This window comes from Vigna radiata, chromosome 1 (assembly GCF_000741045.1).
Source record: "Vigna radiata var. radiata cultivar VC1973A chromosome 1, Vradiata_ver6, whole genome shotgun sequence".
Taxonomy (NCBI): domain Eukaryota; kingdom Viridiplantae; phylum Streptophyta; class Magnoliopsida; order Fabales; family Fabaceae; genus Vigna; species Vigna radiata.
This window is the reverse complement of record NC_028351.1, coordinates 10,544,431-10,615,691: the sequence shown is the minus strand read 5'-3', so window position 1 is coordinate 10,615,691 and position 71,261 is coordinate 10,544,431. Positions and strand designations below refer to the sequence as shown.

Here is a 71,261-nt window from a genome sequence, read left to right as displayed (position 1 = left end):
TCGAACCCGGGTCTGTACCGTGGCAGGGTACTATTCTACCACTAGACCACTGGTGCTTCTTATTCTACTGATTGCATACATCTTATTTGATTCTTAGTGTTCTTTTTTGAATACTTGTTTTTGTTTTCTTGATTTTGAAACAGATTAAGATAAGTGACTCTAGTTATATTAAAGTATATTCAATTTCCTTTTGTCATCTTATTTGAGTTTAGTAGTTATAATTATGATTTATATTTATACTACTGTTGATACAATGTAAATTTTTATTAGAATTAAAAAAATGCCATTATGATTTAATTTAAATATTTCATTACGAGTTAATTTTTCACATATTAACTTCTAAAAATTAGAAATTTCACGAATCTATTTTATTTGAAAACTTTGTTTGGGTAATTATTTTATCATTATAAAACATTCATCACAATCTATTTTATAAAAAAAAAAAAAACAAAAGTGGAACTTTTATCAATGTTTTTAGGGTTAAATATGTTTTTAGTCCCTATACTTTGAGACAATTTTGGTTTTAGTCCATTTTCAAACTATAGTACAATTTAGTCATTCAACCTTAGAAAACTCTGGTTTTAGTCCTTTTTACCAAATTTTTTTAACTTTATTTGTTGTTTCAAGCACGTTTTATTATAGCATTTGGATTGTTTACACTGTTTGACACATTTTTACTTCAATGTTAACTGAGAAACGAGCTTGAAACAATAAATAAAGTTTAAAAAATTTGGTAAAAATGACTAAAACCAAAGTTTTCTAAAGTTGAAGGACTAAATTGTACCATAGTTTGAAAATAGACCAAAACCAAAATCACCTCAAAATTATAGGGACTAAAAACATAATTAACCCATTTTTTTATTCTATTCATCATGTTCTGTCTATACAACATGAGAAAATAAGTTACGAAAAATACATTTGATTAAATACATCATGTTCTGTCTACATTGCACGGTCAACGTGACCCATGAAGCTGTCTAACCTCTTACATTTACTTTTTGAGGTAATTATTTGGTACTGCTCTTGGATTTTCATCAATGTACAAATGTGTTTGTCATCTTTTATTTTATTGTGTTGTTGAGTAACACCATTCTAATATATGTTTGCCCTTTTCTTTCTCTTATGTTGGGTGACAAACTCAATATTTCAACCTTCGTACGATTTATTTTATATTTAAAATAACATTATCAATAATTAAAAGTTTTAATTATTTATTGGCAGATAAAATTATTATTACTTATCTTAATCAAATAATATGATTTTTTTAATTATTATTTAGGTGATTAATGTGGGATATTCAACATTACAAGCATATCAATATTTTGTATTGTGTATTGATAAACATATTTGTATTGGGAGGACAAGATACTTCGACTATTGATGTTAGGCGACATGTCATCTTGTGTCCATTATTGCAATGTTACCTTAAAAGATATAACCTTCGTTAGATAAAAGAAGATTAAGAATAATTAATCATGTATAAATCTAAAAAATTTATATATTCTAGACTCATAATACATGTATTACAAATAGTCATAAGGTATGAATAGATTCATTTATTATAACATTTATTACTCACTACTTATTTGAGTGTCAAAATGTTTTTATAAATTTTCCTATTAAAAATTTACATCTATTGATTAAAGAAACGTATACAAACAAAAAATACAAAAGACATATCAGCTTAAGATGTAAAAGAGTATGAATAAACACATAATTTTAAAGATAAAAATTATGATTAGAAAGTCTTATAGCAAGAACATTTGGAATTTTTTTTTTCTTACATTAGAAATATTCAATTTTGTTATTAAGAGACTGAGAAAAAGAAAAAGGAAAAGCTAAAAGAAATAAATTATTCCTAAAAATATAATTTATTCTCATAGTGTCAAAAATGCTATTATATTTTTATTAACTAATCTTAATCTATATTTTAATAATTGAGGTTAATAAGAAGACAAAAAAATATTTATTAATATTAGAAGAAAAGAAAATACCATATTTAACATTAGTGAAAAAATATATCAATATTAATAAAAGAATTAACTATGTCAGTATAAAAATAATAGTGACCGCTCTAGTCAGAAAATGACCAACAGATAAATTATTTTAAGTAATAATAGTTATTAATGGACAATTGATTGACAATTAACACGAATAATAGTCATGGTGATTAATGAGTTAGACCTAGTGTAAACTCATTATAATATTTATAAATATATGTTTTACGAAAAAGGCAGGTAATGAACTCTAATTAATAATCTTTATTACAAGATTATTACACGAAGTGACTGACTTGGGAGTGTTTTCTGCAGGCACCCTCCCCTGCAGTAGAACAAGGAGAAGAGAGAGAATTGCTCAATTGGATGATGGAGAGGACAACTTTGAATACTTTAGGTTAAAGATCTCAATCCTACCGAAACAGTATTATTTTAGATTGAATAAAAATAGTGATTATAATAGAAATTATGGATTTTAATTTGAAAGAGATTCATGGTCATGTGAGTAAAAAAAAGGATGTGGAACGTATAGTAATATAAGTAGAGGAGATGATATTTCAATAAAATTGAACTAAGAAAATATTAAAAAAAAGAGAAAAATAAAGAAAATATAAAAAAATTTAAAATATACATTACAAGTTTTTTATAAAAATAATTGGACTTAATTACTCGTATGTTTCTATTTTGGCAGTAATATATAGACTGAATTGGACTTAATTACTCAGTAACATACGAGTAATTGGACTTAATTACTCGTATGTTACTGAGCTTTCTATTTTAAAAAACTTTTAATTTTGTTTTCAAAATTGTGTATTAATCAAGTTTTTGTCGTTAGTTTTTCATAAAGAACGTCAAGAGTATAATGACATGACAAACAACATGTCAAAATTTATAATTGTTCCTTAAAAAGGTGGAGAGATCCACAAGATATCTAGAGAGCTCGACTAAGACCATGGAGAACTCGTACAGCTCAACAAGACACTCTCATAACTCAACTAAGTGTATGGAGAAGTCACATAATTTGACGATACATCAGGAGAGCTTGGTAAAATGCATGCAGAAGTCACATAACTCGGCAAAACATTCAGAGAACTCAGTAAAATGCATGGAGAAGTCAGCTAGCTTGACTAGAAATTGGGAGAGCTCGACAAGTTAGAATGAACTATTTGGACCTACCGAGCTATCTCAGTTCTCCATGCACCTTACCGAGTTGGTGAACTTTCCACTGAGTTATCTAACTTCTGGATGCACCTTACCAAGCTACAGGGATGTCTTGTTGAGCTATTTGACTTCTCCATGCATTTTATCGAGTCTTCTAGATGTCTTGTCAAGCAATATGACTCCTCCATGCACTTTACCAAGTTATCTGGATGTCTTGTTGAGCTCTGTCACTTCTCCATGCATTTTACCAAACTTTTTGGATGTATTATTCGTGCTATATGACTTTTCCATGTATTTTACCGAGTTTTTCTAATATTATGTCGAACTATATGATTTTTCCATATATTTTACTAAACTCTCCTAATCTCTTGTCGAGTTATGTGACTTTTCCATACATTTTACCGATATCTCTTAGTGTCTTTGTCAAATTATGACTTCTTAATATATGTTATTAAACTCTAAGGATGTTTTGTGTTAAAGCCGTCTTTACTAATCCAAATTTTCACATCACAAAAATTCTTATGTATGACGTCTTCATGTCACATAAACATATCTAATAAATCAACATTGACTATTTAAACTATGCTAAAAAAAACTTGATGCACGTTAATAAATTAAAAACGAAATTATAACTTTTAAAGAAATGAGAACCTAGCTGATACACCACCCTCAATTGCACTAGCCGAATAATTAAGCCAAATGATTACAATCTAAAATTTCTTCTCGTGACACCAAAAAACCCTTTGTGATTTTGAACTGCTCAATAATTTCGCTATTGTTAGGGAATTAGTTAGCTTACGAGGTGATTTAACACAGCTCCTATCGAGGTGCTTGACTCAAAATACTAAAATATTAAAAAATTAATTACAACTGTTTACATTTTAATATTTTCATGATAAAAAATTATATAATAATACATTGTAGTGAAGTAATTAATAATATGTATGAAAATCTCTCAATATGAAGAAAACAACAAAATCCCAATATGAAGGGATTAGGCGTGAATCCTCGTTTTCTCCTCCTTAAATAAAAATAAATAAATAATAAAGAAGATAAAATAAAAGAAAATCCAGAAGTGGTGTCGTTTAGAACAAGGAGGAAAAGGAATAGGATCCGAAGGGTAAAATGGGAAAGGAAGAAGGAAACAAAAGAAAGGAGAGAATCACAGAGACAGAGGTTCTTCCCTCTTCATTCTTTCATTTTGCTTCTCCTAACACCACACAAACCAAACCCCTCTCCACACTCCACCCTCACTCCCTCTCCGGGTCAATGACCCACGCCCGAAAGCCCACCAAGCCCAACCCCCACCCCCGCCAGGCCCATAACCCTTCATTCTCCACCACCGGCATGAAACTCATCGTCCCTCTCCAGGGCGTCGTCCAGGGCCGCGGAGGGCTTCTCCTCGGAACCCTCGTCCCCTGCGCTCTCTTCTACTTCCTCCAGCTCTACCTCAAACGACGCCGTTCCAACTTCTCCCCTCCCTCCCCCTCCTCCGAGCCCACCCTCCCCCGAACCTCCTCCCGCTCCAATTTGTCCACACGTGGCTCCATTTCCCGGGTTCGCCTCTCCAAGCTCGCCACGCAGATTTCCAGGCCCGACGACTCCCTCTACTACGTCGGCTTGGAGAGGGCTTCACGAGATCCCTACCACGCCGTTAACAATCCACATGGGATTATTCAGCTGGGCTTGTCGGACAACAAGGTTGGTTCTTGACAGATTAACGCACTTTCCATACACTCTTTCAGATGTGTTTTCTCTTGTTGATTTGAATTTAAAGCATTATGGTTGTTACATCTTATTTAATGACTCTCTCTCTCTCTCTCTCTCTCTCTCTCTCTCTCAACACAATTGTGTTATTGATTAATTTTAACTGATTGAATATAGTGTCTGTTGCTAATCTGGTTGCTGTTAATTGTTGAGGTGGGTGTAGCTGTGCTTCGATTTGATAGGGGAATGGGTGGCGCGGAACTTGGAGGGGACGATGAGTGGCGGTGTTGATTTGGGTATTAACGGGATTGCGCCGTATCAGACGTTTGATGGGGTGATGGAATTGAAAATGGTAAGAAGTTTTGTGCTTCCTAGTGTCAGTGGTAATTCTACTAGTGCCACTTTTTTTGTTTGTTTAGTTTTTGTGCGTACCATGGTCCGGGCTAATCTCCATGTGACATGTTACAGACTTTATTAGCTGTTTTTTGTAAATTTAAAAACTTGGTTATGTGTCGAGTGGTGATTGGCTGGGACCATAGACACATGGTAGTCCTGGAGCATGCAATGATTTCTCATCAGTGGGGGATGGAGTAGAGTGTTTGAATTCACAGGGGAACTTGCATGTGTACATTATCATTTTGTGTTGTCGTTTAAGGTTTTGGGGGTTGTCATTTAATAGTTTTGTTGGTCTTTGTTGTGACTTGCATGTGGGGTAGACTTGGAAAATCTTTCATCGCGTCATTCCTGAAAGTGAAAATGTGTATCAATTTTGTTTCATTAGGGGAGTAAATTGACAGTAGAAGACTAATGTGACTTATCCTAAACCTTTCAAGGTTCAAATTGGTGTTTTCACATTTTGTTGTTATTTTAACACTAAGGTAGGACTAATATTCAAAAAGTTAAAACTGTTAAGAACTGATATATTGGCGGGTTTTATAGCATTTCTAACACACTCCCTTGCCACGAGCTTTTTACCATGGAAAGTGAATGACGCGGGCCTACTTATGCTTGATTTCGATTTGAATTTTTTATTTAAGAAGTACGGGAGTAGTAAGGATCCAACCCTCGACCAGACCACATGTTTAGAGTGGTTGTCATGACCAACCATTCCAAAAGTTTAATTTGTTAGGCGAAGGAATACAAATGACCTTAAAGCATTTCTAACATACTGGAGGATGGGAAATGTTGTAATGAAAATCGTTGTCATTACAGCCCTGGCTTAAAGCTGGTGCTAGCTAAGCTACAAGTTCCTAAGCTGATAAGTTTTGATTTAAGTATTATTAGTCGTGGCTTCTCTTGCTACTCAATAATTTTAAATGAAGAACTTGAGCTTTTAGAATCCATTAAACTCAAGTTTGAACACACAAACTGGAAGATCAGTGCATGCTTGGGAAAAAGTTACCATCAACGTTAAAGGACACTTAAAATATGGTAGACCTGTGTTAACCCCCCACTTTTACCTAATGGGAAAGTGTTATTGTCACCTCGAAGCACCTCAAATGGCAATCCAAACACACCCATAAGTGATAGAATTCTGGAATTGTTCCAGAATTTGTAGTACAAATTCAGAACACTAACACAGGTGTAAAATCTAACAACGAGTCTCCTTCAAACAAACTTTAGTAGTTTAACTCGATGAATCAGAAATCTGTCACACATCCTATTTAATAAGTACACACCTCTAACTGCAGTATACCACATCTTATGGCTGTCCTACAGCTACTAAACACTCAAATGCCGCAAAAAGATCACATAACTGTCCTACGTAAATCATTACATTTCAAAATTCTCTTTTTAAGATACGTTATTGTAATACTGTTCCCCTACAACCTATGGTATTTTAAATTTGGTTTGTTGACGGTCATGCTGTTCTTTTGTTTATCCACTAAACTTTTGTTTCGCTTTGGTTTTTCAGGCCTTGTCAGATTTTATGCATCAGGTGATGGGGGAATCAGTGAAATTTGACCCATATAATATGGTTCTAACAGCTGGGGCAACTCCTGCAATTGAGATATTATCCTACTGTTTGGCAGACCATGGGAATGCATTCCTTGTCCCTACACCATATTATCCGGGGTAATTTCTTACACTTTCTTGAACTCCTCTTTCTAATTTCTCGTTCTAAATTTAAAAGGAACTGTGCAGATTTGACAGGGATGTAAGATGGCGTCCAGGGGTAGACCTGATACCTGTTCACTGTCGCAGTACTGACAATTTCAATCTAAATATCACTGCTCTTGATCAAGCATTTAGTCAAGCAAGAAAACGAGGAGTCAAAATTCGTGGAATTCTAATTTCCAACCCTTCAAATCCCGTTGGCAATATTTTGACACAAGACATGCTCTACAGTCTTCTGGACTTTGCTGAAGACAAAAACATTCATATCATTGTTGATGAAGTATATGCAGGCTCCACATACGGAAGTGAGAAGTTTGTGAGTCTAGCTGAAGTTCTTGATTCAGATATAGACAAAAGTCGGTTTCACATCGTATATTCCCTGTCAAAAGACCTATCTCTTGCCGGATTTAGAGTTGGGGTTATATGTTCATTCAACGACAGTGTTTTGGCTGCTGCCAAGAAGTTGACTAGATTTTCCTCTATATCTGCTCCGACCCAGAGGTTAGTTACTTCAATGCTTTCAGATAAAAGATTTATTCGGGAGTATTTAGAAACCAACCGGAAAAGAATACGACAAGTGCGTGATGAATTTGTGGATTGTTTAAGTAAACTAGGAATCAATTGTGCCAAGAGCAGTGCTGGTATGTTCTGTTGGGCTGATATGAGTGGATTGATACGACCATATAGTGAAAAAGGGGAAATTGAGTTGTGGGAGAAGTTTTTAAGTATTGCTAAGATCAGTATAACTCCTGGATCAGCCTGCCATTGCATAGAACCAGGATGGTTTCGAATTTGTTTTACTACCATAACATTAGAGGAGGTCCCTCTGGTTATTGAACGAATTAGGAGAGTTGTTGAAAGTTGTAATTCTTCTAGTTGAAGTTTCATTATTTTCATTGCCGTATACGGTTAGTGCTGATGTTGCAGTTTAAATTTTTTGGAAAGGAATATACATCTCTAGTTATCAAGTTCAGCTTATAATGCCAAGTCTCAACAGAGTAAAATCAAAGTTTGCAACTAGAGTCTGGTTTAGAATAAATTTTAGTGTAAGATTGGTTTTGGCCTGGGAAACTACTCTTTAGGGTTTCTTTCAATAAACATACCCAGGGCAGTTTCAGTCTTGGAAAGAACTAATTCTTGAGTAGTCCTTCATTATATTACTGGTTTTTGAGGTACATACAACCTCCAAGAGGTAGTTTTCTCATGATTTTTTGTGCGCATTTCTTGGATGGCATATCCATGTGGCAGTGTGCCTTTGAAAGGGGATTCATTTTTTATATAAATTTTCAGAAATTTGTGGATGTTGAAAAGAATGTAAATCTCAACTTCCCTATCAGGAGAGGTTAGAAAGGAGTATACTTTGCATTTTGGGGTGGTACTACAAGAATGAAACTTTTGCTTAAACTAGAAAAGTGATGGGAAATTATCCATTGGGGACCTGTTTTCTCAGTTTAACTATGCAGGTAACCTAGTGCACAGTGGATACAACATAAAGATGCATCATGGGAAAGAGGAAAAAAAGGCAGAAAATATTTTAAGTCATTTTATTAAAGGAAAGGATGACTCAATCACTAAGGGTGTTTGACCGGTTTAATTTTTAAACAAAATTATATGAATTTTGTGATAGATAAGTGATACAATATACTTAGAGGGTAAAGGAAAAAAACTAATTGGAAAAGACAATCTTCTATGCCTTTTTGTTATAAAAGTTGGCCCTTAAACACCATATTACAATGGTTAAACATTGGCTATTAATTAATTCCCAAAAAACTTATCAGCCATTATTCACAAACATAACCCGTTCTATTCAATCATCTAACACATTAAACATAGAGTCTCTCTTATAGTTTAATATAGAATATACGAAGATAATAATGCAGAAAAAAAAAATTAAGATTATACATTTTTATCTAATACATGGATTTTATACTAAATTATTTATTAATATTTTCCTCTATCTTCTATGATTTTGATCTTTTAGGAGACATTTTTTTTAAACAAATTCATACTTTATTATGGTTTTAATTGAAAGATCACCTATAACTTTTACCACCTTTAGGTTATAAATACCCTTTATGCATCTGATCTTGTTTATTTTTTCTCAATTAAATGCAAAGCCATATCAAGATATTATTAACCCTTATGCAAACCAAGCAAAACATCCCTGCAGTTAAAAAAGAACACAATGAAATATCTTCCACACTCTGTGTGCCAGTGGTTTTGACTTATATGGTTATGCTACAAACAAGAAACGTTTAGTTAAATAAAAAAAATGATATTTTGACACAAACTTTTTACATTCATTTGATACTATTTTTCTTTATTTTAAAAAAAAAATATACAAATTTATTTTTTTATAATCATTTATTCTTGTAACATGTTTCAAATATGAATGTAAATGTATCTCACTTTACTTTTAGTTAAATTGTAATGAAATTCAAAATTTAATGTTAGTTTTTGGTAGATGTGAGTTGAGATGAAGTTTTAGGTTAAAGATAGTGAGGTTGTGGGTTGATTGAATCGAGATGAAAAAGGCCTTCCAACTTGGATTGTAGAATTTGATATGCATGTAAACCCAATCATGTTTTGGCCCACTTGAATGGAAATGTCACCACCATATGGGGGCAACAATGGTCAAATTTCTTGAGAAGCTCTTCACATAGATCTCAAGACACCTAATTGCCCTTCAAAAAAAAAAAATAGAAACTTTAAATAGGGTTATGTGCCTTTCTTTATTTTGATTAAGCACTCAAGAGAAAAAGCATGGTTTAGTTGAAATGATGATATAGAAGAGACAGGGTTCAATCTTTCTTGCTATTCCTTGGTAAGTTTTACAATAAACAAATACAAATAGTTGTTTGGTTAATGATGTTTAGTAGGGTCTAAGAGTTATAAATATTGAAAAAGGGGTTAACATTTATTGGAAACTTGAACTAATTGGACCACTTGTTATTTGCAAACCTGTGAGCTGTGTCTGCTAGTGAAAGGAAGATCCACAAAAGGAAGAAAAAGATCAAGAAAAGTTAGCAAAGGAAAATAAAATAATAACAATGGTTTGAGGGCAAAAAAAAAAAAAAAATTTTGTTCTGTTTAGATGTTTTTGTATAATTAATCAAATAATTTACTAGACCCCAGATGCGTTGAGAATTTGTATATTGAATTATTACCCCATTTGCTCCTTTATAAATATGTAATAAATTTCTAAAATTTAAAATAAATAATATTATTTTATATTATTTGAGTTATTAACACCTTAATTTTATGCTCAATTGTGATGTTCTAAATTGTCTATCAGTGATGGAGTGCTGAACAAAATTTATTTCCTAGCCAATAAATTTATGTTCTGATCTTAGGTTTAATTTCCTAAGATATCCGAATGTCCACTTCTAGAGTGTTATAAGGAGGTATGAAAACTATCCTCAATCTTATTCTTAGATTTATTTGGCTACAGCACAGCATGGGAAATAAGAACATTTGAAAAAAAAATCATATAAATTTTTTTAGATCTAAATAGTAGATTTAGCCATTTAACTAATTTGACTATTTCTTGTAAAGAAAAAATAAAAAAAACAAATTTGACTCTTGCAAGTTTTGGCAATTGACTTCAAGCTCAATTATCAATGTCTTTGGATCTCAAATTTGAAAAAGTGAAGAAAAAAAAGAAGCTTTTGAATTGTGCATGCATTATAAGACCATACCAAATGAAAATAACTACTTTAGTTAAATTTCACATTTATATAAGATTTTAACAAAATTCGATTAATATTAGAATTATTTTTACATTGCCATTCAATTATAAATTTTAAGGTGATAAAATTGTCATTTTTGTAATAATTATGTTAAATATTGTACATAGATTAATTATTCCTAACTATAGCTATTGTAAAACTATTAAACATATTTATTAATTACATGACTCCATGCATACTAGATTTCAATAATTAAACATTTTGATATTTTCTGGTAGAGAATTTTAGAAATTGATAATGTCCCCTTTTTAAAAAATCTATACTTAGCAACTTTAAAGAGATAAGTGAAGACTTTAAATTATAATTCTATGCTACAAATTGTTTAAGATTTAATATATTCAATATACTTATTTTCACAGATCAAATTAATTTATAACACAACATGAATAACTGGTATGATGCAGAAAAAAAAGTGCAGTATTGAACTGTACTCTGATTAATGTTCAATGAAATTAGCTCCATCAAAGATGAACAAGGATTGACTGTAATATATAATCAATAATTTATTGGTCATCACATGAACCCCATTGAGCTGAGTGTGTTGCTACTGAAACAGCCACAAAATTCAACATTAATAAATCTGATTAAACCCCACTAAGTAGCAGTTGATGATAAAATTAATTATGCAGAAAAACAATACACAGGAATATTTCCACATGATTATGAGAGTATGTATGAATCATGAAAGGCCTTGCATTTCTTGGAGATTTCACTCAAAATTAATATATCATTTACATACATATACAGATCCGGGTTAGAAAGAAATTACCAAACCTCAAGGATCTGAACTTACCACAATTAACTACCTAAAATCAACCATTCATAGAGGCAAAATTAGAACCCTCATGAGAAAGTTCATGATCAAGGTTTTAAATTATAGTTTCATCATGACCTTTTGATGCTGTGAGAAATCTTTTAAAACCTTGATCATGAAAAGGAAGAGAGAAAGAAAAGAAGAAAGAAGAAACTGATGATATGTCTCCTTAGCTGGGCTTGTGCAAGCTTAAGAAGCCATTATTAAATTTGGTACATTCAAACAATGCCTTAGCTGTCATTTCCCTCTCAAACCTCCAAACATAGTTCAACCCCACAAGCAGCTCAGTGATGGCAGCTTCTGTCTTCTCTTTGTTTGCAAAGAACAAAGTCTGCAACAACAACACATTGGTTTTTGGTACTAAGTTCTGCTGCTCATAGCTTCTTTCGCTGTGCCACTTTATCATGTTATGTGCCAATGGTGCCAGCCACCCCAGAATCCTCCCCAATGCATCCCTCCATTCTCCGGCGAGCACGTGATCATCACATGCAGAAAACCCCACCCCTCTCAATCTTGCCCTTAAAGATGACCTTATGCTACTTGGTAACATCCCATACAAATCATCTCTGGCATCCACCCCAACCAACTGGGGTGACTTTATCATCTTCTCCAACACCATTACCAAGTTTGCATAGTGCAAGGCCAAAGCTGAAGCACCCAAAGTATCACTGTCACCGTCACCCTTCAACTTCAACACCTTGCAATTAGACTCGAAAAACCCATTTCCCAAATTTTCATTTTCGTCGTCAAGTTTTGAGCTTTTCAACGGCCCAGATACAAAGGAGCAAGAAGAAATAGGGTTTTGGTGATCGGAGGGATAAACGGAAGACAAACTACGTGACAAAAAGGGAACACTACTACTATGGCCGATTCCGAAGACAACTTTAATCCGCGCTAACACGGTGAAAACAAACCTTGCTAACAACAAAACAACCCCATCGAAGTTTTTGTTCCATAACGACCGTTCCTTCAAGTTCTTCACCTCTTGCTTCTGCCAGAAAATCTTCTGCTGAAGATCGCTTAGTTTTTTGTGAGAGGAGTGTTCGGTGGCGGCGTTGTCAGCGTTGAGAAGCGCTTTTTTAAACGCGCTTTCGAGGAGCGTGAGAGCGTCGATTTCTTTGTGGAGTGTTGCCGTGAGAGTCACGTAATGTTGCAATTTTCTGTGTTTGGTTTCGATGTCTTTCGGGGTGGTGAGGGTCCACGCGCGCGGGTCGAGGCCTGAGTTCGCGAACTCGGTGAAGATTCGGTGGAAGGATCGGAGAGAAGGTTCGTGGCAGTAGTTGCTGAGTCGGGAGACCGAGTTGGCAACGAGTCTGAGCGAGTCGGCGAACTCGGCCACGGCGAGGCTTAGAAGAAAAGACTCGTCGTTTGAGATGAGCTTGCGCACGCCTTCGAGCGCGATGGCGTCGTTGCGGAGGCGAATGACGTTGGCGTCGGAGAGGGACTGCCAGAGGTGGAGGAGCTTCGACATCACGTTCGCGATCTCGAAGGACAAAACGGCGACGTGCTTTGGCTTCGACGAGGAAAACGACGGTTTCTTCGTGAGGCTGTGCGACAGCGCCGTTTTGACCTTGATGAGCCAGGTTTCGAGGGCCATGGAAAATTTAGATTTTGGGTTGACGGGGTTGGAGGAGATTGAGTTTGGTGAAATGGGTCGCGGTTTTTTCTTGGTGAGTAAGTGGGTTTGAGGTTGAACTAGGTGGTGAGCGCCATGTGTTTGTGAATATGCACGAAAGAGAAAGAGAGAAATATTTGATAGATTGATGGTGTGGTATTGTTGTTCTACAGAGAGAAATAAGGATGAAGGAGATTGTGACGGTAGAATGTGTGAGGTGAAGACGTAATTAGAAAGAGAGGGGGTGAGAGTTAAGTGTGGTTAAAGTATTTAAAGTATAGACCCACATGCAGTTTGTAGTGGCTGAGTGTGGTAGATTGTGGCGTCAGAGGGTTGGTTTATTGTCAATTCTTGTTAGGATTCAGTCGCTCCAAAAGCGCGTAGAAGCTTCACTCATGATGAAGCTGTTTGCTTTGTGAAGGTGTTTAAGGTGTGGGGAATGGGGGTTTATGCACTTTGGTTTGAATATTTATTTAGCTTTTTTGGGTTTGTAAAAGGCTTCTGGCTGCTGTATTATTGATTTCTTAGTTGGTAAAAGAGACCTTTTCTGTTGTGTTTGGATGCACAGAAACGCTTTTTCTTAGATGCTGCTATAATTTATCAGGAGAGAGGGCCATATAATTATTGGCTCTTTCTTTTTTGTAATTTTAAATTCTCTGTTCATATTCATTTGTTTCTATCGTTCCTATGATTAATTAACTATTTCTTCTCTCATCTCACATGCACCATTTTCTACCTCCATAAAAGAGAAAGTAAAAGAAAACTTGACAGTTCAGTAATCTGCTAAGACCATATCAGTGATGATTAGCAAAAGAATGTGACTAAATAGTTCCAGTCTTTCTTGGTCCAAAGATCTCTCATTAATTCAGTTGACTGATACTTTGTATCTTAAAATACACTCAAGTACTCTAAGTTCATTCCTATTACAGTGAATATTATGCAACCATGATGGAAAATAATTACATATGCACTTTAAATTCCACTACAACTTCACTATTCCTTGTTTTGGCGTACAAAGTATGACATCCAAAAAAGTTTTATGTTAGAATGTTTTGCGTTTGAAACAGTGTTTGTATAGATGAAATTATTATATGGCAAACAAGTAATGTCAACTGTCAGAAAGCAATGCTTAGTGTGCATAATTGATGAAGTTTGACTTGGAATAGTTAATGAGGGTCAGGAAGCAATAAAAACACATAGATAGTGGCGTACGCCTAAAAGAATGATACATTCAGAATAGCATACACATAGTGCAGATATTTGGTGGTGGAAATATAAAGAAAACTCATCCACTACCTCACTCATTCACATCACATGGCTAGTGGTTGGCCAGGTTCATACAAATATTTCGAACTCATCAAATGCTCCCAACATCTTTCTATCTATAATCTATTTTTTAATATAGTATGCAGATCTTGGTGATCAAACTGTAACAGTGCATGTACATTAGAGTGAAAATGAGACTATTATTCACTTGCTATCAGAATAAATTATCTGCAGAGTTAGTTTTTATTTCTTCTTTTTTACCTATGCCTTGTCTTTAGCCAACCAATGGAAAGACAGTGAAGGGTTTCCAAGCTGAGTTGTTGGAAAATGAAGAGACATTATGAGCCCATTTTCCATTGATATTGATGCCTCTATTGAGAAGCATGATCATGCATTATCTTCATCTTTTTGTTTTAACATATGCTGAATAAATTTTCTCTTCTGCTTCAAGAAAGACAGCCTGGTATGCTACTTATTATTTTATCCATTCACTCACCCTTCTGCACATGGGACAAAGAATATATATGGTAAAAATAAAAGAACCTCAACATTATTGGGATAGCTTGACACAACTATTTCCTCATTTTGGTGCATTTAAACTTGTATTAAAGGAAGGTTCTTTTTCGTGAAAGGTTAGTTTAAAAACAATCACAGAAAAGTTTATAAGCAACAAAAAAAATCAAACTTTAGTACTGATTTTGTATAAAAATCTAACCAAGTGAGACACTGACTCATCTTCACTCAATGTGTAAACTCTTAACTTTGAATTTACAGAGAAAAAATCAGTGTCTAACTTAATAGTTTTATTCAATGATCCATTAGTCACTATACAAGAATTCTACATCTTTTGACTATCACACCGACTAAAAATAAGATTAAATTATAATATATAACTGAATGCAAACTTCATCGAAACTTCATCGATTTTACAACGTTGAGTTAGAGTTAAAGTTTACTTCTCAACATCAACTTCAATCTAAAATATTGAAGTTTATTGATTTTTCTCTATATTTTTCTTGGTTGTGAAACTTCTGACATCTTATATTCAGACATTAATCACTTAATTTATCTTTATTAGATTTGAGACTTTTAATTTTCTACTTAAATTTTAGACACAATGATATAAAATATGCAGGAGTTTATCTTTCTATTTCATTATTGATTCTCCTAAGGAGGCAGTGGCCTGAAGCACAGGGATATGCAATGAAAGAACAAAAAAACTAATTTGCTAAATCCCAGATAAAATATATGTTTGTTATTTTGGAAAAAGAAGCCTCCAAATCAATCTTTGGCATTCTCATGATACATTTGACTGCAAGCTGGAAAAAAAATATAGTTTTACAATCACCATGCCACCTTGGTAACTCAGTCAATGAGTATTGAATGAGCAGGAAGAAGTGCAAGATGAGTGTTTCAGAAGACAAAGAAGATGAATATGAAATTGTCTTTTTGTGTTTATGCAATGAACCAGCACTCCATTTTTGAAAATCAAAGAAGATTAGATTCTTGAGGTAGTGAGAAAAATGAAAGTACCCAAGTACATGTTGATGAAATGCATTAAGCAATGACATAAACATGCAATATAATCATATAAAATTAATTGCAGAGTAAGAATGAGCAGACCATATCAGACAATCCCCGCAAAAAGTGTAAGCCAATCAGAGATCACACTCTTCACTCATTTTACATTTTCTTTTTCCTATGTTTAATGCATATACAATAAAATAAAATAAAATCACTGGTTAAGATCTTAACAGGCAAAATAAATACATAACTTTTTTTTTATATATTTTGGTAGAAAGTCTGTATCAAACTAAAAATAAATAAGACAAACTTACAATAGATACAAATATTTGTTTACACATTAATTTTATAAATAATATTTAATTATATTAAAAGTTTGAGTAAGATATACTATACACAGACATTATGGTGATGATATTTTGATGTTGAAATGAAACGAGCTTATCTATGTTGGAGGTTTCTGTGTATAATAAGTGAATAACACTATACATCTTTTGCTTTTAGATTTTGCATAACACCTTTTTTTTACACCATTTTGATACTGTACACGTGTCAAAATGTGGTTGGATGATTTCAAATTAAAAAAATAAACTTTAGTTTTTCTTTTCCAAATATATCCCTGCCTCAATTTTTTTAATTTGAAATCGTCCAATCACATTTTGACACGTATGCAGTGTCAAAATGGTGTCAAAAAATCATTTTCTGCAACCATACACGTAACAGTGACACAAACCACCTTTCTTAAATTTTAATAACATATAAAACGTTGAAAATCTCAAATCGAATAGAAATAAAACCAAATTATAATATATAAATGGAATATAAACCTCATTTTAGAAACCACTTTCTAATACTACAAGATACATATGTATCTCTTAAGTATTTTTAAAAATATTAGGCTATGAGAACCATGCATATGCCCTGCCACAAACACCACAAATTAATTACTTGATTAAGAAATTAATGATGAGACACCAAAGTGGCTTTTTGTACATTTTAGGTAAAACTACCTTATTATATAGCCTCATTAAATCTCTAACATTTATGCCATGCAAAGCTTTTCAGATGGAATTTATAGAGTAAGTCACTTTTAGTATTGTTATATAATGGAAGACTTGTTTTATTTATTTTTGTCTCCTTTATTATTTCTCTTGTTTTATTACAACCATTATATTAAAAGAAAATGTCAATAAGCGTTAAAAATCCCATAAAATAAAAATATAGTAAATAAGATAAAAAAAAAATCTTACTTATATTTTCTTAAAATCTCTATCATTTTATAAACTAATTTTTGTAAGATTAAATTAAATTTAAAATTTACTTTTTAATTATTTCGAAATCTTAAAAAAAAAAAACTAAAAATTATTAAGATGATGTGAGTGAGATGGTGACAGCAGTGTTTGGAAATAATATTGATAGAAAATTGTTAGCAGAAAGGTTTTAAGCATTTGAAGCACACTTTCGGCTCAATGAATTTTCATTGATTGGTGTCTCTTCATTTTGGTTTATTATTTAATTAAGCATTATCATTATAGACTTAGTTGGGAATTAACTGTACATTATTAATTTACTAATCAACTACTTTTCTGCATGTTCTTCAATAATTGTTCAATCCCCACTGCTACTAAATTACATTTCTTAACCTATTTTCAGTTCATATATATCTTCAAGTTGACCTATGTAAACTCTTTTTCTAGCCCTAATAATAAGATATCCTCAGTCAACTATCATCAATAATAAGATAAATGGTTTCAATATCAAGAAATTATCATTAATAATAATTAATTTAATACAAAAGATGATTATTAATGATTCAACTAGAATTAGATCGTTGTTAAATCAAAATTTATTCCAAAAATTATAAATTAAGAAAAAAATATGAATAATTACATTTAATACATATTAATTACTTGAATGATTACATTTTTATTAACTTGAAATTAAGTACTTTCTGCAACTTCATTTAAAACAAACAATGACTAATACAAAACACACATGATAGTAAATAATCGAAATCGATTCCATTAAATATTAATATTCATTAACATAGTTAATATTATTATACTTAAAAGTATTATATGTTTAATGATTGGTAATTTTTCTCAATGAAATGATGATTAGAGAAAAGAGTATTTACAAACAATTATTTGAACATGTGAGATTCTTTATCGTATCGCAATATTAATATTATATTACGATGAAATATTGATCCACGATATACAATATATAGTTTTATTTTTAAAATATTTAGTTGTGAGCTACATATTTTGAAGTATATGACACGTACTATTGTGGATAAAGAGGAATTAATAGTATAGAAAAAGTTGGATAAATTAGGCAATTTGGGTATATACTAAAAGAATATGAGAAAAAGGGATAATTGGTTTTCATCTTGGATTTGTACTCTTGTCCTTGTATATATAAAATTATAAAGAAAAAAAAAGTAAAAGAAAGCATGATGATATATAGTTGGAAGTTTGATTTTGTGAGTGAATTTGAAAATTGAAAGGTAGGATTGAAGAGAAGTAAAATTGGAATCCAGTGGCCGCAATTACTTTTAGAAAAAGCATTTCAAAGGTGTTTGAAGAAATGAAAGGTTTTCTTTTCATGTCAAACCAAACACTCATTTTGCTCTCTCTCTCTTCTTCTCTTCATATAAATGTCTCTGATGGTGACCTAAGTGTGCCTTCTTCATATTCCACTATCAAACATTAATATGCTTTCAAGTTTAGGTTAAAAAAACACCATAACATTATGGTATGTCGACAAAAATAAATTATTATTATTATTATTTTAATTTCAAGTGTGACACTTGGCATTAAGGAGGATAAGAGTGATCGTCAGTCCAAGAGGCACGAAGTGTGAGAGGCAAAAACAAAGAGTGATTCCTGACAGGTTTACAGTGGAAGGGACACATGGAAAAATTGAACATACACAGGTTTACCAGAATGAGAGAGATCTAGAGACTGTATAGGTATGAAACTATACGGTGTTAGGATGACTCAAAAGAATTGATTTGGCTACTCATATCAACAAAATGCATTTGTTTTTTGGTAACTTAACTCATAAGAACTTCATGTAATATAAGAGTTTAGTTTCTCGCAGTACGATGTGATTCGAGGACCTACAACATAAGATATAATTGTTATTTCAATTTCAAATTCATCAAATCATATTCTTAGAATTTATCATCATATATAAAAAAAAATATATTGTCTAGTACGTGACTATTTTATTTTTTTAAAAAAATCTCATAAATAAAAAATAAATATTTAAATTGCGTTCGACTTTCATTAAATAATATAAAATTATGATAGTAACAATAATAAAAGTATATTTTGGTATGTGTAATAATTTTATATTATTTAAAAATGAATTTAATAGCAGTTTACAGATAAAATTATAATAGAAGATTCAAATTTGAAAACAAATGATACTTTAAATATGATAATTAAAACTAATAATATTGACTATCGAAATATGCATATGAATGAGTGAAAATATGTACATAAATGCATGGCAAGAAGATTTGAGAAAGCTATTATGAATTAGGGTCTCACATTTGATCAGAATTGAAGGAGTTATGTTCCACTTTGGGTAGACATTGTTTGGAGAAAATGGTCCACAAATTAGAATAAAAATGAATATAAGGAAGAAAATGAAATTATATAAACATGGAAAATGAGATGCATAATTCATTGATTCTTTCTTATCCCATTTTGTTTCTCTTTGTCCCCACTGAGAAACTGCATTTCGCACGTGTGTCATCATCATTGGATACACGTGCTAGACCAAATTATGCAATCAGTCCCACGTGCACGAACCCTACACACGCGGGACAATGCTAATTCCATAGTTCAACTATTAACTCCTTTGAAGATATTTTAAAAATTCGATTTTTAATTAGGGTTATGATGTCCTTTTATCGTTTTGCTAAAGGGTCTTTGTTGCTGTATATAGGTTTGGATAACAGCAATCTATACTGTGTGATGGTAATACATAGGTTTTGAGTGACAGTGATAAATATTCGATAAAAAAAACATTTTTCTCGATTATTATTAAAAATGTATTTATTTATTCTTTATCAAGATTTGGTTTTTGAGAAAATGGGTGTATGTGTGATTCAATTGGTAGCTAAAAAAAAAGTATATCCATTGAAATAGTTGACATCTAAGAAAATAAGTAAATAAATTTAGAGAGAAAAAAAGGAATTTATTGAATTAAAATAACCCTTGAGACATTCTCATGATTGTGGTGTCAAATCTTGAAAGTGGGGTTACTATGAAGAAATATTAATAATTATTATTGGGGTAGTTAAAGCTATTAAATTCTTTTGAGAGGGAGAATTTGATTGGTACTTCCACGCTCGTACTAATCTCTTTCAAGATTAATTACATCTTTATAGAAAAAATATAATAAAATATAATTAAATGCAATGTTTTAACACATCTACCAAATATTTGAAGTAATAAAATTGAGTTATCTTATTGAAATGTCAACATGAATATTTGATATGTGGAAGAGGAGGAATGAGTGTGACAATAAGTGCTACATATATATATATATACACACACCTCACCATCATTAAGAGAAGATTAAATTTGATTATGAATGTTATCCAAAACAGTTATCTCCCAATTTCAAGACATTAACAATGATAATGATATCATGCTGAAATAATCAAATGAAAAAATGGATAAAAAAATATAATACAACAAAACAACTCGCAATGTGTACAACATAAATAATATAAGAAGGAGAAATAATGGGATATACTATATATTGCCAACAATAATACAGTAACTTCTTGAATCGGATAAAAAAAATTAATTGTTAAAAGTAGAATTTAAATTTTTAAATAAATATAATACATTCCGAGAGAGAGTTTGTATCTTAACTCTTGAATAATTTTGTGATCAAAACAAGAGCTAGGTGAAGTGGAAGAACAATTAAAAGTTGCATATTCTTAAATGAAGTTAACGTAATTTAAAAAAGAAAAGAAAAAGTATGTATGTAATCAAATGATTGTTGCCTACAAATAACCTAATTGTTTTTTGTTTTTTTTTTTCCTTTTCTCTTCACCAAATTAAAATGGTTACGTTTCCCAGAAGAGTCCACACACATTAGGACAAAGCGTCTCGCTCTTAGTGGAAGTGATAGACTAGTTAACCTTAATCCTCACTAATGCTAGCATAGATATAATGTGATATATCATGTCTTAAGCTATGGTACATTAGAGAGTAATATATTAACTAATTTCTTATATAAATGAGTAGTTACATGATGACTAAGATAAATATATATGTTACGAAAGAAATGTATATTATTTATGTAAATTTTAAATTAACTCAATTTTACAAAATCAATTTATAATATAAGATTTATATTTATTTACATACTAAAAATTGTTTTATCTTTAATTTATATAAAACATGATAAATTCAATAAATAACAACTTTCGTTAAAATAACTATCAAATGATTTTGATATTATTTTAAGAAATGAACTTTTTAATTCAATCATTTAAAACCAGTTTGTAATTGAGATTTGTACTACTTATATACAATACATTCATCTTATTTTTAGACGGTATAAGATATCTAATAATTGTTGTATCTTGTTAGCATAAACCTACATCATTATTTTATACTAAAACATCATTTTATAAGAAAAGTTAGTATAAGTATTGAATAATTAAGTGGAGAAAAAAGGAGAAGAATATGTGTGATGTGAAGGTGTAGAATGAGTAGGAATTTGTCATAGGGTTTACGCAATTGCAATTCAAAACTGCCTAACTCACTATCACTTGCGTGGCGAAGGAATGGTATGTGAAAATAGCAGCAATACTAAAGAAAAGTTGATAGACAAATCGATAATGCCGACAAAGAATTTACCAACAAATGGGAAGAGTTGTCAACTTGAGTTGAACTGTATCATCATCATGCTGATTTGATTAATACTAGATATGTGGAGTTAACTCCTTCCCACTTTCACTTTCAACTTTAATTAGGTTAACGGCTTCAACACATCTAAACAGAGCATTGGTAAAGCAGGTTTACATGGTTTGCATTTATGTTTCGTGTTTACACGCGCAATCATACTTGGATTACTTGTTATTCTTGCAATAGAACCAGATCATAAGTATTACTTATCTTTTAACTCATTTTGGTAAGAAGCAGACTTTTGTAGCTACCGAAAGAAGCAAATCATAGGTAATTGATTCGCTGAGCTGTACCATGCATACCAAATTGAAATGACGAGAATGTTAACTCGAATTTTGAAGTACCAAAGAAGGGAATAGAGAATACGGATAACAATGGTATTAGCTATTAAGCTTGAGTTTTAGAAGACATGATACGATAACAAAAACAACGGCAGCAGATAAAAAAAAATAACACAAACTAACACAGCGGAAAAGAGGGTTCGCTTGATATTGTTTCAAACTGTAAAATACATAGCACTTGCCTTATATTAGCAAAGTTTTGGAAAAAATAAATAAATAGTAAAAATAAAATTAAAATGCGACAACATTGTAAAAGTTGATATTGTGACCTAATCTAAATAATAAGTTCTTATATACGATCAAGCGATTGATATTTTGAAATGATTTAAAAACTAATATTTAGAGTCAGTAATTAATTGATGAAAGAACGATAGCAATAACCGCCACCGTAACTTCTAACTTGAAATGGTGATATTTTAATGTCCATGGTTACTATAGATAAGGGAAAATGTTGAAAAGTGTGTAAGGAAACGAGTGATGTAATGCAAAAGAGATGAAAACAGCTTATGAAGTGATTATAATAGGAGCATGAAACGAATGCTAACTGTTCAGCAGCCACTGGCTTCTGTTCCAAAGATTAATCTTAACCTTAGATAAGATTTTGATTGATAGGGGTAGTACTTTCAAATTCCATTTTCTACTTCAAGGAAGCAAGATTTAAATTAATGTTGTAAGGGGTATTGTGATGCAATAGGTAAATATGAAAACAAATGTAATTACAATCACGATTGTGAATGTCTGAAATTTTGCACCCTTAAGACTATAATTATGGTTGCAAAGACAATTTACTACCAAGCATAGAAGTATACTTTGGTAAAATTATTATCATTCTTAATGTTTCCCAATATTGTTAATTAAGATGAGAGTCTAATGTTCATTTTCAAAAGATAACTCTTTTTAAAATATCAGTGGATACACCCATTTATCATGACTGACACAACAGATGCACATGACAACTTGTCTTATCTACAAATGCTAGTCAATATTATGTTAGTAATTAATATGTTAGTTTTTGTTAACAGAAGAATTCAAACTCACCACTAATCTTTCTCTCCTTCAACTTCTACCACTAAACCAACTTTATATCTCTTAACAGCCATGACAGATTAAAATGTCATTTGCAACTAATAGGTCATATTATGGTGTGAGAAATAATAATACTAATAATTACATGTTACAGAGAACTCTGAACGCTGACATACAGAACAATATCTGCCTCTATAGTGGGGTTATGTTTCCTACTTGTTTCTTTAGGGGAACAAAATCCATTTTACATCCACCTCGTCCGCAGGGAATAAAACAGACTCCCCTACTACTACAAGGTCTACATGACTGTAGTTAAAGGACATGCATGAGCCACATGGCAAATTGACCTTTGATGTACAGAGTACAGAATATAAAACATCCATAGGAATAAATTATGGATATCACTATCCTAATACTGTCTGCTTTCACTGTTTCCAACGGCAGTAAGAGAATTAGGCTACATTATCTAATGACTTACCCAAGTCTTCGACATAGTAAAGCATTTCTCGATAACAAGAGCTAATTGAATCAGAGTAAACAGATGCTAACAGCATGGCAAAATATGGACAGCACTGTTCCTTGATCTACAAAAGATGACCGTGTTTACAAGAAGCTTGTTCCAAGAGACAGATCACTTAGATTTGAGAGAATTTGTGATCGAGTTGTCCCAACCTGATGAGCAATTTCAAGCTGTTCCTCCAATGGAAGCATTTCATAACTGTAAAAAGAAGCCGCATATAATGAAATATGAAGAGACAAATGTAAATATCTGAAACAGGTAACGTCTGTAAGTACAAGGTATAGCTTTTCACCTTATTGGCTCATAGAAAGACTAAGCAAATGAAGAAATTTACCTAGATTTTCTTGCAATGTTACTTTGGTTTATTATCCCCTATTTATTCCATTTCTTTTTGGAAGCACCCAAGTTTTAGGCATTTTATAAGGCCATTAATTTTTGGATGCAAATCGCAATTCTTCAACATTTATAGAATAACCAACAACCTTTATATTTAATTCTTACTCAAACTCAGTTTAATATCCATATCTCAACCACCCCGTGCAGTAATACTGGCTGAAGAATAAACTTACTGGCATAGCAGCTCACAGTCAACTATACTGTCAGGGCCAGGTTTATGAGCCTTTCCATTTGACCGAAATTGTCTGAAAGCTCTGGGGTTCAGGCCAGCAACATGGGCTACAGCATCAACAAGTTTTCTCTGCAAAGACTGGAGTCTACGAAATGTGATTTCATCAAGAGGGGCAATGCAGCCAATACTGCCATCCAAGGTCCCAAATAATAATGCAAAACGATTTGTTTTATCTGAGCCTGGAGCTGAACCAGCTCTATCCGAAGTGGATAGCATTTGCAATCTTAAGAATTTAGTCACATGAGCACCAACATGAAATTCAGCTCTTGAAAGAAGCTTCTGTCCTTTCCAACTCTCGGACATCTTTGGCGCATAGTAAAAAATCTGTGCATCATACATTTCAAAGGAATTATGTCACCGGAAGGACAAGATAATAAAACAAAAATAAACACAAAAAACTTGATAGCTATATTTTAAGACCAAATCAACTTTTTTTAAAAAAAGAAGCAACTTTTTTTAAAAGAATATATAAACAGAAAGAGAGTAAACTGCGTAGGAGTGTATGAAATCCCAGTAAACATTAACAAGTTAAAATTACAAAAATGGACAAACACCAAAATATAAATAAAGAAAGAACTGAGGGGAAGGAAAATTTTCAGGTTAAGCTAGCCTTAGTGAATTCTTCTAAATGGGGCATCAGGAAACAAAACTACCTTGACGGAACATTGCGAGTGGCAGCCTATAGGGTACACTGATTCGATTCTGGCTGATGCTAAGATTAAAGACAGATACAGTCAAACCATATAACAGTTGGGGTTGGACCCTCGCAAACAACATATGGTCATTGTAGATTTAAAAGGTTTGTATTTTAACAGGCAAAATTGTTTATCATAGATAGAAAATTCATCTTGCAATTTGGGGGAATAGTAGGTTTGATGCCTGTTAGTATTAGGGACTATTCTTTTTACTATGATCCATTGGATGGTGCATCATGACTAGAGACTACACAGGGGAAAAACCCCAATTACAAAGAGAGCCAAGTCTTTAGTCAAGATGAACTTTCCGATGGAAATTAAACTGGAAAGGGTCCATACAGAGTAAAAGAATTCCTAGACACAAGTAAAAAGAAAACAAATTTTGAATTAGAAGAACTTCCTTTTATTTGCATTAGATAACTTTCAAAAGTGAAAATACACATCACAAAAAACAACGAAAACAAATAATTCCCATTCAATCGTAAGACAAACCTGGATATTTTTTTTATCATCTGAAACCATGAGACTAAGAGTACTTCCATCAATCAAAAATTCTGTTGCAAAACAATCGAGAGAAGCAAAATCCTTGGCTAATAAACTCAATTGAGCACCCTGCTCTTTCCAACTGAGAAAGTATATGCTTTTATGGATGTCGCCTATAAGGATGAAGTTCTTTACCTACCAAAATGATAAAAACCACTAATCAAGTCATGGGAAAATTAAAAGCTCGATAGCATCACAATGAAATATTATTGCTCTTGAAAACAACATGGAACACACTACTAATTTGACCCAACCAACAAATTTTAATTCAATGAGAGAAACTTCAGAACATTAAAGACATAACTGCATAACCAAACTGAATGTTTTTTAATGGCCATTTATTCATCATAATAAAAGATTTAAGGAACAATCACTCACAATATTTAAGCTCACAACATGTAATGGCGGTGCATCAAAAAATGCAATACCATTCAACTCAGTGCCATTCCACTTGTGCAGAATAATTTTTGGACCAGACGCTATTAATAGATGGCCCTGAAGTGAGGCCAAGGCAGATATAGCACCTTTTAATTCCTTAGAATACACCTCTGAAACCTGCAAAGAAGATGGATATCCATGATAGTGTCCAAATAAAGGCATCACCCAAATTTAGAGTGAAGGGGTTGTGGATACCAGAGATTGTGAATTATCAGTATTTTTCCCCAAAGAAAAAAGGAGGATGCGTCCTCTTGCAGCAACATCCTCTCCTTGCACATAAGCAGTCCCAATGGCTAAAAGTGTTTCATTTTCTTTTGAGGTTGTATTCTACAACAAAGATAGATTTCAGAGAAATTTATAAGGATCAGCAGCAATCAGCATCTCGTTTTTAAAAGTGAAGAAAAAAACATTACCAGCAGCGTAACCATCCTCACAGTGAGGGCATTTTCAGAACTTTGCATAGGTATTGTTGCTTTTGTTTGCCAAGGGCCACCAGACTTTTCTGGCTCCATAATTCGAACCTCAAATTCATCAATAGGATAAAAGCGATTTTGCTCATCAGAATTCATATTCTGACCCTCATTCTGATGGTTGACATCTTGGTCAACCAATGAAATAACTTGATTTAATGGCTTAAGAACCTGATGAGAATGATTAAAATGTAGTATCACTTTTTGAATAAAGAAATTGTGACTAAAGACTAAAAAGCAATCAATAAAGTTGCTGCATCTAATCAAATACCATGTTAAGAAGTGGACTTTAAACATAACTCAATCTCACAAAACCGGTTTATAAGACGAGGTTTGCACCTATTTATATATTATAAATTGATCTTATCTCCAATTAACGTGGGACTACCAACAAAAATAATAAATGGAACATTCAATTAATGGAGTGGGGAAAAAATGTTTAGCACTACGCCAAAAAATAATATATAAACCATAAATTTTTAGTAGCAAATAATGAAAGCACAAATAAGCTAATTTACTTAAAATTGACAAACTAGTGACTGGGTATTACTTCGTAAGAAAAACCTACATATATTTTTTGTTGGATAATAAGAAATACATGGACAAGATAGAATATAATTACTAACCAGGATACAAGCTAATGGAAGAAGAAACTTTATAAGCAGGGTTAGTTTATGCAATCTAATTCTTAGCTTAAAAGTAGAAAACAACTTGATGTACTGCATGTAAGTGATTATAAATACTAAGACTGTAAAAAATATTTGACATCTTGTTCAAGCTTATTAGAAAAATAATTGTATCAAGATTTTTCATAAGCTGCAAGAAATAAAAGTTTGGAAATAAGCTGATCCAAATTTTGACGAATATTCAAGTCTAAGAATTATAAAATTACTATTAAATGAGTAAGAATTATATGACCTTGTAAGCCTAACAACTATGTTCTTGAACATTTCAAGCAAATTAAAAAAGATAGATGTACTTACTGGAAACGAGACAATAAGTGGATATAAATTCTTCTCAGCAAAATATGTTACTTGGTGTGGAGTGGCTTTTAGTGGAATCTAAGAATGATATCACAAATTAGAAAAGGTCCAAGCAAATCAGGTAGAAAATCTAGAATTTATATTTTGAGCTGTAGAAAGCTAACTTTTTGGACAGGCCAGTGGCTGTCATAGTTTGAACCAGAAGGCAACTGGCATATCTTCAAAACACCCTATAGAGTAGATTAAAGAAAGGTTAGCCACAAGTAATCTAGTTTATGATAATTTATCCATAAAAGCAAAGTATCATCCTGTACCTGTGATGTAACATATATAAGTCCATGATTGCAGTTCACGTTGTGAAGTACAGTAAAAGCAACAATAGACCCATCACATAGCTGACATAGAAGACAACAGTAAGATAATTTTTCAAATTTCTTCTGTACAAAAAAATATTATCAAAAAGAATTATAATTTACATTTAGGTAGTCAAATCAAGCAAAAAAAATGTAGTCATCCAATGTGACAGCCAACCCATGAGGGTTCAAACATAATATGCAGACCAATCAGCTAATAATGCGACTTGAAACTGCAATCAGTGGTGGAGTTTACTACAAAGCCTATTTAATTAAGAGCATCTAATTTATTGTAACTGCCTTGTCCAACTTCATCGAATATACTCATTACAATGAAGAAGCACCATGTAAAAAGTTATTGGTATCCCCAACAAATCTCGAAAGAAATTATACCACAAACAATAAATAGATATGATTACATAATGATGGATTTGTTCAGACCTGTGGATGAACACGAAGTCGTTCCCTCAACACCATGACCCAAGCTGGTCTTGACCCAGATAAGAAGAATCCTTGATAATTACCAATATTCTTAAAAATAGTAATTTGTTGACGAGGTGATCCATTAGATGTCTCCTCCCTGGAATATGCATCCAAGGGCACACGAACAAATCTCAAATTTCTGAGCCTGGAAACATTGGTAGTGCCAAGGCCAACGGATCCTCCCGCTGATGCTGAATCCTCAACTTTAGAAGTACCATCTGGACTTTCATAAAGATAAGCATGGTAACAAAGAATAGTTCCATCACTCAAAATCCCAAAAAGAAATGGACGGCTATGTTGCCCAGACCATCTCTGCATAGCCAACTCTACAACCTTCATATCTGGTACATTTTCCTTCCTCCCTTGGCTGACCACTCCATCTCTATCCCCCATTTTAGAATCTTTTAGTACTTCTTTCATCAGAGCATCAACAAGATGGCTTTTTCCAGACATGAAAGTTTCCACAGAAAAGACACAATTGAAATTGGGGACATCAAATATTTCAAGGTTGCCATTATCAAAACAAACAACACAATAAATATCCCCATGGTCCTGAGCTGCACCATCAGTACCATCAATAGCCTCACCAACACCGGTAGAAAGCCACGCATCAGTACTAGTCTTCCTCAGCCAAGGCTCAGGTCCTTTATCATGGTACAGTGTGCATGAAGAAACTGATCCCTTGGTACTCTCGAATGAAGCTGGTGAAGTGACAGAAATTGTGCAGGTAATAGGATCTGTAAATTGAAATGACAAGGAAAAAAAGGCATCACAAAAAGAGGGGGAAACAAAGCTAAATAGCATCTATAGATGCCTGCACTGTGTAAGCCAATCCTTGATTATAGGTTCCAAAATAGTGAAAACAAGCAGCACAAGTAAGGCAAGCATATAATAGACAAAGAGGACAAAGCTTATCAGAGCTATGAAAGTGGAAATTAAATATATAATTTGTTAGAAGGAATATAACTAACCAAAAGTTTACCTCCAATCAGAAGACGAACACTTCCATCACTCATTCTGAGTAAGACAAATGGATCAGCTATAGAAACAGAAAGTGCTATAGCACTCTCAGAAGCAGAACCGGATTCTGAATTTGAAGCTCCAAAGGTTACATCTTGGGTCATAAAAGAACCATCTAGAATTCGAGCCCCACGTTCATAGACTTGGATAACTCGACGCCTACAAATAAAAACAGGGACTGCATTAGTTGTATTTCTATAATTATGGAAAATTTGTGACAAGACATTGGACTAGATGAAAATTAACAGGGAAATAAAGGTACATAGCACACACTTTCCATTTCACCAGCAAGTGATAACAGTTCATGGCTCCATGCAATATGAAATCAATAATCCCAGCCAAATGGCAAAGATCTACTAACAAAGTAAAATTATAACCCATCTTCTAATCTTATTCTTACAGAAACATCAATAACCAACCAATAAAGACCCACCTTCCAAATAAATTTCCCGCAGCAAGTGTTTTTCCTTGAACATAATAGTCCACACTTTCAGTAACCTCACTCAGAAGATCGGCTGTTTCTAGTACCTGTTAAAAATTAGCCAAGAAAACACAGGTAACTTCGTTATGTAAACCATGACAAACTATTATCATTTAATTTTGCAATAAATAGGGATAACACATCAAGGAGCGGATGAGCTTTGAAGCAAGAATAAAGCCTCAGTCAACCAACTTTTTAAGTTAAAGTTGACGTTGAAGCTTGACATGCCCCCTTAATCAAACAAAGGATTGTTTTACTAAATTTTCTTTTATTGTTCATAAATTAGGTATTTGGTCATGCCTGTGATTGAGTTTTGCCTTATTTACTATGTAAATATCAAAACCCGAATTTCATCGGCAGTCCAATTAAATACCTCTCCATTGCCAGCAAGCTAAACTTTTCTACAAACAAGTGGACTTCTAGTACCCAATCTTGCAAAACTTAATTCACTAAAGAAACCCAAATTTTCAAGTGTTAGTTCACTCTTCATCTGTCCTGCTTCCCAAAGAGCAAAGGATGAAGAAAGCTGATTTGCCGCTCAGCCAACAGAGACAAAACTAGAGATGATAAAGACATTGAGCTTTTATGAATAAAACTCAGGGAAGATTATAGATACTGTGATTAGATGCCCACATTGCTTGCATAGGAGAGACCTATAAGTCAGCTCATGAGTACCAGTCTTCAATTTCCATTTAAGAAAATTAACAATAAAAATATAAAAAAAAAAAAAAAAAATCAAGGGAAGTATAGAAGTAAGTTATAATACAAGTTTATAAAATACTTGACATCACGTATATACACATACACATATAGAACTATCTCTGAAATGTTGTATTATAGGAACCGTTACTAATGTCATGTGATTGGCATACCCATATTAGGCACTGATGTAATACTTAAATTCCACACCCCCAAATGATTTGACTACAAAGTCAATCCACAAATAAACATTAAAATCAAAACTTATTAGACTTTAGCCATAGCTTATTGTTCTAAAACTAAATACTGTATTTACCATTGTACGAGCCTCCAAACTAATAATAAGATAGGCATGATACTCATCATCATCATCAGCCAGCTTAGAAGAATCAGTATTATGAGAACGTGTGCTCTTATGATACACAGTCCAAATTCCTTTGCAACCGGGAAGTTCAACCTGAAAGTATGCATTATAAAAAAAAAAAAAAAGTATGAATGTTGCATACCATTTGCAAGCTTGTCAAACAGAAATTGATTCATAATTCATTAGATTCTTTTTAGAGCATTCAGCAAATTGCTAAACAAACAACTAGATGGGTAGAAGTAGCATCAGTACATCACATTTAAATGCTTGATGTATCTAGTAATAATTGATTTATTATGCAATTGTAGGGATAAAATATAAAAAATTAAAGTTTCAGTAGTTGTGTACATTGATATAAAGAAAAACTTAAAAATTATATCATAAACATATTTCGTATAATAAAACATGTCCCACCAACGAAAATCATGGACAAACCTCAGTAATCACTTCTGGACGAATTGATTGCCGCAGAACACACAGAGAACCATTTTTTCCATGACCAGAACAGCACACCTGCATAATGGCTCAATATATGTAAATTAAAAATCATTGAGTGGAATTAAACTAAGACACAAACATAATGTAAACAAACTCTATGGAATACTACTATTATACAGGAAGATGGTACAAAGACTTCTTTCACTCCCCGACCTGTTTCCCTGTCTAAGCAAAAAGTAATAGAGCTTGGATTAAAACGGGTAACACAAGTTACTAACCAGTTCATAGTTACTCTGTTTGGCTATCCCTGTAGCATTTGCATCAGCATTTATTCTTAAACCATACGAGAAATCTTTCAAAGGACCAACATTAATCAATGAATCCCTCACAGCAAACGAGAAGGACTTCTGCAGCAAAAATATAACTATTTAACTAGTTCAGCAAGTTTGATATGCAAAAGAAATTCAAAAAATACCACAGAAAAGCCAACAAGGAATGTATCTATAAACAATTAAAAGACGTTAAGATGCCCACTAAATCTAATGAGACTTTTCCTCTATCCATATCGAGACACTACCTGAGCTGACTCTGTTCTATTTGGAGCAGATCCAAACAAGGAGAGCTCTTCACCACTAACCATGTCTTGCAAAGTATCAGAAGGTGACCTCCGCAATCTCTTTGATGGAGCATCCACTTCAATATCACCGACCTACAAAGTTGCAAGGGAATACGTTATAAATTACTTCAGTGACAGAGAACGCAGAAGTAATGAAAAAAGACAACGGCGGGCTTGCTAGAAATATTCATAGAACCCAAAAAAAAACTCATCTTCAATAGCATATTTGCATCTACTAAAAGAAATGGCTTTGAAATTATCAATCAAAAGAAGGTAGAAGAGAAATTCAAGACATCCATTACATACCTCTTCTTTTAAATTGGATGACAACAATGAACCACCAGATCCACAAGAAAATTGCACCAACATACTATCCCCTAACCGACTGGCGAGAAAAAATAGACAATTCCCAATGGTCGTAATACCCTTATATAATAATGCAGATATTAGAAAAACTGGTCAATATGAAAATTAATCTAAAAATGTTAGATTTGAATATATAACTACATTAACTCAACAGGTGTAGAATTTTCAAACTTACAGATGACAGAACTGAAGCTTTTGACTTGGAAAGATCAAGTCTCTGTACAACCCTGAATGAAAAATAATAATTAATGGTTTATGTATAGAGGAGGTTATATTATATCATAATCGTGTTTCGTAATGTCTTGAGCGCATGAAAATAACAGTTGGATGAGGGATAGTGTTTCGTAATGTCTTGAGCGCATGAAAATACAACAGTTGGATGAGGGGATAATGCATAAACTCTTTCTTTTCTTCAATCACGCTGTCTATTCTAGAATTCTTCAAAATGATTTCCATCTACCAATCTACTATAGATCACAAATTTAAAAACTTAACTATTTTTTCTTCCTTTGATAAAAACAAATAAAAAACCTTTGGGGTACAGAAACGCCTTCCACTTTCAAAAGAGAAGCATGAGATGATAGCATGAAAAAAAAAAGGACAGACCACAAAACACTAAGACTGGTAAGATTCTCTTTAATGCAAGTAAAGAACATATTCCTACTATAAGGCCGTATTTACTTCAAAGCATAGATTTGAATGAGGGTGAAAGGATGGATTTAAGGAGATAGAGAAGGGATTGTCGTGTTGTTTGTTTTAAGGAATAAAGAGGTGAAAGTGAAGATATTTAAAGGAAAAGTTTGTGAATGATTTGATGGATGTCTTAGATAAAAAATTGTTTTAATAGTTTAAAATATAAGATTACATTTTTGTCCTTGCAGCTAAGATTAATATAAAATAAAATATTATTAGTTAAAATTAATTTAAAATAAAATCTAATAGTATTATTATTAGTAGTTTATTATTACAGCAGCTTCTTCTTTCACAGGAGCTGCTGCTCAGCCCACCAACCATCACAACACAGGAAATAGGACACTATCCCCACACAACCAACCACCACACATGCTCCACAAGAACCATTACACAACTGTCCAAAGTCAACAGCACCACCCACACGCACTATCACCACCACTCCAGCGACCACACAACAACATAACACATTGAATTAGTTTCGCAATAAACAGAATCGGTTCTGAGGCAAGAGAATTGATTCTCAACTCCATAGAATCAGTTTCCATGATGTAGAATCCAATCTCCTCCCCATGGAATCAGTTCTGATGGTGTAGAATCCATTCCCACGTCCACGTAATCGATTCTAATGGTTTCTCAACATATTCTCCCATCACAAATCACACAACCTTAACAGCATCATGCAAGGGTCATTCAATGTGATTTAAAACAGAAGCCATGGGCAATTTAGTAATGTTACATTATAAGGTTGGCTTGGTGGTAGAAGTTGAAAGGGAGAGTGGGAGAGATTGTGGGTTCAACTCCATCCACTAACACTTAGGAGATATAAAGTTGGCTTGGTCGTAAAGTTGGAAGGGAAGAAGGGAAAGATTGTGGGTTCAACTCCCCCAGTAACATAATACTAACAATTTAACATTTGCCAATTAAAAAAAATTGTAGGTACACTAAATCATCATGAATCTCTTCAGTTATGCGAGGATTTGAATCCCTGCCCATCCCGCAAATTCTCTCCCACAAATCCTCTCAAATTGATTGAAGAAGCAAACACACAGGACACTCCCATACACATCCACTTCAACAGTAATTAAGTGAAAGCAAACACTGTGTAAGTCAGTTGGAGTGTACTCTAAATCTACACATCTACCGTCCTAATGAGCTTAAAATGAACATATGACCCACAACATAAAGAATGTGAACATACGCAAGTAGAGGAATAGACTCATAAGATTCCTTTATATGCAAGTAAAATGACACATTCCTGTTATAAATCAGTTGGAGCATACTATTCAATCTACACATCGACATCTTAATCAGCTAAAATTAACATAAGATCCACAACATAAAAAATGTGAATGAGGAAGATAAAAAGAAAAGGCAGCATACCTTCCATCATAAACAAGTGTAAGCAATAGCAGTTCGCCAGTTTTTGTAGACAACAAGGCCACATCACTCAACAACCAAGTTGCATTGGCAGAATCAAGCTCCACGTTAAAACTTGATCTCGGTATCTCTTGACTGGAAATACAAAAGGGAATTGGGGTTATAAAAGCTAACATCCAAATACAATTTGCAGATATTAGTTAATGTGCAAACGAGGATTTCAAATGAGAGTATGAAAACTGAGGATAATGTCAAATAATTGTAAGAACTCGTGCCAAGAATGTCGTTTCCTTTTAAATGAAGAGTATATGACAGAAAGAATCACCACCTATTGTCAGGTGAAACAGCATAGCTGTTCAAGGCCAATGAACAAGAAGCAGACTGCAAAAACAACCTATATAATTAGATTATTCCCTGTATAGTGCAAACCAAAAACTGTAAAATGCAAGAATACACATACCCGCAAAACTACAATTAAATATGCCTACGCAACTCATTTACCTGACTGTGATAATGAACAGTGTTAGCACCTATTACAAGAACACCACCTATTGGCGAGGGCACAGCAAGAAGCTTGTATGCATCGTGGGGGAGATTCTTGAAAAATTAATGCAACAGCAAAAAATTACAAAAACAGTTTAGTGTATAAAAAAGAGGGGGGAAATCAGAAGTCAAAAGATGCTGGACTTTAGAAATACATATCATTTCCATGAGGATATATTATTCAAACCATAAGGCCTACATGGTCACATTGATTAATCACTTACTAAAGAGACCTCACATGGATGAGGTGGTAAATTGTTAAAAAAAAAAAAAAGTCAATATAATAGACACCATTACTCACATTCACTTTTGTTAGCCTATATATTAAGGAACAACAAAACTAAAAATGTTTACACAATATAATAGACACCATTAGTTACACTATTTTTGTTTGGCTACAAGTTAAGTACAAACAAAACTAAAATTTTTATAATGAAAAGAAAATTCTAAATAAATAAAAAATATACATAGCAAACACCAATAAAGTGGTTAATAAACTAGCCATATCTTATCTAAGATATTAAACTGCAGAGGGTAAAAATCTTCCATTCTGCTATTGTCAGTTTTGAAAATCACATTGAAGTGACATCTAGGCATCTACGTTAAACTTACAACAGCTGACCAAATAAGTGGATGCTGCTTTAAGGTTGTACTGATACTAAGTGCTGATATCATGCAAGTATGATGCTTCCATGAGACACGCCCAGCCCAAGTGAGTTCACGTTCATGTAAAATAACCATTACAGGTTCGATGTAGCCTGTACAACACGTTAAATCAATACTTGTTAAGTAAAAATTAACACAAACTTATGCATATTACTGTATTTTCATGCAAAGAAAATAGATACACAAGTAATGCAATATAGCACCAAAATCAAAATCCACTATATTTTTATTTTTAAATGATTATTGTAAATTATAAAATTAGTTAATTCGGTTTTTGATCCAGAAACAACACAACTAATTATTCAAATTATAAAAGAGGGCTACCAAATAAGCAAACAGAAAATAAATTTAAGAAACCTATCATTTTAATCAAACCAACAGTCAATATTTTATTGTGCACAAACGCAATAAATGCTTATTTATACATTTGAACCATGTATTATAATAAAAAAAGTCTGTCTCTGTCCTTGGTGTATGAATGGATTAAATATATGCATATAGAAAATAAAATTGTTAGTTCAAGAATACATGTGCAAATCCATTATGCCTTGTTTGGCTGAAGCAGGGTTCATAAGTAGGCCTTGTTAATGCACATAAGTAGGCCTTGCTATTTCAAACTTACAGGAACAATTTTTTTGTGTTTCACTAAGGCAGGGTTCAGTTACAAAGACAATCTCGTTTTCTTCTAACATTTATTATGGCTTATATTAAAGTTACGAGTTCTATTTCACTGTGAGGGAAATAAATTTGCAGAATGGCTCATCAACTGGAGCCAGTAACTTTCTCGTGGATTTAATGCGATTCCTGTCCCTTCTAGTGATTCATACATACTTATTGCTGCTGATATAGGGAGACAGATGGTTTTATTTTTCTTTAATTTTGCAGCCTTTGGATTAAGCCCAATTTTCTTGTTCTCCCCAACACCCCACAAAATTAGGAAAGAAATAAGAATACCATACACTTCAAGAACTTCTAATATTGATGTAACCATTAACAACCCTGATCCATTTTTAATCAAAACTAAATATAGAATCCATCTCACAAAGAGCTAGAACTTTTATTTTATAATTTATAAATACATAATCGAGACAAGATAGTAAATATTAATATTCTCTTCACTCACCATGAACAAACGTAAAATCTTTTACATGCCTCATATCCAAGTCACGGAGGTTTATCATATAAGATGACTCAATTCGGGCAGCAACTGCTCCTGAAAATCCCAAGGCATCATCATCCCCAACTAAACCAGAACCAGCCTGACAAAATAAAATGCAAGAATAAAATGATTAAAAGACAATAAAAAATAATAGTACATAAAGAAATTTTTTCATGATAAATAAACTAACAAAATGAATCACAGTTGATTTTAAATGTTAGGCGGATTACAGAATGCAACGCTGGGTTACAACAGGTTGTTTGCATCATAGTTACTTAATTGAAAATTATTAAACAAAAGGTCAGGTGCCTGGTAAGCCCAAAGATTGGATCCCATTCTTCTTCTGCATTAATATGCACGTACAATCACTGCATTAATATAACACTATCCTAAAAATTAAGGCATTCTCTTTATTAAAAGCACCAGATCACTGCTCATATAGCATTGCAATGGTACCTAGCGGTCTTAATTCCTAATCCAATCAAAACTACTAAAACGGCAAGAGAAATTTATCCAAAAGACCTAAATCCTCACAGGAAATCCAGCTTTCCTAGTTTTATTAAAAGTGAAATGTCCATACCATAAATGTCTTACTGCTGTGTAGATATTTTAATAAAAGAAATATTTTTTAGGAACAAAGTAGAGACAAATATACAAGAGAATAAGAAGCTCTTAAAAACTATATAGAGTGACATAATACAGTGGGATATTATACCGAGACAATTGAATTACAGAAACCCGACCAATGAAAGAAAATTAGAAAAAGAAAGCTCCCATAAAACTGTCTAACCACTAGAACATCATTCAAATGGCATGTTCTTGTGGAGATCCAACATCAAATTGGGATATGACTAAATCATATTATATAAATAAGTATAAATCTCACCTTATTAACTAGTTTTGTACGGTAAAGTTAGGCTTAAAATATACTTTCCACAATAGATTCAGAGTTTATTCTACTCAGATTTGTTAGGTCTATTGTCTTATCAGCTATTAAACCACCCACAAATATCTAGTCACGTGCTCAAGATATTTAGTCCTCAGTATGAGAGAGTGTGTTGAAAATCTTGCATCAATAAAAAGATATGGCCAAATTAAGGTATATAAATGGATTATGCATCGGTTTTATGAGATTGAATTAAGTTTAAAGTTTACTTTTTAAGAATTACTAAAGGTGTGGACCAAGAGATTACCACCCATAGGAACTCCTGGATAGGCCAATTGCAGTTTAGGTAATTGAAATCCCAAAAATAGACGAAAACAGATAAAGATTGTTTAACCCTGAAAGGTTGATTTGTAGCCTTGAAATGATTTTAAACAACCTAAGAATGGAAAGAGAATTAAGAAAACAAATGACATTTAGTTATGATAACGGGACAGAATCCAGCAAATTGAAGATGTGATACTAAAACATCCTCAGAGCCCATTGATGTCAAATAAATCAAGGCTCAAAACACAATGAAGGGAAGCCTTTGCATGGTTTACAAATCCACAACAAATCAATAGAATCAATCCTTTTATGTAATAGCAATTCAAATGAAAGATGTTGCCTTGACCTTGGACTTTCAAAACAGGTTTACAAAAACAGATTTATCCCTATTTGGAGAAAAGATTGGAGGAATTTAAAACAGAACTTGCAACAGCATGACTAGACACCCTAAAACTTGAACCCAAGTCCTACTTTCTGGGGCACATGCAAGAAAAAATAATGGATTTCAAGGAAGTTCTCTTTAATGACATGTAAAGAGATTGGGCATTTTAGGCTATCCCTTCTATATCTAGTGAACAATGATTATTTTTAATAAACAGGTAAAAAAATTAGTATGTAATAAAGTGTTTAAATTCACAAGGCAAAGAGGAAAAACCTGAGTGGCCTTTAGTATTATCATTTGCAAATCATATACAAGAGCCCCACCACACCTGCCTTGAGGATCAACCTTTACCACCGGTCCTCTTGCAAATTGTTCTCTTCCTCTTTTCAGATGAAGCCACTCTGGACCCTCAAAACAATGTAAAGAACTAGGAGGTAGAAACAAGAGTTAAAGACAAGACATAAACTACACCCTTTACACAAGAGATATGATTTTGATGTAAAATGACTTGGATTCTGATTCTCAAATGAGTACTGGCATGCTACAGGTCAATGAACTAACTGTTTTATGTTATACTCAACACCCTATCCGTAAACAACAAAACAAAAAGTAATGGCAACAGCTTGCTTTATGCAAGCCCTGTACATCTTCCATATTCAATCCCTCCAAAATAAAATCGTAGACTTATATCACTGCATTCAAATATCACCAAAATAAAAACATTTATCTCTTTAAACCTTGAAGTAAAACAAACATAACAATAGTTACAGTTCATCACAATACCAATCATTTCCATAAGCAGGCCAAATGGAGGTTTTGATTAGAACTGTTTAATACAAAAAGCATCTTGATGGGAGTATTCAACCTAGTCTTCTACCCTACAATGTTGAACTAGAATGTCTACACACCCACTCATAAAATTCCAAATAGAATACGATATCTCTGCAGTTCAACTAAGTAGCTAACCATTTTAATAATATCAATCAAGTAGCACAAAATGTGTATAGTAAGAGTATAACAAAGAGTTGGATAAATCCATTTTCAATGGCACTCCTAACAAATTTGAAGGCTATTTTTTCCATTAACGATTCTTTTCACTTTTAGTTCACAGAATTATGGAGCCACATATGACAATATTAATAACAGAATTTAACAAAAGAAAAGCATATGTTGTTCACGAGCTAATTTAAACTATGCACTCACCTTGTTCGAAGTCCGTGAATAGAATCATCATACTCGAGAACTGAAATCTTTGCATCTGCAAAAGTTAAGATGATAGAGTCTCTCTTCCTAGAAGCATCACCACCTCCAATGCTCAACACAGCCATGGTTTCAACATTACCATGCAACCTGGATCATATGTATAATAGCATGTGTCAGGTAAGATGCCCAAATCAATCACTAAATCCAATAGATTAAACAAGCAAATGATCAAGGTCATGTGCAACCTTTCCATTATCATCATGAAAATCCATGTGACTATCACTAACTAAATTCCCTTAACCCAATCCATACAATACTTAATGAAAATGAAACTAAATAAATTTTCCAAACATCTCATTCTAAATTCACATAAAACTTGAGTCTGTCAGTAAAAACAATGGCTAAAAGAAGCAAGAGCAATCTACTCAATATCCCGGTGCCATCAAGGAAACCCACTTGATGACCACTAATGTACATACCTATCAATTATAAAACAATATTTAAGAAAATATAAATATTTAGAAATTTCACATTTTATGTTCCAGCATTAGCCACTGTTAGACGTTTACATTGCGGCTTAGATGTTCCACACTCAACTCCATCAGAAAATTCAGCAAACTGACAAAGCTGAACATTATCCCAGTCTAAATCCCAGCACCATTGACCAAACACTTACAATTATCACAAACTTTATTGTCACTACTCAATCCACAACATACCTATCAATTGCTATGAGAACTTAAATATCAGAGAAAATATAAGCTCTTTTATTCACTACCCTTTTACTTAATCACATAGGTGTACTCAGTGTTATCAATTAATGGCCATGGCAGAAAGCAGTGGATTCTTTGTACGCCATCATAACAAGGTCTTGGCAAATCAGGTTTTCTGTAGCAGCACACCAGCTACCTTGGGCATTACCGAAATCAAGCCAGACCTCCATCATAAGAAAAAAAAAAGATCTGGGTCAGCCCAACCCAGACCCAAGGCAAAAGAAACCCTAATTTCGTTTTTCATAAATGTTTTGGATTCTTATACCCAACCCAAACCCAATAAATTGTTTATAAGATTTTTAAAAAATTAACTTTATGTTTAACTCAATATTTCAAAACCGTAAGATAAGATTTACACTCACTTATACATTATAATTTGATCTTATTCATAGTCGATATGACATCTCCAACACACCCCTTTCATGCCAAGAATTGGACATCTCAAGCCTGAAACTGAGAGAAACTGAGAAAAACCTGATAGTAGGTGACACGACACCCAACAAACATGAAAAGGATAGACTTTGAATAGCTCTAATACCTTCTTAAAAAAGTGAATTTTAAAAGTAATTCAAACTCATAAAATCAACTTAGTAAAGAAAAGTTTACACTCACTTATATTATATAATTTAGCATTATCTCTGGTTGATTTGGACTTCGAAACATACTTGTATGCATATACTGTGTTTTCTTTTTGTCTGTGATGCTTCTACTATAATCTGTTATGGCTACTGGTATATATTTGTAGAGGACTTTTAAGTGTTCCCAATATTTTTTGATAATGATAACATTGTGGGTGTACTTCTTTGGAGTCAATCTTGTTTGCGGCAGGGTTGAACTTTAAATGTGAACATAAGCAACTCGAACTTTCATCTGCGACGTTGTAGGTACTAATCCCTACAACAAGACCCAACCCCTGAATTCCACTAAATCCTCACAGTCTACCCTAAACAGCAACAGTAAATTCAGCAAACTAACAAAGCTGCAAATAACCAAATCTACATCCCTGCACCATTAACCAAGCACATACAATTATCACATACTAAATCACCACTACTCAATCCACAATGTACCATCAATTGCAAACAAGAACTAAAAAATAGCTAAGAAACAAAAACTGTCTTATGGACCACAGTTTTCTTTCTAATTTCTCATATGTACACACAGCCATATTTGAGTACAGTCAGAAACTCTATGTGAGAAACCTCTCTCGATGGAAAATCAAACCTTCGTTTGCCACATTGTCAGAGAATTAACCCCTTCCATGAAATTCTAGTAAACCACGCAACAATCATGGTCCAAGTGTCTAGTTCAGATCATTTGCAAGAAACTAATCGCTATTTTCACTATTTCTTTAAAATAAGCTAATCCAATCACAATTCAGACTCCAGAACAAGTGAACAAAACACTAAATGTGAACCTCTGTCAACGGCAATTGGAACCTTCTTAGTTGTTCGCCACATTATAGAAATTAACCCCTTACGCTAGAATCAACCCAGCCACTATTGGCACTAAACATTCTAAATTCCAGCAAGTCCATACAACCACAGCTCAAATGTCAAGTCCAGATCATTTCGAGTAATCGCTATTTTTACTATTTTTTAAAATAAACTAATCTAATCACAACGCAGACTGCAGAACAAGTGAACAAACACTCTATGGGAGCACCTCTCTCGACGGGAACGCAACCTCGTTAGTTGCTCGCCGCTGCAAATTCACACCACTACCCCTACACAGCTCAAAATGTTTGGTCCCAACAAAATAATCGCATATTATAGTTTCTCAAAAATTAGCTAATCTAAGCACAATTCAAATTCCAAAACAGATAAGCGGACAGAGGCGAAACCTGTAGTGGCACACGAGCTCAAGTGAGGCTCCCTCGATTCCATCAAGGAGAGTACCGCGGCGGGGGTCGGTGGCCTTGGTCGGCTGGTCCTCTTGGATGCGTACGGCGTAGACCTCGAGGACGTTGGCGGCGGTGACGACGAGGTTTGGGAGGGGGCCGACGCGGCTAGGGCGGGAGGACCACTCGGCGTCTAGGTCGTCGGCCTGGAGCGGAACGGAGTCAGCACGTGAGTGCGTGAGGAAGCCGGCGGCGCAGTTGTCGATTCCAGTGGACCACTGCATCATCTTGTACGCCGCGAAACTCATGGTTGAAGGAGACGCGCGGGATTCAAATTCGGTACTGAAACGGTTAAAGAGAAAAAGGATTGGGTTATGTTGTTGGAGCTTAAACCCTCGATTAGGGTTTATGTTTGGCGGGACTCAGTATTTCTGTGAGTCCCCTCACTCTGATATCTGCCAGTGTAGCTCACTCTCCGCGGCGAGGGAAAGAATTTGAGTTTCGCTGGAAAATAGTTTTGGAAGAATTTAACAAAAAAAAAAGTCACTGACATTTTATAATTATTACACGTGTTTGTTTTATTTTTGTTTAATTTTAAGATTTAATCATTTCGAATGTTTTATTTGTGCATAATCATCTTAGGTCTTTGTATGTTAATTGAAAAATTGATTCAAATTGAACCTTGCCCTTTAAGTGAATTAGACGGCATTAAAAATTGAGTATCGTGTAGATTGAAAATTTTAATTACAAGTTGGTCACTTTAGGTGAATTTTTTTTATTTACATCTTTAAATAAGTTAAATTTAATCCAAACCAACGTCTATGGAAAATCTGTAGATATTAATTAATTTCAAATTCAAATTTTTATCTTAGCTATTAGTGAATTTCTTAAATGGTTTCTGTTTCGGGTCTTCGGATCTTCCTCTACAATTTAGGAGTCTTCTCTAGTCGTCAGCTGTCTCTCGTCCCTTGTTGTCCGTCTTAACCGTCCGGGTACCTGTTAAAAGTACTCCGACGCTCAAGTCAGTTCTCAATCTTGTTTATAGAGATAGAAAGAGAAAGTTATCAGGCAGCATAAATGCACCATCAATGTCCTCACCTACTGTTACCTTTGACCTGTATTTATAGTTTTCAAGATGGGCCGAAGGTTAATCTTCCTTAATCACGGCCCAAGATCGGGCCCAATGCTGTTAATCCTAATTAACTTACCGTNGATTACTAACCTGATCCTTTCTCATTCGCTGTCCATACGTCATGTGTTTCTTGTGATGCCGACCGGTCAAACCGGGCGAGATCTGAAGTCCGGAGGTTTCGCTACTGGAGTGGTTTATTGTCTGAGCGCTTCCTTGACATCAAGGGCCGGACGTCCTCCCTGGTATAGAGATCGGACGAGCCCAAAGGTGGTTTGCTGTCGATCAGCGTGTCCCCACGGTTATACCGGGCCGGACGTCCTTCCTAGTACACCCAATGGTGGTTTGCTGTTAATCAGCATGTCCCCCCGGTTATACCGGGCCGGACGTCCTTCCTAGTACAGTTTCAAATAACCTTAATTCAAATCTTTTTCCCAAATTGATTTGGGGAGATTTTTTCTTCTTCATAAACAGACCTTCTGTTGGGTCTTGTGTCACTAAGAATGGCAACGAGTCAGACATGGATAATACCTACTCGCAACCTGAATGTTGGATAAAATTCTATCCGCCGTATACTCATCTTAAAAAAACTCGTGGATTTTGTTCAACCCATGGGTACCTTTTGGTTACCCGTTTAAAACAACTATGGTTTCACCACCTTTTTTGTAAGTTTCTAAAAATGATTGTCGAATGTCCCGTGTTGTTCGAAGCTTACAACTCTTGAAATGGTTTCTCAAGAAAGTTTTCAACTCTTGCAAGAGTTGCAAGCTTCGAACAACACGGAACATTAAGCAATCATTTTTAAAAACTCATAAAGAAGGTGGTGAAACCGTAGTTGTTGGCAATTGTGTGTTTAATCAACAAATAGTTAGAGATACACTCCGGAAAATGATAATTCTACATGAGTATCTAATGTCAATGGTTAATCACATAGGCTTTAAAGAATTTTGTGCTAACCTCTATTTAAAGTGGTTTCTCGAAACACCTTAAAAAATGATATTATGAAAGATTACATTGTCGAAAAAGAGAAATTGAAATTATTGTTGTCAAGGATTCAAAGTCGAGTTGCAATTACAATTGATATGTGGATTGCTAGTAATCAAAATAGAGGTTGCATGACTATAACAGCTCACTTTATTGATGATTTGTGGAGGCTACAAAGTTGACTTGTGAGCTAATAACACTATACTATATTTTAAGTGTGTTTTTTACATTAACATTGTTCTTTTTCACTACATTAATAAAATATGACTTTCAATTTTAGGTTTATGTATGTGCATACTCCTCATACTAGTCAAGTTCTTGCTGAATTGTTGGTTGAATGTTTAATGGATTGGAATCTAGATAGAAAAGTTTCTACTTGGCAGTTGATAATTGCACTTCAAATGATGTTATGATTGATCGCATTTTAGACAAGATTTCACCTAGGTCTCTTATTTTGGGTGGCCAATTGTTTCACATACGATGTTGTGCACATATATTGAATTTGATTATGAAGGATGGTTTGTTCATAATTGCTAATTTCATTGAAAATTCAGAGAAAGTGCTAACTTTTGGAAAGCTACACCTAAAAGAGAAGAGAAATTTATAAAGACATATGCTTAATTGAATATTCCATTCAGAAGAAAATTAGTTGTTGATTGCAAAACTAGGTGGAATTCTACATTTTTAATGCTTCAGGTAGTCATACAATACAAAGATGTATTTGATTGTTTATCACAACGAGAGAGTCAATATAAAGTTTTGCCTAACGCACATGATTGGCAAATGGCAAAGGAAATTTGCCAAAAGTTGGAAATTTTTATGATGTGACACTCTTGTTTTCTGGTACCTTTTATCCAACAACAAACATTTTATTTCCAAATGTATGTGAAATTAGGTTGGCTTTGATGGAATGGCTTAACTCTCCCAATTCTATTATTCACCATATGGTTGCATCCATGGTTTTAAAGTTTAACAAGTATTGGAGTGTGATCAGTGCAGTGATGGCTATATGTATTGTCTTAGATCCCAAGTACAAAATTCATTTGTTGGATTATTTTTCCCCTTAAATACATGACAATGAATCTGATTGTGAAATTGAAAAGGTAAAGATTCTTTTTAAGGACTTGGTAAAAGAGTATGAAATGTGCATGAAATGTAAGAAGTCAGTTTCTTCATGTCAAAATCCGAACATAGATGTAGGCCAAATTGTATATGGAAGAAAAGATGCTTGGAGGAGAGATTTTCCAAAACATCATATTGCAAAGAAAAATGAACCATCAAATTATAAGTTAGAACTTGATTATTACTTAGAGGAACCTACACTAGCGGATTTAGATGAAGAATTTGACATTTTAATTTGGTGGAAGACTAATGGATTAAAATATCCAATCTTACAAATGATTGCAAGAGATTTTCTTGTCATTCCTATCTCAACAGTTGCTTCTGAGTCTTCTTTTAGTAATGGTAGTTGATTTCTTACTCCAAATCGAAGTAGATTACACCCAAACACTTTAGAGGCATTGATGTGTGCTCAAGATTGGCTATGGAGTGACACAAGGTAATTAAATTAACAATTCAAATTACATATTTATATTCATTCAAATGATTGGATATGACAAATGAATTTATTTTCCTTTTACGAGTTTTTCAAAATTGAAAGTGGATAACATGAAACTTAGTGCAATACTGTAGGAAATAATGGATGATGATGTTAGTAGTTTTGTTTATAATATTTTAATCTAATTTTATCAATAGTCTCACTTTGTCATTGATTGATGACTTTATTTGTATTTATTTGTTTTAGGAATTAAGTGGTCAAAATTTAGATGTGGGAGAACAAACATAAATCTTGGAGTGTTATTTTTAGAACAATTATTTGAATTTGAGTTTTAATTTGTACTAATTCGTGTTAATTTGAATTAGTTTTACTATTAATTTGAATTAATTTGAATTTAAGTTTTAACTTTTTTTACTTATCCATTGACTTTACTTGGATATATGTTTTAAATATTATTTGCATTTTTTGCATTTTAATCTGGATTTTTTCATTTAAAAAATTATAAAATAATTTTTTGAAATATTTGTGGGTTGAAAATAGGTATCCAACGGGTACCCGCAAGTTAAAAAAAATCTGCGAGTTTTTTTAAGACGTGTATCCAACGGGTAGCGGGGCGAGTAGTGGGTACAATTTTATCCAGCAGGTCGAGTTACGAATAGACACTATCCATGTCCGACCCGTTGTTATCCCTAGTTAAAACAATTAACACCCACATGAAGTTCATTTCTAATAATAAGGAAGTTAACCTCTAATAATAGTCAACTCAATGGCCAACATTACATTTCTAAGTTTAGTCCTCATAACACTAATCTCAACATAAAAAGAGAAACATCTTTTATATTCACATATATTTTCTCCAAAATCTTCAACATTATGTTCGTTTTAAAGAATTATATTGTTATAGAATTTGTAAAGATGGATTAGAGTGAATATTATTGTTTGTTTGAACGAATTTGTGAAGAGGAAAGAAAGAAAATTTGTTAATGCAAGAATTATTTGATCTTGGCTTAAGAGAAGAGATTTGTAGTGATTTTTTTGTGAAAATTTGATATAACCTCTTAGTTGTCATTCAAAATAAGGTAGTATAATGAAGGTTGAAGACAGTGAACTCTAAATCAGTGAAACTAAAGGAAGACAAAGATCCGACACGTATTCAATTCCAAAAGAGGCGAAATTGATCCATCTTACGTAGGAATCCATGAAAACATCATATTTGATTCCAACGTAAGTGTATTCGATTGTATTCAGTTCCAATGTAAACATATTCAGTTGCTTGCGAGACTTATATTCACAAAATATTATAATTTGAAATTAATTATTTAACTTTACTTAAATACAATTTTTTTTCATTTAAATTTTTTCCTTATAATAATTTTTACAATTATATATATATATATATATATATATATATATATATATATATATTATTAACTATTATTACTTTATATTTCTTTTACTATTAAGGACATTTTAGTAATCTTCAATTTTTACAAATTAAACATTTCTTTTTTATCTATTACATGAGTCAAATCTTACACTAATTTCCAAAAACTTTGAACTTTATTTTCCAATTCACTCTTACTTATTTCCAAGTCTCTTTAAAAAAAAGACAATAGTCAAATTACTCTTAAATCCCTTCAAATTATTTATCTACTGTTTCTCCCACTATTAGAATGAATGCAAATATTAAAATTTTATAATTACAAAATCATCAATACCACACAACCATTCACATATTTAGAAAAATAACCCGACTTTAAAATATAAATAAAATGTGTATTTCTACTAAAAACATAAAAAAGTTATTTTGTATGAAAGCACATTTAGAGCTGCCAAGGATAATGAAAAACATTAGCTTGCTTTATTATTATTATTATTATTATTATTACTATTATTATTATTATTATTATTATTATTATTATTTAAATTCGAAAATTGTATTGTGGTATAATTTTACTGCAATTTTTCAAAAGAAAATATAATTTGTTAAACTCGAGTGATTTTGAAAAAAAAAAAAAGTAGCAAATTTAATTTGTATTCTAAACATAAAGCAACAATATATTAAATAAATATTTGGAATTTTTTAATTTTTGGACTAAATTATATATTTGATCTTTTATTTTTTAATTCATTTTGGTATGTTATTATCATAAAACCAATTATTTTATATTTTAAACATAAATAAGTTTATTCCTTCTATCAATTAAAATTGTATATTGTAATAAGTTTAACCATATGACTGTAAAGTAAAAAATATTCACTCATCATATAGTAATAATTACTTAAATATTTAAAAGTAGTTAAATTATAATTTCGACCCCTTTAACTTTTAATTCATCATTTTAATCTCTAATTATTTTTTTTCGCAATGCTAGTATTCAGATTTTAAAATTCTATTTTTTTATCCAATTAATCGTAACTAAGATCAGAAAATGAATAGACCAAAATTTCACCAACTGAGAAATATACAGAACCAAATAACTTTACTTAATTTAAAAATTAAATTTTCTTTACAAAGAAGGGGAAATATTTACTGGTTCAATTTCTCTCATTTCAAATGAATCTTACATCATCCATAATTTATTAGTTAATTATCTTAATGTTGTGGATCATATAATAATACCACATTTAAATATTCTAACAAATACTCCAATATCAAAGTTGCTAAAACAAATAATTAAATTAATTAAATGATTGATCATATATTAGTACTTAAAACATTACCACTTTTCTTCTTCAAAATATTTGTTTTTCTTAAACAACTATATTGCAATATCACCCCATTTGTTCCTATGGTAGAATTAGTAGTTAAGCAACATTGCTTAACCTTAAAAAACAATTTTTATGTGCAACTACATAGAAAATTCTATATCTATAGTATGGGGTGACTTATTTCTTTCTATCATTTCTATGTCATACAGAGGATCATTGGAAAGGAACCTCATCTGATTACTTTCTTCTTGGCTAATGCATGAAACAAATCAATAATTTTTTTTCACAGATTACATAAGATATTTAAGGGTTCATTACAATTTTAATTTGCATAATGAAAAAGCTTCGCAGTTAGGAAAATTTGACAGAGATACAATGTGAAGTCAAAAAGGGTGAAAAGTTAAGAGGGCAGAGATGATACAGTGTGTGATTGCCTTTTCCACCATCACACACTGCTTAAAAATTGAGCTCCACAAAACTTGTATAAATTAAAAAAGAATAAGAAATGCATCACCTCCAAAATGGAGTACAACACAGTGTTTGGAAACAACCATTAGAGCAAGACATTTCTTATGTTTGCCTTTTGAAACTCACGTCAACATCTCCATCAATCTGCAAACACAGAAACCGTATTTGTACATTAACATTAAGGATTTAGCCAGCCAAATCAACAAAACTTAAGACTTACTGTTTTAGCAAGTTCTTTGGCTTTTTCATCATCGAAACCTAGAGAAGCCAGAATTATTTGACCTGCTGATTCTTTCTGTGACCAAATTCCCAGAAGCATATGTGTCACGTTTATTTCTCCTCCTTCACCTACATTTTATATCACAATTTTAGTAAATACACAAGACAAAACCAAAAAAAAATTGAGTAAGATCATTAGGTAGCAAGATCAACATTGTACAAATGCAATATGACATGGTCATATTGCAAATACATTAGACAAACAAAACTGGACAAGGCTGAGGCACAAAGTTATAAAACCATTAAGGTTGATCATGTGTTTAGACCCTAAACAGTTTGCAAATTCATTTAAAATTAATTTTCATATTTCAGCCTCTTTCTATCAAAAGAGGCACAGCTTCTTTCTACTTGACAATGCCAAATGCACCAATGGATTCATTTCATGCAATAAGTAACTAACAAATGGAAATGTTTGGAAAAGGAAAATCCCAAATGGAACAATGAATCTAGCTTATGACCATTTGTAAAAACCATGCTTACCTGATTTCAGTTTCTCCTGAATAGCCCATTCAAGGGCTAACTGGGCTGGTTCAGTCAAAGGAGGATGTTCAGGGCTGAAAAAATACAAGTCAGATTTGCCAAGTAGATTTAAAGTTTCGTCACGTACTTTGAAAAGAGTAATTCCATTGGCTCTTAAGAATTTAGCAGCTCTACTTGTTCCTGAAAGAAAAACAAAAAATGATTAAGATGAACCAATACATTCATCAGGCCAATGCATCAGTGCCGAGGTTTAAAGTATCTGTAAAGTGTCAGCAATTAAGAATAAAAGAGTGCTTAATATACATATAAAGAGTACTTACAAGTTAGAACTGTTGCTTATTGGTACAGCTAATAATCCCATGTTGTGAATTCTCGTTGTATTTATTTAGTATCCATGCTAAATAAAACATGTCCCAAGGACCCACACTCTAATCCTTTTTTTGTAAAATACCCTCATATATAAAATTCCACTGATATATATAACAATAATATTTTTTTCTTATAGTCATTTTTTTTTTCTTTTTAGTCTTATATTCAATTATAATTGTTTTTATTTCTATTTTATTCCAAAAGTTAAACATAAATGAAATATATAATTTGTGTGATCTATCCCATGAAATCGTATTCAGGATTTGATATTTAATCACCACTTTATTAAAAAACATGCAATGTTGGTAGCAGCAAATTTCACTCTTACTATTTGTATATACATTTGGATAATATTTAACAAAGATTTCTGTGAATTATATGTATGCATAAATATATACTTTGAACGTATCTATCTTTTTTAATATGAGACGAATGCGACATGTATCCGATACTTGTTAATATCCTTGCATCATAAGGATATACAAAAGGCACAAAGCCAGTGCAACATTTAAATTGATTAATTGCTCAAGAAGACAAAAAACCTTTAGGAATTCAAATGGCGGGATCTAGTGCCAAACTTATTTCAACTACAAGAAACGAAGTAGATTCTAGTGCCAAACTTTGAATTGGCATATTTGGTTTAGGTTTCACAGAATCTGAAGTTATAGTGACAGCCATGTACATAGCACCATGTTTCCTTCAATAATAATGAAACTATGAAACATGAATACAACCGCTCAAAACGAAGAGGGAGAAGCCACAAGTAAATAATCGTCTTCACTGAAAACTTGAGTATGTCTAGAGATATATTATTGTTGAACCCATAACTCATTTGGAAGGATAAAACAGAAAAAGAAATTCTAATCCCCCATGACTGTTCAAAAAATCATTTAACTTCTCTTGTAAAGTTGAATACAACTTTACAAAAACAACTTAATTCATTTTACTGTCTTATTTTTTATCTCCTATATATATGTGAAAAGGTTTAGACTCAAATCTGCTTTTTATCTCCGTAGTTTCTTCTATGTGCAATCTTGGTCCTAATGAAAAACTAACATATAATCTGATTACTAAAAAAATGCTGAAGTGTTTCAAGTGATATAACATATTCGAAAGCTTATGCTGCTTTTTGTGATGACAAATCTTATTATTAAAGATATAACATTGTCAACACACACATGACAACTTACTAGCAGTAAACTAAACGATTATGGTGACCAAAATTGCAGCTGTAGGAGCCAAAGTTTATCTAAACAAAAATTCATTCAAAGATAAAAGCACTAGTTTTCATGGCTATAACTGAAATTGCAACAAACCTTCAACCAAAATCCCCATCAGAATAGCCTCGGTTCCCGTGTTGGGAAACTTTATCTTCCTCGCCTCCAATTCTGCCATTGCAAACGATTTAATAGCCCTCGCCGACCACCTGACCAAACACAACCCTCAAACACATAAACACACACAACCAACTACCACACTGGTAAACGTGAACAAAAGCAGCAGCCACAACAAACTCACTTAGGGGTTTTCTCTGGCGCATTGGAAAGGGGTTTCCTGGGAAAACAAAAAAAAAAAGGTTGAAACTTTAAGCAGTCCGAGACGACCCAGAAGGAAATTCGAGAGACCCATCACCGTGGGAAGGTTTCAGAGGTGTTGGGAGAGCGAGAAACTTACGGGGAGGGGAGGCTAAACGACACCGTTGCTGACGTGGCACGACAGTTGGTATTGGGAAGGGAACATGATGATGAGGTGGCGCGTTGGAGGGTGATCCTGGTGCCGAAGAGAGAGGTGGGAGGAAGAGTGCAGTGATTGGAGTTGGAATGAGGTGTGGAGTGAGGGAAGATTTTGGTTAAGGATGGAGAAAGTGTGGGGATGGAAGCCATTGGAAAGAGATGAAGGGAGAAAGAAGAAAGAGAGAGTGAGGTTTTGGGAAGAGTTACTTTGTTCACTTTTGGTGAAATTATTGGAAGAGAAAGATTTATCAAATTTGCTTGTGTTATTTTAAAAAACAATATCCAAAAGTTTACAATAATTTCTTAAATGGTTTAACAAAACCCTAACAATTTTAAGTTTCATACACAATTTATGAGAATATAAGTGTTTTGCTTGTAACTTAGTAACCATAAAAAAATTGAAATTTATAATGTTATTATTTTATAAAACGTTTTTCAAGAATACCAAACTTAAGATAATTAGAATTTGTTATTAGAATTATGAAAATCGGTTATTGGAAAGCTGAGTTTTGACTTGCTTTTTCGGTGAATTTTGTCGAGAGGTAATTTGGGATTCAGATTTTGAAAAGCTGAATTCTGAGTTGATATTTTTTTTTTTCGAAATTCGATTTTTGGAGACTCTCTGAATTCGTTTTTATAAAACCATATTTTTTAAGTGAAAAAAAAATGTAATTCAAAATTCAGTTTTCTGAGAATCGAATTCCAAACTACGTCTCAATTGAAAACACATAAATATCAACTCAGAAAATCAAATTATAAAATACCTCTAAGAAAAAAACCATTAAAAAAATAATTCAGTATATTGTTTTTTATTTAAAAAAGTTCAGTGCAAGGCTATCAATTCTCAGTATGAGATAGGAGAGTAAATCTCTCTGCTAATTCAGAATGAATTAGGTAAAGAATCGCAAGTATATTGTAAAGCAAGATAACGTAAGAGAGAGCGTACCTGACTTGTGATTCCAATCCTGTATATATAGATTATTATCAAATATAAACAGAATATAATATAAACAACTATACCTGAATATCCGGTTGTTCAGATCTTATCTGATCTTATCTGACACTTATAATATTTGTTAAGATATACTTTCAATAAATCATATTCTCGTAATGGTCCATAGGCCCAATAATAATAAAAAACCATAATGACCCATCATTAATATGATTGAGGTCCATTAACCGTTTAGGACCGTTCGCCTACTAGTCGTAACCGTTCGACCCAAATATCATATCGTATATAGATAATTATTTGTACTTTTGATAAAAATATCATCTAAAAAGATTATATATATATATATATATATATATATATATATATATATATATATATATATATGTGTGTGTGTGTGTGTTTGTGTGTGGGGTTTGCTAATTTACGTAAATTGATTTTTTAGTTGGTACATTTTAGCAAAGTGTATCAAGTTTTAGGTTACAAAAATGTCCTTGCTGAAAAAGAAAACCAACTTTAAATCTAAGGATGTTTTAATAATTTTAAAATTTAATTTACAATAAAAAAAAATAAAAGGTAGCTATGAAAAGTTCAGATTGGTCCACGAGGAAAGTTATTAGTTTTTATTATATATTTTTTAAAAGGTAGTTGTTTTTAAAAATAAAAAATAAAATAAAAGGTAGTTGCTTTTTAACCCGGATTCTATAAACCCAGACGGATTCTATAAACCCAGACGAGTTATATAAAATCATGGAAATAAAAATAACAAAATATACCTTTAAGTCATGGAAAATATGTTGTCTATGGATGTGATTCACCTATTTTTAAAAAGAAAAAACGTAACTATAAAAATTATAACTATTTAAAAATATTATAATTAAAAATACTCCTTAAGTAATGGAAAATAACTATTTTTCTTTTTATTTTTTATTTTAAAAAACAATTAATGAATAACTACTTTTTTTTATTTTTTATTTAATTTAAATTTTAAAATTACTAAAATACCCTTATATTTAAATATATATATATATATATATATATATATATATATATATATTCTAATATGATCCTTTATTTTTTTAAATAAAAATAATTATTTTACCAAGCTAATCTTTTAAATGACAATTTATTTTTAAATTTAACTATTTTTTTCTAAAATTTAATTATTATTATAAATTAAAATAATTATTTATATTAAAAAAATTATTGAATGTTAAAGTGTTTGAGTATTTTAAAATATTAGGTTTTTATGATTTTATAACCAATATTCATTTATAACTCTTTTGTATTTACCATGAACTTAAGACAATATAGGAAAATCAAACCCGAACTTTGGAATGATAATGTTCTCCCAAATTTTCTTAGAATTTAATTTACTTACAGAATATTTTTTGGATTATTAAGAATGAATTCGTTATTAGAATTTGAGTGTGACAATAACCCAAATAAACATATTAAGGTTTTGTTTGGATTAAAAATAATATCAGATTATTTTGTATATTATTAGTTCATAAATTGATTTACAAATGCCTCTTAACTATTTTGTTCCTCGGATTGCTAAAAATATCTTGTAGGTGTTAAATTGTTTTATATACTCAGGGTCGAGTTAGAATATTTTAAAATATTATATTTATTTAACTAAAAACATATTTAACTTATAAAGTAAAATTTAGATATATTTTGTATTTTTATTGTCTTATTTATCTTATTAATATATAAAATAATTAAATATATTTTTGTCTCTTAACTTTTAATAAAAATTAAAATTAATTTTTTTTAAATTTTGGCCAATTTAATTTTTAAACCTAAAAAATGTGAAAATTTAGTTATTTATTAAATTTATTTAACGTTTCAAACATATTTATCAACTAACATTAAAAAAATGTCAAACAATATAAATAACTTAAATAAATTTATGAAAATTTAATTAAAAAACTAAACTTATACAATTTTAAAACTGAGAAACCAAATTAATTTAAATTTTCAAAAATAAATTAATTCAATTTTTTGTTGAAAATTGAAAAACCAAATACATACCTAACATACATAAAATAACTTTAATAGTCACTTTATTGATTTCAAAGTTGGTATGATATAAGACATTTTAAAGTCGGTTTTAAAGTGATTAATAATAATAGATAAATCTAAACAAATGTCTATAAATTCTAAGATACTATAAAAAAACGATTATATATTTAAAAAAGTTAAAATAATTTTTATATATTTTTTATATTAATAGATCTACAAAAGATAATTATTCAATTTTTATCTTGATTATAAATAGAAAAGTAGTTCAAAAGTTTTAACAATAAATTCTCTAACCTATAAGTGACATCCATTTTTAACTAGAATACCAATAAAAAAAACAAATGTACACGAATATGAATAATATATAAGGTTATTAAATTTATCTTCTGGTAACAAACTATTAAATATTAGTTAAATTAATCACAATTCGATGAATTATTTGAACATAGAGTTAAATCTCTGAACTATTATTTACAATTGAGTTTTAGAACTTGTTTTTATGTTTTATTTGAGGATAATATTTGCATTAGGAATTTCCACATATGCCAAATTCCCACTGACTCAATTAGTTTTTGGTTATATTAAAAATAATAAAAAAAAAGTTAAGTTTGATTGAAGAAAAAATAATAATTAAATAATATAAAAGAAATAATTCTGTGTATAAAAAAATATATTTTGATAAACATAACTTATTTACATTTATTTAATATAATCATTTATTATTTATTATGTTTTTTTAAATGTAAAAATTCACCTTTTCTATATCCATTTTATCATTCTTAACAAATCTCTTATCCAATTCATGGTAACAAATAATAATTTATTTATACAGAAAATAATAATAAAAAACCAAATCAAAATCCACTGTAACCGCTCTTCAACGGTTTTCCTTCCTCAAACGGCTACATTATCTCTCTTTTCTCTCTTACTATTTTTTTCATTTCTCACCCCATTTCAAAATTTCACAAAAGCTGCATTTTTCTGGGAAACCCTTTTTCATTTTATCGGGAAAACCAATCCCCCTTTCTTGCCAGGGGGGGTTTCTAGACCAAAGGCAATTCACCAATCCCTTTCAATCACAGGTGAAGATTAAGATCCTTTACTATAATATTAGTAAAGCTCGCATTTTTGCTTTTCTGGGATCCCTCAAAATCATATTTTGAACGTGAGGAAGGTGTAACGATAATGTTTCTAATCTGGGTTTCACCAATCCAGAAAAAAAAAAAACATCAACCTAAATTTAGTATCTTACTTTGAAGTTCTGTGTCCTTCACATCCTAGGTCATTGGCACCACACAGCTTTCCTGTTTAATCTGTTTCGCGTATGTGCTATGACCTTCTTTTCTGGACAATTGTGAATTTGGTTACAATATTTTCGCTAATAAATAATGCTAGTAGCAGAAAGCTACGTGCCTGCTTTGAAATATTTTATGCTCAGTTTTGATTGAATCTCTGGGGTTCAATCAATTGTGTTAGATTATATATTTTTTTTCACTGGGGATGTTGGATTTATTAAAATGATGTTACATATTATAGGTCCAACACTTGAGTTACATGGTAAAATGATGGAATGGAACCATACCGTCAATAATTAATTTTTCAGAAAAAACGTATTCTGATGCACTGGCAGTAATGTGGCATTTTCAATGTATCTATTATTGTGGTTTGTTCCAAGCCTTGGAGGCTTAATTCTAAGATAATGGTGTGGGTTTTATGTTTAAGAGGGATAATTGTTTGGTAAAGAGACAGTAGATGAATTAAGTATGGGAATTTGATATTTAGCAACTCGTGCATTGTGTTATTGTTTCACTGATTTACCACATAGTTGAGCCCTTGACCAGATGGGCCCCCAATGGCTAACCTTTATTCATTGGCTATAGGCTTTTTGACATAAACTAAAATCTTTAATGTTTCTTGTAGCAACAATAGTTTTTTTTTCTTCTCAAAGTGAGAATGTCACCACAATATGAGCATGCTGTCATTGAAAGTGACAATTCTATATTGAAACTTGATCTTAGATAGTGACTTGTTTTGAAAGACTGATAATGGATTTTAAGTCTGTTGCAAGTATTCTTAATTTCTACTTTTATGACACATCAATTTGGAATGACTGTTTCTCAAGTTTATGTTCTTTTGGCCTTTTGGGGAACAATGGTTTTTACAGTTTTTTTGCTGAAGTGATCCAAAATGGCTAAACATCAAAAGGGTCTTCTTTTACAATCCAATACAACATGTGAATCTCTTCTTAACGAACTTCAGGTATACATTAAACTTTGCTGCAACTTATCTGTAATGCTCCCTCTGCCCCACTGGCCAAATAAAATAATGTGTGGAAAACTGAAGAACTCATATTGTTTGTCTTGGCTAATTTTTCACAATAGATAATATGGAATGAAGTCGGGGAGTCCGAGACTGAAAAAGATAGAATGTTGTATGAGCTTGAAGAAGAGTGTGTAGAAGTATATAGAAGAAAGGTAGATAAAGCAAATCGGTCTAGAGCTCAACTAAGGCAGGATATTGCTGATTCCGAGGCAGAGCTTGCATGTATCTGCTCAACAATGGGAGAGCGACCAGTGCATTTTAGACAGGTTGGATGTTTTACGAATCACTAATTTTTTTAATTTTGGCTTAGGGCTTGTATGTGTATTGGTTAAATAAAGTGGATAAAAGAACTTAAGGAAAATGAAAGTGTATGTAGTGTTGAATTTTTTTGGAAGTGATTGCATAAGATGTATTAATAAAGTTTGTTGGTTAACAAGCTCTGGTACAAATTTATATCTAAATTGTTGTCAATGAGTAACTATTTGCCAAAGGTAGCTGTTTAGTTGAGAGGGGTCCTATATATTCTCGTTAAAATTAATGTACCTTGTAGTTTTCTTAGTAGTTCCAACTTCCAAGCCCAGGTAAAGCAGGAAGAATTTCTTTTGGGTCCTTCGTAGCCTACGTAAGACTTGTCAATATACCTGACATGAATCACTCATGACAATTTGTTTTTGTATAGTTTTCTTCGATGTTACATTCATGACCTTAACAGTTAAGGTTATTTTGTTATCCAGTTGATCTACTAAGAAGAAGATTGGTTCTGTCTTTCATATTTTTCTAGTTTGACAAAAAAACTGGAAGCTTGAAGGAAGAGCTGGCAAGAGTTCACCCAGAGCTGGAGGAAATGCGGAAAAGGAAGTTTGAGCGTAGAAATCAATTTATAGAAGTTCAAGAACAGCTTCAAAGTATCGCAAATGAGATTTATAGTACAGGAGAATATACTACAGCTGTTGTAGATGAAACTGATTTGTCATTGAGAAAGCTTGAAGAATTACACAGAGAGCTGCTTGCACTTCAGAAAGAGAAGGTCAATAATATACTTATAGTTCCTCTTCTATCTCTATCTGAGTTGTATTTGTGTGTGTTGTGTAAAGATAGACCAATTTAAACAATCACATATTATTCTTTGTTATTTTTCGTGCAGAGTGAACGCCTCAAGAAGGTTCAAGACCAAATATGTACCTTGAATTCTCTCTGTTCAGTGCTTGGTTTGGACTTCAAGCAGACAGTCAGTGCAGTCCATCCTAGCTTAGGAATTTCAGAAGGTCCTAGGAGTGTCAATAGTGAAACCATAAATCAATTGGCTATTGCCATACAAGAACTGCGAAAAGTTAAACTACAGAGAATGCAGAGGGTAAAAACTGGCAGTTTGTAGATCTAATTTTGATATGAAATATTACTTTGTGTTTATAATTTGATGTTATTTTCTCTGGTTGATAGTTAACTTGATTATTGTCTGGCAGCTTCAAGATCTAGCTTCAACAATGTTGGAGCTCTGGAATTTGATGGATACGCCTGTTGAAGAGCAACAGATGTTTCAGAATGTTACTTGTAATATCGCTGCTTCAGAAGATGAAGTAACGGAACCAAACAGCTTGTCTGAGAACTTCATCAACTATGTGAGTTATAGTTACTGGAGAAATAAGGACTGGTTTTCTTGATCTGTGCGGTTCAGATTTCCTGTAGAAGTAACATTTTCATGCAGGTCGAGGCAGAAGTATCCAGGTTAGAAGAGTTAAAGTCAAGCAAAATGAAAGAGCTTGTTTTGAGGAAAAGAGCAGAGCTAGAGGAGATTTGTCATAAGACTCATTTGATTCCAAAAATTGATAGTGCAGTGGAACACGCTGTTGAAGCGATAGAATCTGGTAAGTTCCGTATGAGAAACCTCTGAATGAGTGAAGTTGTTTCCTCAGCAAACTAAAGTCTGCATCTTCCTTTCTTTATCAGGAGCGGTAGACCCATCTTGTGTGCTTGAACAGCTTGAACTTCAGATTGCCTCTGCAAAAGAGGAAGCTTTTGTCAGAAAAGAAATACTTGAAAAAGTTGAGAAATGGTTAACAGCACGTGAAGAAGAATCTTGGCTTGAGGAGTACAACATGGTTTGTTTTTTTACCTTCACCATCTCTGTTGGTATTAACATTGAGTGGTAACAAAAATAGTTCAATGTTTTTTTTTTTATTTAAAAAATTACTTTTTCTTTTTGGAATGTTTAGGTTTAAGGTTTTCAAAAGATTTCTGATTATTTTGTTAGTAGCTTGTGAAAAAAGCTATGATAATAACTACCTTTCAAATAAAAGAACTTCTTATAATTGTAATAAAGAAAAAACTTCATATAAGATCTCTCTAAAAATAGATTACCTGTTTATGCATCCTGAAACATCCCTTTCCATAAAAAGCACAAATAAATGGCTCCTAAATGGTGTAAACAGATTCCCTTTCCCATATCTATCACACTTAACAATTTGTTAATTTTATTGTCATTTTGTTTCTTCCAGGATGAAAATCGATACAATGCTGGGAAAGGTTCTCATCTTACTCTCAAGCGAGCGGAGAAAGCCCGTGCCTTGGTCAGCAAACTACCAGGTATTATTAGATCTTGATCGTTTCTTTGTCAGCCATGTTGCTTTGCTATTGGACCTTTGACCATCTTAAGGATACTGAATAGAAACACAACTTTACTTTTCCATGCCTTGATGTTTGTTTTATGCATATTGTCTTTTTCATTTTCTTTTGTTTGCATGCAGCAATGGTAGAGGCTTTAACTTCAAAGACTATAGCATGGGAAAAAGACAAAGGCATTGAGTTCACATATGATGGTGTAAGTACCCTCACCATAGAAATCATCGGAGGTCATCTTCGTGTCTTGTTCAGCAAGTCTATTATTTCAAACTAATTTCTGTTGTACGTGACTTTCTAGACCTGTCTGATCTCTATGCTTGAGAATTACTCGCTATCAAGGCAAGAGAAGGAGCAAGAACGTCGTAGGCAGCGGGTATATGGACCACTTGTTGCATTTAAAGATTCTTTAATATAAGTTCTGTAGTTATAAAAAACACTCTGATTTTTGTCTTAGTTTTAAAATCCTGGCAACATTTTATGGTTTGTCTTTTTTTTATTCACAACCTACACTCATTTGACACTGTTTTTATTAATGGGAGAGTTGGAATACATGTATCAAATGAGTCTAAAATGTGTCAAACTAATTTTATTCTTATGTATCTGTTTCAGGAACTGAAGAAACTTCAGGGACAAATAACAGCGGAAAAGGAAGTACTCTATGGGTCAAAGGTAAGCCCTTCAAAGGCCCAGAGTGCAAAAAAGACACCTAGATCTGGAAGCGCAGCATGTAGAAAAATCTCCCTTGGATGTCAGACACCAAAATCTGATTCGAAACATTATCAGTCACAGTCATCCTTCATAAAGAGGACAGACAAAGCCCACCAAAATGATCGACTAAATAATCTGGATGATGATGTTTCATGTTTATCATCAGGTAGTTAACTCTCTTATACTCCCCCCTCCAGTGTTTCATGCATCTGGCTTGCAGATTTCTCACTGTAAGGGTTTACTTCCTGTTTGGTTGAAATGAAAGAACATGACGTAGCATTTTTCATTCTTTTAATTTTCTTCTCAAAATGAAAGCCTTCATCAGTTTAGTTAACATGCCTACTTGCCATCTAAAATGCAACAATAGATTGTTGGATACCTGTTTATGTTTTCTTTGGTTTTAGAAGAAGATTCTCCATCGGATTCCCCGAAGTACTCTTGATGATGATGGCTTTTTGGTAAAGGATGTATGTGGCACCAAGGAATGGTTTAGAAATTTTTTATTCGTTTGATGTTGAAGGTGGAGGCCAAAGCCACATCTCAGCTGGTTGATTTCCCCATAATTTCTAGCTGGTATATCGAGCATTCCTTTGCTGTTTGTGTTTCATATAATCTGCAGAAAAAGCATATGTATATACTTAACAATTTTCTGTATGACATTCATGCATTTAGAACTCACCACTCATTTTGTTGTTCTTATGTTATAGCTAGAAGAGGACTTGATACTGCTCGTGAAATGGAATCTCCACCTTTTTCTCCCATTTCTTTAATGGTATCATCGAAAGCTAATGATGCAAATGCTGTAGATGATATACAGAACAAGAAGTTGCAGAAAACATTAGTACTTAGCAACTTTCCATCCATCAGTGTACTACATCAAAGACAACCACAGTGGTGGATGAAGAAAATAGAACTCCTATGAATACGTCCATGACTCCAACATCTGCCTCAGTTCCTTATGGAGAAGAGACCGAATACTCCTTTGAGGAAAGAAGACTCAGTTGGTTTGTTTGGTTTTCCAGATTATATTACACTGTTATTGTAATTACCTGTAAATGATAATCTCAAGTCAAATGTAATTGGCTTCCCGATTATGTACATAGTCTTAAGAAGAGGGCTTGGAATGTGTTGTGGAAAGTACATACTAATGATAAATTTTGCAATCTAATCTGATTTTCTTTTTCACAGATAACTGTTTCATCTCAACCAAAACCTGCCCTTATGTTCCCAGATGTACTCTTCTTGCTGATTTGATGAAACCCACTTTAAATAAAGAACAAAAAGTCAAATGAAGAGTAACTATAAAATCTGAGATATGCGTTGGAAATCTCATTCACCTTAATCACGAAATCTGAGAAAGTCAACTTTTTTAATTAGCATAAGAGAAAATTCTATATATATGCTATGTGGCTTCGAGTGCTGACAACTGTCTACAGCTTATTGTGTGGAGTCAACACCTAGCACAAAACCAAAAAGAATTAATACCAATAAGAAAAGTACTTTACTTTTTAAAACACAATTTAGCTGTGAAACATTTGCCATATTAGTTTACTTTCCTTAATGTTCATTAAATAGATCTTCTATGTTTGGGAAGTTGCTACTACACAGAAAATAGCACAGTATCCAGGCCTAAATATAATATCTGTTTATGGATACCCTATATTTATATCAGAATTGTAGATGCAGGACCATAGTATTAGTATTTGGTAGCCCCTTCTGTCTACAAGTGTTTTTTTGTGTAATTTTGTTTTCCTTTTTCTTCTCCAAGAAGAAAAGGTTTTTGAAATGGCCCTTTTAGTCAACTGAAGCTGTGAAAGAGAGAACAGAAGGTAAAAGAATAATGCAAGAAAAGGTAGAAGAGCAGTGTATGGGTTCCAGTGGCATCTTAGAGTAGATTCACCAAACCAATGGAGTATTTCTTTTTGCTTTGAGAAAACATCTGTTTATGTGTCTTGGTCAACTTTATTTTAACTTAAATTAAAAGACAAAGAACTTGTCAGTAGTTGGAGCAATGGAATGGCTCCATCCAGCCTTTGCTTACAGCTTCTAATAATTTTTTTTTCTTTTGTTTTGAAAAAGCAGTAAATAAATAAATTGCAATTTTTTATCAAAAGTTTCTTTTTTCTTTTCCATAAACATCACCTATTTTTTTATGCATTCAAATTGATAAGTATCTGTATTCACAGTCATTTATTAAATCACCTTTATTAAATTTCCAAGACGGACGTGAACCAATTTCTTAACCAAAATTCATACTTTGAATTTTGCAATTAAAATATTAATTATTAATTAAATTCCCTGTTATTTAATTACTTTATTACTTTATCATTTTACATTTTATTATATTTTCCCATTTTCAACTTTATTTATTTACTCCTCTTTTCCTGCAAAACCCTAATTTCAGACATCACTCTGCCGGATTTGTAAACTAGAATTGTTATTTTCTCTGTAATTGTAGAATTTATTTTTAAAAAAAATTGCTATTTTTTGAAGCTTTTACCGCTCTCTGCAATGGTGGAGATTTGAGCCACAGTATCGCGTCTTTCTCGGTGTTCAACCTCAACCGTTCGAAATTATGCTTCTGGGTTTCGTCATTTCAGACAAAAGTTTCTATTTTTTGAAGTTTTTATGTGCGGTTGCAACTTTTTCTGTGCTCAAACGTCAGTGTACTGTTTTTGGGTACGTTAGTTCTGCATTCAAGTACATTTGTCTTCTTTGAGTTGAAAAAAAAATCATTTTTCCTTTTTTTTGAATTTGTGATTCCTTGAATCTTCAATGGATAGGGTTTAAGCGTGTTTTAAGGTTTTGGGGGTGTCTTTGTTTTTCTTTGATTCGAAAAAAATGGAGGAAAAAGAGATTTTTAGTTCTGGGCAGGCTGTTAAGGTTGTCGAGCCCCCCCAGAGCTTCCACGTGGCACTAAGCTCCGTGCAGTTTTCTGGGCCCACGGGGGATTCGCCGGCACCGGTGAGTGCTCCGGTGGTTACTTCCGGTAGTACAGAGGGGAAGAAGAAGAGGGGCCGGCCTAGGAAATATGGACCGGACGGCAATGTGGCGCTGTCGCCGATGCCGATATCATCGTCGATTCCATTGACCGGAGACTTCTCAGCCTGGAAAAGGGGCAGAGGAAAGCCAGTTGAATCAATCAAGAAGTCTTTTAAGTTTTATGAAGTTGAAGGTCAAGGTGCAGGACAAGGTAAAAAATATTGCTCATTGATTCTTACATTTTTAGAGTTTAATCTTATAATAGTTACTGTTTGTTTTTATGTTTTACTGTTGCATTAGCAGTATATTCTTATTTTCCCCTTTCATATTTAGTAGGGTTCTTATTTACTATGTAAAATGGATTTATATTTTTTGACTTGTAGTTGATTTAAGTTTGGTTTTCAATGCTTGTTTTTGTTTCATGAATTTTATTAATGTCTTTGAAGTGGATTTTGTATATGGTGGTACAAGTGGACCCTTGTATTAGATTCCCTTTAGATCTGGAAATGAAGATGTGTGGTGGTGGAAGGGGATATCTTGTGGTGAAAGTGAAGTGAAGTCAGTTTTCAGCTAAGGCAGCATATGATTCTTCTTTTTTCTTTACGAGGGGAAGGTGGCATAATCCGACCACAGAAACTGAGTTGGAATAACTGAAGGCACCACATTAGTATATTCAATAGGTTTAGTCCAGTACTTAGCTGATTTGACAAGGCTTGCAATGGTCTATAGCCTATATACTACTGTTTTGGACTTTGGACCATGACATGTTGCAAAATAGGAACCTAAAATTTAATAATATGACAGATGGTTCTTGAAGTTGCATCTTTGAATAAATGGTAGTGGATATAGGACAGTAGGCTGCAAAACGTTGTAGCACATTTTAAGATTAATTCTTCCAATCAACATGTTATTAGTGGCTGCATAAGTTGATGGTTATAATTCAAATATAAGTAAGTCTCAATTGTATAGGATACGTTTCCACAAATCATTAAGAGGTTGTACATGGAATCGATGTGAATGTTATATTTAATATGCAGTCCATGCATATTCTACATAAGCATTTTAATATTTAGCTCCGGATTTAACAAGCTTAATTTTATATCTGGAGATATTCCAGGTTCAGAACATATTTTAGATTTAGCTGTGGGCCTCTGAATGTTCTGGAGGAAGTTTTGGAATGGATAAAGCATAGCATAGCTGTTTCACTACATTTGCATTTGGTTAATGATTAATGGAACATGTGGATAAATCTAGTGTAATGATATGTTTTGAATCAGGCGAACAATGTATTTGATACTTTGACTATTGTTTTACCTCTACCATGTCATGGTATAGATGAGGTTTGGGATACGGTGGGTAAAATAGATAATTGTTTTTTGACAATTTTAGTGAAAAAGTATATAAATGGTAGTTATTCTCATGACATTAGGTTCTGGTAAATTTGTATGGTGTATTATGATCTCCTGCTTATAATGGCATGATGTGAAACATTCAATTGTCTGATAAATAGAAACTAATCAAGTAATGAGGACAGTTAATCTTGATTATATACAGGATCAACTGAACCAAGTGTCAAATTTTGTAAACGACACTAGTAATTATTAAATATTTTTCGGCTAAAGTAACATTTATCAATCTAGTTGTGAATAATGTGATTTTATCACGATGGTAATGCATATCTTGCTAGTTTTAGCTTTTGGAACCTCTTGTAGCTTTTGCCCAAGCTATGTTTTTTGGCTTCCCAAAAGCTAGATCAAACGTGTTGGACATTTGTAAATATGTAACATATTGATAGATATTTACTTAAAGTAGCACATTGTCAATCAGTTTCTAAATTGCATGAATTTTTAGACTTTTTCCACTTTATAAATGATCCTTTCACAAACACATATATAACTTAGGGTATGATTCAGAGGAATGCAACTTACAATGTTAAAAACCACTTTCATTGTTGTACTCTTTTGAAAACTATCTATTGGTCAATATAGCTTATTTTCCTCGACATATATGATGTCAGATTGAAAGACGATCTAATAAACTATCTGCGACCCTTTTTATTCTATTGTTTGCTTTTACATAATGAAATCAAAGTGGATTTTTTGTGTGAACAGTAGCTTCCACATTGAACTTTACATTCTCTTTTGTGTACCAATTAATCTTCCTACATATTTATTTTATAGGTGATCAAATTGCATACTCAGTTGGTGCCAATTTCACACCTCACATCCTTATAGTAAATGCTGGCGAGGTATTCTGTTCATTTCCTCTGAAGTTTATCTTTTGAAAATAGTCAGATTATATTTTTCTGTTTGTTGAAATTCCATAAATTTCTTTTAAATGTTATATCATCTTACCACTTAAAATTCTTATTTCCTTTTACCATATAATATTTTACTTTCTTCAATTGGTGCAGTTTCACTCTCTTCAATGCTTTAATAAAATGATATCAGTGTATTTTTTTGATTATGCGTGTATGGGTAGGATATCATATTAATATTATGTGAAACAATAAATAATTTAACCATATTACTGTTTGGTTACTTAAAATTTTAGTTGTAGAAACTTATTTGAAACAAGGGGGTTGAGTGTTCCAAGATGGTGTGACTAGAGTTGAGCTGGGTATGAACAATATGTTAACAAGTATTAAAGTTAGTGCTTCACCAACTCAAGGTTGTGATTACTATGTTACCATGGGAACTAACTTAAGAACTAGTGTTCTTAGAAACTGAAGAAAGTATGAAATTAGCCTTTTTGAAATCCATTTATTATGAACAGGTTTAGAATTTGAGAAGTTGTAGAAAGTTAATTTGGAGGAGAATAGAAGGAAGTAAGCTTATTTGTGAATGTATTTGAGCTCCTCCTGTGCCCTGTTTCAGGATGTTACTATGAAGATTATGTCCTTCTCTCAACAAGGATGTCAAGCGATTTGCATTCTGTCTGCAAATGGCACAATTTCAAATGTTACACTACGCCAACCAACCTCTTCTGGTGGTACTTTAACATATGAGGTTAGTTCAGTGCTAACTTTCTCTATCAGCTATTGCATATGTAACATTAGCTTGGTTGCCTAATATATAATACCCTAATGTTCTTGAGTCATATGCAGCCACATCTCTAAAGGGTTTTAAGTTTAAATATCCAATGTCAGTTTATTTGCGGAGGGTGGTGGGGTTTAGTAAATCATGTGTTAAATTTGATTCTGGCAATTGGCTAAGAATCCAACCTAATATTTGGCTTTGTGGTATGATTTGGTTTCTTGCAATATTTGTATCAGCAAATGTTGTTAGTTCACTAATATGTCGTCAGTTACTAGATGATATTAAAGTTGATTATTTTGCATTAAGCCTTTGATTCAGACACATAGAAGAATTGGTAAAATGTTGCTTCTTATCCACAAATTCTAGATCCAAGCATGCTTGTTTTGTTTCTTATATTTGAAAGTTTTTGGTTCAATACTGACAATGAAAATCACCCTATTATTCTTCTTTAATAGTATACTGTATCTTTCGCTTAATGCTGCTTAGTTTTTCACACATGGTTGCCCCTTGTTTTGACATAATATAAATTTGTCTTATAACTTGTTCTGTTCTTTATGACAATTCTGGTCTATTCTGCATGCAAAAATTCATTGAAGAATAACTATTTTGGACCTATTCGGACATACTTTTTCATAAGCATTTCTAAGGGAGAAAAATGAGGGAAAAAAAGTGAAATTAGCTTCTACACAAGTTAAAATTGTTACGGCCAAAGCAATAAAATAGATGAGAGAGAAAAGAAAGTTTATGCACAAACTAATTTATAAAAGTTCTTTCATATAATATCTATACATTTTTATTTTTTAATTTGTGCAATAAATAATTTTAGTTTATAGAAAACTCATTTCAAGAAGTATTTTTGAAGAAGCTTGTCCAAACAAACTTATTTTAACAGATAAAACTTGTTTCATATATGGAATCTGAAGTTTGATCTAGCTATGAAGTCTTCATTTTTCTTGTTGTAATTCACTTTAACTTCACTTGTCTTTGATACACTATTATCTATTGAAAAATGCCATTAACACTCATTTACACTGAATAAAAATCCCAAATTGATTCCACTTTTGTGGACCCAAGTGGTTTTGTGAGTCTAGCATGAGATTTTATCCAGGTCAGTGTTTGGAAGAGATTGTCCAAAAGAGTGTTGCTACTGTTTCTTTCTTTATGTTGTACTTGGTTAAGTACTGGGTAAATACTTAATAATTTGCTGGAACATATTTGGTGCATCTAGGGGCGCTTTGAAATTCTTTCCTTGACTGGTTCATATATGCCAACTGAGAATGGGTTTACAAAGAGCAGATCTGGTGGAATGAGCATCTCGTTGGCCGGTCCAGATGGTCGAGTAATGGGGGGTGGACTGGCCGGTTTGCTGGTAGCTGCCGGTCCTGTGCAGGTAATTTCTGCTGCAGAAGAGGATATTTGAGAGTTTAAAAATGATGAAGAAATAACCTTATAAATTTGTTTACTAGGGTTTATTAAATATGAAATAAGAGTAAACAGACTGTGCATGACACAATAAGAAGTTTTTTCATAATCATCTAATCCCAAATTGTCAAATATGATAACTTTGTTGATTTTTATGATAATTACCTTAATCACAGCAGTGGCTTTTTATTAGTTCAAAGTATATAGAAATGAAACATAGAAAAAGACTATATCATCACAAACATTGTAGGCTTGACCCAACGAAGAGTTATGATGGACTTTCTTTATGCTATCCTTGAAAGAAAAATCATGCAATGAAAGAACTAAACTACATATATGAGTTAAGTTTCCTCAACAATTGTCTTGCCATCTTCTGCATCAGGTTGTTGTGGCTAGTTTTGTTCCTGGTCACCAGCTGGAACAAAAACCAAAGAAGCCAAGGGTGGAGCATGTTCCATTGACTGCACCTATACATGTGAGCCCTACTTCTGCAGAAGATATAACTATTGGTCTTGGTGGAGTAAAGCCAATCTTGACACCAGCTGCTTTTCAAATGGACAGCATCTTTGGCAATGGACAACCTTCTGATGATGAGGCTCCTTTCCCTGAAGACGAAGAAGAAGAGCCTAACACAAGCTATGCAGATGCTGAAGTTGCTAGCTAAACATGTTCCTTTCCAAGTATTTGGTGTTCTCAACAGTCAAATCAAATCCCATGTAGACTCACTCGTGCTTGACCGATGCTGACAATTAACTCAACAAAAGTCTTATAGTGGGGATGAGAAATCAAGGTTGGTTTTGACTTGTGAAATTCTTCACTTAGTGATAGAAAATCTGTTTGTTAGGCTTTCATGGTTCTGTTCTCATGACGCATAACTGATATTGCTTTTTCTCATAGTTTTAGCAGATAGATGTAGGATATATGTTGTGCCACGTTCTTATTAGATTTCATTAGATTGTTTGAAATGAGTGCATGTGGGTGCTTTCTAAATTGTAATCTAACGATATTATTTGTTGTCAAGGAGGAAATTACATTTTAGCATTTACTTCAATATAATCTCTTTGTTTTACCTTTGTTGTCTTCTCTTTGAGCTTTAACTTGATTTTGATATCAAGTTAAGAATTGAATTTTAAGTCTAATTCAATTCCACAAAGATGATCATTACCTTCTGTTAGGTATCTGGGTTTGGAACCTAACAAGAACACTAACAGTAGGTAGAAACGGTAATGAAAGAACAAATTTTTCTTTTATTCACATTAAAAGAACTCTTTACAAAGAATGAGTTTGGGAGCATAACCTCCTTAGTTGAGAGCATATCCTCTCTTTAAAGGTTAAAGACTTCACTTTACTACAAATTCACTTAATAGTTCCCCTATGTAGAACTTACTCCATATTTATAAAGTTTCTCTTCCCTTTGCCATTAACTAACTGTTAAATAACCTATCACCCTATATTCTATCATTACATTCACTTCAAAACAACCTTGTCCTCAAGGTTGAAACTGGAAAGCTTGATCTCATGGTTCCTTTTCATCAACTTGTTACCATATGAAGGGAACCAACCCAGTGGATGCTGCCCTCCAATTCAAGTCTGGAGGCTTGGGTGGTGGCAAATCCTCCTCCAATGACTTCCACTCTTCTTGGATTCTTTTAGCCCAATTTTGTGAAGTCCTCAAAATCTCAACTCTGACTTCATCAGCCCTTCTAGCAACAACACTTTTGACAACTGCTTCATCTACTTGCAAACTCTCATAAAATTTCCTCACTCCCACTCTGTGTTACTGTTGTCCAATTCTCACATAGACTGTTTCTTCTGTTCCATTCAACTATCTTTAGTAGAGTTGGGCTAGATTTTTCCAAGAAAGGTGCTTGAATTTTTGATGCCAAGTGTTGCACCCTGGACTGCATTTTCTTTGTTGTTTGGATGTGTTTTCGTTGATCCTTTGGTGTTTTGAACTTTAAAAGCATTTGTTGCCCCTGTTGTTTGATCTTGGGTGTTAATCCCTGCATCAGTGATCAACTCTTCTCTTTTCACCCACGAAAAATATGGTGTCTCCTCACCCTTTTAGCTCCATTATTGTCAGTGATATCCTTTCTTTTTTGCACTTAATTGCTTGCATTTTCTCCTCTACCTGAGCGTTTTTTTCCTGTCTTTACTGTTTTGACATTCACACCACAATCTACCGCATTATCTCCACTAAAAACAATAACTTTTGCAACTTTCACAGCAATAACAACTGCTTTTGCAACTTTTTCAGTAGCAGTAAAAACCACAACTTTTGCTACTTTGTTAGCAGCAGTAAAACAACTTTTTCAACTTTCCAGTAGCAGTCACACCCATGTCTCCATCACAGTTTGCATCATTGCCTTCCTTTCCACGTATATTTTCTTCTCTCCTATCCTGCCCTTTAATTCTTACAAAACCATCAACATTCAAATCAAAACTGCAGCTTCTGTGTTTCTCTTTTCTTCTCAAAAACAAAGTCTCTATCTTTTCCTCCAAACCCCGTTATTAATGCCTCTTTCAGACCTTTCCAAGAAAGGTTCTTGGTTTTATTTTTCCAGGCCTTGAACCAATAGATTGTGCCTCCCTCCATCCAACTGTAAGCCAACCTAGGTCTCTCCTTCTCTATGACATTTTGGGTGTCAAAAAACTTCTCTGCCTGAGAGATCCATCCCAATGGGTTCAACCCCTCAAACCTGACCAATTCTACCTGCTACCTCCAATTCTATTAACCCCTGTCTTCCTCCATTTCCTCTTCATCTGAACCCTCTTTTTGTCCTTTCATGAAAGATTCCTTACCTCTTCCTAAGCCCTTTATGTGAATCTTGATTTCTTGCAACATATCTCTTATTTCTTGCATATTTCTTTTATATTCTGTCATGTTCATTTTCGATTCTGCCATGCTCATTTTCTGTCCGTTGATCCTCCTCTCCAAGGTATTGTTTCTTCCTTCCATGCCTCCACCCTTTCTTGATCACTTCTTGATTACTTCTTGATCCCTTCTCCAAAATAACCATCCCTCGACTCTTTTCTGGCCACTGATGGTCTGGTTCGAACGGTCATCTTGGATTATGACAACCGGCCTTTGACTGCTCGGTAACTGCTCCTCGTGTTCTTCCCTCAAATGACTTCTCTTCTGACCTGCGACCCACCAAGATCTTGAGGTCTTGTACAGGAGGAAGTGCGACTTACGCACACAAGCATGGAAGACAACGCGGGTTACTGGTTCAGAGCTTGGAAGGAGAAAGCCAAGAATCGTTCTTGGGATGGTTTGA

General features: G+C 32.8%; 6 protein-coding genes and 1 non-coding gene across 10 annotated transcripts in view; 3 read left to right on the top strand and 4 right to left on the bottom strand.

The window, feature by feature from the left end:
• TRNAG-GCC overlaps nt 1-56 on the bottom strand; it is a 71-nt gene extending 15 nt beyond the window's left edge. Inside the window, exon 1 of the tRNA in view lies at nt 1-56. This exon is cut by the window's left edge and continues 15 nt beyond it. This is a non-coding gene — a tRNA (tRNA-Gly).
• Nucleotides 57-4,294: 4,238 nt separating this feature from the next.
• LOC106761955 (probable aminotransferase ACS12) lies at nt 4,295-7,956 on the top strand. Of its 2 annotated transcripts, none has more exons than XM_014645628.2 (4): nt 4,295-4,859; nt 5,089-5,217; nt 6,781-6,941; nt 7,011-7,956. In XM_014645628.2, the coding sequence occupies exons 1-4, from the start codon at nt 4,428-4,430 to the stop codon at nt 7,861-7,863; spliced, it is 1,575 nt and encodes a 524-aa protein (XP_014501114.1). In that variant the 5' UTR covers nt 4,295-4,427; the 3' UTR covers nt 7,864-7,956. The 2 variants fall into 2 exon arrangements, with proteins under 2 accessions (XP_014501114.1, XP_022640339.1); XM_022784618.1 differs by having other exon boundaries at nt 4,724-4,859; nt 5,079-5,217.
• Nucleotides 7,957-11,715: 3,759 nt separating this feature from the next.
• LOC106757366 lies at nt 11,716-13,143 on the bottom strand. Its single transcript, XM_014640025.1, has one exon. The coding sequence runs from the start codon at nt 13,141-13,143 to the stop codon at nt 11,716-11,718; it is 1,428 nt and encodes a 475-aa protein (XP_014495511.1).
• Nucleotides 13,144-23,346: 10,203 nt separating this feature from the next.
• Nucleotides 23,347-42,710, bottom strand: LOC106771382 (cleavage and polyadenylation specificity factor subunit 1). Of its 3 annotated transcripts, none has more exons than XM_014657356.2 (26): nt 42,207-42,710; nt 39,591-39,737; nt 38,661-38,814; nt 36,760-36,895; nt 35,583-35,728; nt 34,929-35,024; nt 34,756-34,808; nt 34,431-34,562; nt 32,533-32,584; nt 32,298-32,417; nt 31,953-32,084; nt 31,654-31,782; nt 31,373-31,450; nt 30,890-31,030; nt 29,827-29,921; nt 29,356-29,552; nt 28,332-29,110; nt 27,852-27,932; nt 27,702-27,767; nt 27,538-27,615; nt 26,498-26,725; nt 26,280-26,411; nt 26,025-26,201; nt 25,596-25,781; nt 24,350-24,732; nt 23,347-23,978 (listed from the first exon to the last, which is right to left on the bottom strand). In XM_014657356.2, exons 1-26 carry the CDS (start codon nt 42,509-42,511, stop codon nt 23,864-23,866), a joined length of 4,338 nt encoding a protein of 1,445 aa, XP_014512842.1. In that variant the 5' UTR covers nt 42,512-42,710; the 3' UTR covers nt 23,347-23,863. The 3 variants fall into 3 exon arrangements, with proteins under 3 accessions (XP_014512842.1, XP_014512849.1, XP_022640327.1); XM_014657363.2 differs by having other exon boundaries at nt 31,654-31,779; XM_022784606.1 differs by lacking the exons at nt 23,347-23,978; nt 24,350-24,732 and having other exon boundaries at nt 25,613-25,781; nt 26,075-26,201.
• Nucleotides 42,711-49,253: 6,543 nt separating this feature from the next.
• LOC106757357 (ATP-dependent Clp protease ATP-binding subunit CLPT1, chloroplastic) lies at nt 49,254-52,147 on the bottom strand. The gene is made up of 5 exons (XM_022784597.1): nt 51,857-52,147; nt 51,701-51,736; nt 51,499-51,608; nt 49,814-49,993; nt 49,254-49,402 (listed from the first exon to the last, which is right to left on the bottom strand). The coding sequence occupies exons 1-5, from the start codon at nt 52,063-52,065 to the stop codon at nt 49,254-49,256; spliced, it is 684 nt and encodes a 227-aa protein (XP_022640318.1). The 5' UTR covers nt 52,066-52,147.
• Nucleotides 52,148-55,746: 3,599 nt separating this feature from the next.
• Nucleotides 55,747-61,757, top strand: LOC106765179 (65-kDa microtubule-associated protein 3). The gene is made up of 13 exons (XM_014649710.2): nt 55,747-55,974; nt 57,057-57,151; nt 57,274-57,480; nt 57,996-58,241; nt 58,359-58,568; nt 58,678-58,833; nt 58,920-59,079; nt 59,162-59,313; nt 59,710-59,797; nt 59,959-60,032; nt 60,132-60,206; nt 60,443-60,707; nt 61,249-61,757. The coding sequence occupies exons 2-13, from the start codon at nt 57,080-57,082 to the stop codon at nt 61,461-61,463; spliced, it is 1,920 nt and encodes a 639-aa protein (XP_014505196.1). The 5' UTR covers nt 55,747-55,974; nt 57,057-57,079; the 3' UTR covers nt 61,464-61,757.
• A 1,153-nt stretch (nt 61,758-62,910) lies between these two features.
• LOC106761799 (AT-hook motif nuclear-localized protein 6) lies at nt 62,911-69,034 on the top strand. Its single transcript, XM_014645399.2, has 5 exons — nt 62,911-63,734; nt 65,704-65,771; nt 66,400-66,531; nt 67,790-67,951; nt 68,366-69,034. The coding sequence occupies exons 1-5, from the start codon at nt 63,383-63,385 to the stop codon at nt 68,645-68,647; spliced, it is 996 nt and encodes a 331-aa protein (XP_014500885.1). The 5' UTR covers nt 62,911-63,382; the 3' UTR covers nt 68,648-69,034.
• Nucleotides 69,035-71,261: the final 2,227 nt, after the last annotated feature.

What these genes read in the sequence shown, in the direction of transcription:
- LOC106761955 (XM_014645628.2), top strand. Translation starts at nt 4,428, where the DNA reads ATGACCCACGCCCGAAAGCCCACCAAGCCCAACCCCCACCCCCGCCAG. An exon ending in TGGGCTTGTCGGACAACAAG is followed by an intron (nt 4,860 to 5,088) that starts GTTGGTTCTTGA and finishes AGGTGGGTGTAG; the next exon opens with CTGTGCTTCGATTTGATAGG. An exon ending in CCTACACCATATTATCCGGG is followed by an intron (nt 6,942 to 7,010) that starts GTAATTTCTTAC and finishes GGAACTGTGCAG; the next exon opens with ATTTGACAGGGATGTAAGAT.
- LOC106757366 (XM_014640025.1), bottom strand. Translation starts at nt 13,143, where the DNA reads ATGGCCCTCGAAACCTGGCTCATCAAGGTCAAAACGGCGCTGTCGCAC.
- LOC106771382 (XM_014657356.2), bottom strand. Translation starts at nt 42,511, where the DNA reads ATGAGTTTCGCGGCGTACAAGATGATGCAGTGGTCCACTGGAATCGAC. An exon ending in GTTTGGAGGCTCGTACAATG is followed by an intron (nt 29,922 to 30,889) that starts GTAAATACAGTA and finishes AATTTTTAACAG; the next exon opens with GTACTAGAAACAGCCGATCT. An exon ending in GACTGTGAGCTGCTATGCCA is followed by an intron (nt 23,979 to 24,349) that starts GTAAGTTTATTC and finishes TTCTTTTTACAG; the next exon opens with TTATGAAATGCTTCCATTGG.
- LOC106757357 (XM_022784597.1), bottom strand. Translation starts at nt 52,065, where the DNA reads ATGGCTTCCATCCCCACACTTTCTCCATCCTTAACCAAAATCTTCCCT. An exon ending in GATGGGGATTTTGGTTGAAG is followed by an intron (nt 49,994 to 51,498) that starts GTTTGTTGCAAT and finishes TTTTTCTTTCAG; the next exon opens with GAACAAGTAGAGCTGCTAAA. An exon ending in TCAGGAGAAACTGAAATCAG is followed by an intron (nt 49,403 to 49,813) that starts GTAAGCATGGTT and finishes TATAAAATGTAG; the next exon opens with GTGAAGGAGGAGAAATAAAC.
- LOC106765179 (XM_014649710.2), top strand. Translation starts at nt 57,080, where the DNA reads ATGGCTAAACATCAAAAGGGTCTTCTTTTACAATCCAATACAACATGT. An exon ending in TTGAGTTCACATATGATGGT is followed by an intron (nt 60,033 to 60,131) that starts GTAAGTACCCTC and finishes GTGACTTTCTAG; the next exon opens with ACCTGTCTGATCTCTATGCT. An exon ending in AAGAACGTCGTAGGCAGCGG is followed by an intron (nt 60,207 to 60,442) that starts GTATATGGACCA and finishes TATCTGTTTCAG; the next exon opens with GAACTGAAGAAACTTCAGGG.
- LOC106761799 (XM_014645399.2), top strand. Translation starts at nt 63,383, where the DNA reads ATGGAGGAAAAAGAGATTTTTAGTTCTGGGCAGGCTGTTAAGGTTGTC. An exon ending in GTGGTACTTTAACATATGAG is followed by an intron (nt 66,532 to 67,789) that starts GTTAGTTCAGTG and finishes TGGTGCATCTAG; the next exon opens with GGGCGCTTTGAAATTCTTTC. An exon ending in TAGCTGCCGGTCCTGTGCAG is followed by an intron (nt 67,952 to 68,365) that starts GTAATTTCTGCT and finishes CTTCTGCATCAG; the next exon opens with GTTGTTGTGGCTAGTTTTGT.